The 53,573-nt window shown below is 38.7% G+C and overlaps 5 protein-coding genes across 10 annotated transcripts; 2 read left to right on the forward strand and 3 right to left on the reverse strand.

The window, feature by feature from the left end:
- Positions 1-1,686: 1,686 nt before the first annotated feature.
- On the forward strand, positions 1,687-16,312 carry keap1b (kelch-like ECH-associated protein 1b). 4 transcript variants are annotated; one of them, XM_044114018.1, is made up of 7 exons: positions 1,687-1,796; positions 5,350-6,350; positions 8,238-8,483; positions 9,549-10,225; positions 11,841-12,046; positions 12,572-12,748; positions 13,256-16,312. In XM_044114018.1, exons 2-7 carry the CDS (start codon positions 6,045-6,047, stop codon positions 13,483-13,485), a joined length of 1,842 nt encoding a protein of 613 aa, XP_043969953.1. In that variant the 5' UTR covers positions 1,687-1,796; positions 5,350-6,044; the 3' UTR covers positions 13,486-16,312. The 4 variants fall into 4 exon arrangements, with proteins under 4 accessions (XP_043969953.1, XP_043969956.1, XP_043969954.1 ...); XM_044114021.1 differs by lacking the exon at positions 1,687-1,796 and adding an exon at positions 2,212-2,259; XM_044114019.1 differs by lacking the exon at positions 1,687-1,796 and adding an exon at positions 2,258-2,340.
- A 2,583-nt stretch (positions 16,313-18,895) lies between these two features.
- Positions 18,896-23,356, forward strand: si:zfos-323e3.4 (volume-regulated anion channel subunit LRRC8C). The gene is made up of 3 exons (XM_044115227.1): positions 18,896-18,978; positions 19,715-19,866; positions 20,962-23,356. Exons 2-3 carry the CDS (start codon positions 19,726-19,728, stop codon positions 23,218-23,220), a joined length of 2,400 nt encoding a protein of 799 aa, XP_043971162.1. The 5' UTR covers positions 18,896-18,978; positions 19,715-19,725; the 3' UTR covers positions 23,221-23,356.
- A 2,785-nt stretch (positions 23,357-26,141) lies between these two features.
- Positions 26,142-29,437, reverse strand: cdkn2d (cyclin-dependent kinase inhibitor 2D (p19, inhibits CDK4)). 2 transcript variants are annotated; one of them, XM_044114011.1, is made up of 3 exons: positions 28,968-29,437; positions 28,452-28,609; positions 26,142-27,096 (listed from the first exon to the last, which is right to left on the reverse strand). In XM_044114011.1, the coding sequence occupies exons 2-3, from the start codon at positions 28,590-28,592 to the stop codon at positions 26,743-26,745; spliced, it is 495 nt and encodes a 164-aa protein (XP_043969946.1). In that variant the 5' UTR covers positions 28,593-28,609; positions 28,968-29,437; the 3' UTR covers positions 26,142-26,742. The 2 variants fall into 2 exon arrangements, with proteins under 2 accessions (XP_043969946.1, XP_043969944.1); XM_044114009.1 differs by having other exon boundaries at positions 28,452-28,612.
- A 110-nt stretch (positions 29,438-29,547) lies between these two features.
- On the reverse strand, positions 29,548-35,033 carry ap1m2 (adaptor related protein complex 1 subunit mu 2). 2 transcript variants are annotated; one of them, XM_044114007.1, is made up of 12 exons: positions 34,911-35,033; positions 33,279-33,435; positions 33,023-33,090; positions 32,716-32,846; positions 32,474-32,621; positions 31,679-31,805; positions 31,448-31,590; positions 31,279-31,350; positions 30,505-30,663; positions 30,286-30,411; positions 29,902-29,977; positions 29,548-29,772 (listed from the first exon to the last, which is right to left on the reverse strand). In XM_044114007.1, the coding sequence occupies exons 1-12, from the start codon at positions 35,016-35,018 to the stop codon at positions 29,747-29,749; spliced, it is 1,341 nt and encodes a 446-aa protein (XP_043969942.1). In that variant the 5' UTR covers positions 35,019-35,033; the 3' UTR covers positions 29,548-29,746. The 2 variants fall into 2 exon arrangements, with proteins under 2 accessions (XP_043969942.1, XP_043969943.1); XM_044114008.1 differs by having other exon boundaries at positions 34,674-34,912.
- Positions 35,034-40,499: 5,466 nt separating this feature from the next.
- Positions 40,500-52,576, reverse strand: ldlrb (low density lipoprotein receptor b). The gene is made up of 18 exons (XM_044115076.1): positions 52,345-52,576; positions 47,927-48,052; positions 47,689-47,811; positions 46,453-46,827; positions 46,248-46,370; positions 46,009-46,128; positions 45,760-45,882; positions 45,470-45,598; positions 45,212-45,383; positions 44,896-45,123; positions 44,691-44,809; positions 44,461-44,600; positions 44,185-44,326; positions 43,175-43,327; positions 42,937-43,080; positions 42,547-42,621; positions 42,281-42,441; positions 40,500-42,183 (listed from the first exon to the last, which is right to left on the reverse strand). The coding sequence occupies exons 1-18, from the start codon at positions 52,415-52,417 to the stop codon at positions 42,145-42,147; spliced, it is 2,565 nt and encodes an 854-aa protein (XP_043971011.1). The 5' UTR covers positions 52,418-52,576; the 3' UTR covers positions 40,500-42,144.
- Between the last annotated feature and the right edge of the window lie 997 nt (positions 52,577-53,573).

A 53,573-nucleotide genomic window follows, 5' to 3' on the forward strand; every position in this document is an offset into this window, starting at 1 on the left:
GAAAACACTATAGTAGAAATTTACCTCTGAATCCATTGAAAAAAAAATCTGGCTTTGGACCTATAAAGGTTACCACACGTTTCACACATTGGGAGAGTTATTTCCAATTTTTAGATTTCATCTAAGAAGGAAGTCGTTTTACTGTTCAGTGTTTCCACAGACCAGTCACTTAACTAAAACAAAATAACTTTAACTTAAACATTTGGTCTGTTGACATGAACAAAGTCCTGCAAGAAGGGATCTCTACCAGACAACTTAAGATCTTCACAGAACAGCACTTTTTATACAAAGGGGTGAGCTTTCTTTACAAATCCTTTTACAGATGATTTTTGAGGGCAGATGGTTGCAAGGATTTTATTTAGGGGTTAGAAATTGAAGATTTGTAGTAGATTTGCAAAATGTATGGGACATTTTCCTGTTGCAGTCTATATTGCTATAAATCTGAAGACGTTGTGTGATAAAGAGGATGCTCAGGGCTGTCTGTGATGATCTTCATTTTATGAAGACTCTATCTTTGCATACTAATCTCCAGATGGTCCACAACATCCACTTTGTTTGTCAAAAATTTCACATTTCCTTTTGTGATAAGAGAGATGGTTTGAACTTCCTCCTACTCTTTATCCTCTAATGAATCCAAATGAATTCAACCTTCCCCAGACTGTAAAACTACAAAAGTAGTTTTCCTCCCACATCAGAATTATGCCCTACTTTTTGTTTGTTTACAACACTGACGTTTGTGGATGTAACATGACATGGCATAGTGCAGAAGCCATCATTTCATGTTCAATGTGAACAAAATGAAAGAAATGATTATACAAACAGGTAGATGGCACTAAAGCTGCATTTCTTTTTTATGCCTACTGAGGAGAGTGGAATTTCTGCTGTCCTCAGTAGAGTTTGCAGCAACCGAGCCGGTGAATTGAAAATATGAACAAGCTCATAATGAAGGCTGGTTCTGTTCTGGGATCTGCACTGCAGCCTCCGGAGATAATTGTGCAAAAATGGCTGCCTTATGAAATTATGATCATAATGAACAATCCCTAAAACCTGTTTCACAATACAGCTACAGGGTGTTTTCAGGAAGAGACGACATGTTCATATCTCTGGAATACTCTTTCTGTTACAAGAGTTAACTTATCACAATCTGTAACAACCCTGAAGAAACTCATTTAGTGCATTAAATTTCCCTGTGCTTTTAAAGCAAACTGAGATCGATAGAATTAAGATACATTAAGGCATGCATAGATTTGCAAAACCCTGCAGTTTTTCCCATGCGTTGTGACCTAAAGACACTGTTGTCTAGAAACTTGGCTCTGTTACAATAAAGCACCATTTTTTTGCACCGATGCAAATGTCCTCCCAGATGTTGACTGTATCCACCAGAAAAGTACCTGCTGATAGAGGTCAAATAGTCAGGACTTCCTTCCTGCTGTTGAAGTCATACAATAAATTGCGTTGGACGCTAAAAGCTGTAGGTCATTTGTCAAGGTTGACAAGGGACACATGCTTAGTTCACTGAGACATCTTACGTGACACACCTCATGTTAGAGCAGCAAATCGTTGGACCTATAAACTCTAAATGTTAAGCTTTGGCGCCACCTATGGCTTGAGAAGGAAATGTTGCTCCACGACACCTTACTGACCTGAACTAGATTACATATATTGTGAAAGAGACACAAACTGATGCGTCAGCACCAGCCTGGAGCAGAGTGATTTCTTTCATGCTGCGACACTGTGTGTGAGCTGTTCTCAAACATATTTACTGTGAAGAAAAACATTTGAGAGGCAAGTTTGAGGTAAACAATTCTTACATAACAGAAGCAGTGTGGCTTATGAGATCAGTTATTTATTAAAAATATTGTTTAGTTGGGTTATTGATGCAATTAGTATCTTGTTAGCACTGCAGTGTTTGCTTTGCTATAAATTTCCTATACAAATTTGTTTTTCTATTATAGTTTTCTTGAATCAAAAAATAACTGTGTGTTTTCTGCGACTGGATGGGATTTCATCAACTCCCAAATCTCTGTACTGCAGAGTTTACTTTACATTGAACAGTAAAGTTGAATAGGCTGCATGTTTTGGCACTGAATATAGTTCTGGCTTGCTTTTCCGTCATTCTGAGAATTCGTTCACAATAAAAGCCCCCGGAGTCGCGACGCCCTCGCTCTCCTTTACACGTCAACGGAGGCGGTCCTCGCGCGCTGGAGGAAGCTTTTATTATGAAGGCCAACGGGAGGCTCGGCACAATGCTTAGTCACGGTGAGTTACAGCTTCCCCACCCCTCCTCCCTCCTATGTAGCCACAGATCGGTACCATGATGGAGGAATTGAGCCAGACTACGTGAGTTTCCTTTCTTTTTCAGAAATATATCGTCTCAGTGACAGTTAATACTTTTATGGACCGCTTTGATAAACGAGCAGGTGGTTCGTAGCAGAAATAGTTTGAGGCATGGTTTTGTTAGGATGTTTGTGCGGCTGTCGTCGCCTTACAGCCTTCTATTATTAGGGTCCTGCTGTCAGCTCTATTTCCCATTTTCTTTAATTTATTGTCCGCGATAACGCGTTTTATCGCGACACTGCCGTCCTTTACAAACTCCCAGACGACTGTGTCGCGCCTGTTTCGGGTTTTCCACGCCAGTTCCCTGTGATATTTGGATGAAAACAAGCCAGGAGATGGTGACCTTTTTTAGTGCCAGGAGCGAAGCGGGGGTGAGCGGCGATTTGTGTGAAGGAGGGCAGGTAGATAGCGCGGAAATCTAATTCCGTTCGGGCTTATGTAAGGACTAGCCCCACTTCTGGGTCGTGTTTTGGTACATCCAGTTCCACTGTTGGCTGGGGGAGAACTTCACGATGAGTCACTGAGCGGGGACGCTCTTCTGTGGGTTATACAATGCACAGTCGTGTGCGTTTGTTTCTCTTTCGACTAGTCACTATAAGCTAAAGAGAATCCTAGGTGATGGGTCGTTTCCTGCTGAAATGCACTCATTTGATTCACCTCTGCAGGGGTTGCAGGGTCAAAGTTGGAACTTGTGATCATCGCACATTTAGTTCTGGACATTGACTTGTCATTCCTACGGAACAAAATGCTTTAATCTACTCTCCCAGAGTGTAACAGGGTTGTTTTGTGTTTAGTTTCGTCCATCTTCCGATCAGCTCTGACCAACTTCCTGCTTCCTGCTTATGTAAATAAACCCCACAGCATGATGCTGCCAGCACCACCATGATTCAGCATTCGCAGCTCAAACGCTAAAGTGCTTTTATGGCTAGTTCATTGGACCCATTGTGTTGGAGCAGAACTTTATTTATGCAGCTTTATTAAGCCTGTCACAGTAATTAATTTTGCTAGACAATAAATTGTCCCAGAAGTTATCGGGTCAAGTTAATGATATTGCTGCTTTGAGTCTAATTTCAAGTAACATAATAAAACAAATACTCACTCTCAGAGATCATTTTTACACTGGAACTGGAAGACATTTTAAATATCTAAAGTAAATAAAGAAAAATTCTGAAATTAGATATGAAGTGGATTCTGAAGCCTCTGTAAACAAAACTGGCCTTTAAAATAGTTGAGACCAGTTCACCAGGTTGAAGCAGTTTGTTGTCCAGTCTCTCATAGGAAGAGACACGCCAGAAAAACAATTGCTTATTGCGATAGGCTTAATAGTGATCCAAATTTCTTATCTGTTAAAGTTGGAGATTAATTTGTTCATAAAGCCTGTCTGGAACTGCAAATAGAGACTTTGCATAATTAAACATCAAAGATTCTGCTTGCTTTGCTCTACGTGGGTTCTGATAAAACTAATTTTCTCTAATAAAACTGAGGCAAAATATTTGTAGTCATTACTCAAATTTTGTACTTTCCCCTTGTGAAACTATTAGTAAAGTATGAGAGATTGTCAGCAGATCCAGGGTCGTGCATGAGAAGCCCGTTTGCCATTCAGAAATTTTTGCGCCTTGCACAGAGGGAGACGGAGCGAGGCGGGAGGAGTTGAGCAATATGTTCTTCTCTGAAAATGCTTTACTCAGAACTTTGCAGGGGGAAAAGCACTGAGGTAAATCTGAATCACAACACGCTTCATATTATAGCAGTCTAAGTGGCTGACTAACTTATGACAGGCTCTGCGTTGACCTTGCGCACATCATTAATTGTCGACAGCAGAAGCTGCTCAGAGAAAACAAGCTGATCTGTGATAAGTGCATAGGCATGCAGCTTATGGGTGCTTGTATGCAACTTAGCCGTGTTGTATAACTGAACTCTCACTGCCTCCTTGTTGCTTTGCCGTGATCAGCGATCACCAGACTGTTACTGTTAGTTCACTGTTGCATGCAGGTCATGCTCTGAAAGGAAGAAGTTAGAATCACAGTGGTGTGAGGCGATGATTTTAATGAATCTCTTCACAGGATTCCCCCTGTTAACTTCCACGAGTTTCATTTTTCATTCACTTTTAAAAGCTGATTTCACCCAAGATTTTCCATCCAACCAATCAGCAGGGTTATGCAGTATAAAACCACGACCATAGGTCATGGTTGAATTGTTATAATGTGCGAATGAACTTTGTTGGGGTTGTTAAAGGTCCTTTCAGACATCGTTGTGGTTGTGTTTTTGTGTGAAGTGTTCCTTCTTTTCCAGCCCCATTTAGACGGGTCACAGGACAGAGTAAAAACCAAGTCATGCTGGCCGGCTGGACTCAAGCCCAGTTTATCCCAAGCAGGACTCCCCTCTTCCTCCTTATTCTCTGTTTGCAGTCATAGCCCTGATTATCACAGCTGGATGGTTTTGTTTCCAATTAATGTTTTTCATTTTTTTATTGTTGTGTTGGTGCTTGAGTCAGTGGTTGAATCCAGTTATTTATAAACTTTGTGATTGTTTTTGAACAGACTTGTTAATTATAAATTAAGGTCCGTGTTTACACAAAGTTTGTCACAGAAATATCTTCCTAAACCTTTGAATCTTTTCTGATTTTGCCACGTTTGGTTTACTGACATTTTATGTGATCGACTCAAAGAAGGTAAAAATATGTCAAGCACAGTCAGATTAAATGGTAAATTGCTATGAACATAATTTTTCAAGTCTTTTCACTCATTATAAAGTGAAAATGAGTGGAAAGAAACTGTATGGCTACAGTTTTATAACGTAGCCATACGACAAAGCCCCTCAGAGAACAGCTGGATTTAAACTATTATCAATTAGTTGACCTCTAAAGGCAACTGCTTCTCTTCATTTTATTTAGGAGTGTCAAAGTTAACAGGGCTGGATATGAAAACATGCCACGCTTGTCAAATGTTTCCATATGAATGAATTAGAAAGCCTCCACTCATCAGTTTAAATCTCGTCTTCTTCTCTTCCCAGTTGAATTCCAGAGTTGGGCAACTCCAAGGAAAGCGCCTCAGGCAAAGCAGCACTGTCAGCTGTCCCGACTCGGGTCCAAGGGACACCAAGTGACGCGTGTAACACATTTGGCATCTGACCCATTTGTTGCTGTTCAGGGTCAACAACCTTCTAACTGCCTAATCTCACTATCTGCCTCGTCTTCTCTCAGCCAAATGTTAATACCTTGTTTTTTTTAACTTTCTCTTTGAAAGTGGGCCGCCACCTCCTTTTTTTTCCCTTTAAGGAATGACTAAGAAGTTTATAATAAGCTCTGTGAAAAGTGGAAAGAAAAGCATCAGTGCAGCCAAAACTAACAGTTGAGCTGAACACGATCGCTCTGAGTCACAGTCCCAGGTTATCTGCAACATCACCAGAAGAATTCTTCATTTGAAAAACTTTTACCATGTTGGAGCTCTGTATGACTCCATATCTAGCACTGAGGAAAAACTTGGATCCAAATATCGTGATGCCTTAATGCATAATTGAAAGACTTTTCTCTGGAAAAAAGAAAATCAGGCAAATCTGGTCCCGTTTTCTGTCGTCACCATCTCGCCCCCTGCCTTTAAATCCCTTCTTTATTTTACCCGTGTCTGCATGAGGTGCAGGGATGCCGCATCACGTCGACCGCAGTTCATGAGAGAGGTTTGCGGTGGAGCAGAGTGGCAAGATAGGAAATGACAGAGTGCCTGACAGAATGCAAGGCGCTGGTGACTCCATCCACGCGCAACGGTCACCGCGTCTTCAGCTACACGTTGGAGAGCCACACCTCGGCCGCCTTCGCCATCATGAACGAGCTGCGCCTGGAGAAGCAGCTGTGCGACGTCACCCTGCGCGTGCGCTACAACGACCTGGAGGCAGTGGACTTCGTGGCTCACAAGGTGGTGCTGGCCTCGTCGTCGCCCGTCTTCCGCGCCATGTTCACCAACGGCCTGAAGGAGTGCGGCATGGAGCTGGTTTCCATTGAAGGGATTCATCCCAGAGTAAGCCAGAGTTTAATAGCACTGCTGTCTGTTTAAGTATTAATCGATCAGATTTACAGTAACGACATGGGGGTTTTATGATAAATGCTGTGGTAAAAGCACATCAACCATCCCACTTATTTGGTTTGACTCTTGAGGTTTCAACATGTGAATTGTCTCTCTTGGTTGATTTACAGATAACATCAGATGGTAACGCTGTGTGCCACATAGCTATTATTCTGTAGAAAGAATGTAGGTCTGATCAGTTGTGGTAAACATAGAACCTAAAAAGTCAGCTTTTGTTTCACCTAGAAACAAAAGCTAGGTGAAACAAAAGCTTTTGTTTCTAAAAGCTTTTGTTTTTAGAAACAAAAGTGTCTTAGTTGCTTAGTTGAATCAGACTTTTCTCTGGAAAAAAGAAAATCAGGCAAATCTGGTCCCATTTTCTGCCGTCACCGTCTCGCCTTATCAGTCTTATCTTATTCAGTCTCATCTGAATGAGTCAGAAAACCACTTTAACTTTTCCTTATTTTGTCACATAAGGTCCATAAACCTCAGTGTACTTTATGTGATAGACCAACACAAAGTAATAAATAGTTTTGAGCAAAATGATTTCATTATTTTTGACAATTAAAATCTTAAAAATTCAAAGTGCACTTAAATTCAGCCATCATATATCAATCCTTTGGAGAACCACCTTTCACTACAGCTACAGTAGCAGGTCTTTGGGGTGTGTCTGTGCCAGTTTTGCACCTCTGGAGATGGAAATATTTGCCTGTTCTTCTGTGGAAAACATCTGTTAACAGATCAGTTTGTGCTCTGTAATTTGGTCTTCACAAGGCTCTTTAAATCCAGAACAGCTGGATTTTTACTGAGACTAAATTACTCTATTTACCACCCAGAAGATGTCTTAAAGAAATAGGTTACTCTTGATTTTTTTTTTTTTTACGGGTATCTGATTACTGTGTGTTGCATTATGCACTTTTCAACACTTTTATTTGTAAAAATATAAAACTAGGGCTGAAACTTTAACTTATTAATTTGGAAAATTACATGCACAAGCTTTTTTTTTTATTTATTTTTTTTACATACAGAGGTTGCAGACAGAACCTTTGTATCCACGTTTCTAGTCGCCCTTAAATCTAACACACAAACAGTATCCACAAACACAAAACTTCTTTTCTGGGCCAAAAACAAATTCATTTTTGCTTCCAAAACAATCTAACAGGACACTGGAAAAGACTGCTGTTATGCTAAAATTAATTGACCTACCACAGAAGCTATTTATGCCTGAAATACAATCTCAATGCAAAACCCGTTGCAAGCACCGACGTCCCCATCGCGAATGTCAATTTACGCATTTCAAAAGAAATATATTTTCAAAGAAATTACTGGAAAGCTGCATGGTCATAACAGCATTTTTACCCATTAACCTAAACAACGGATTTAAAAGCAATAAATATCTTTGTTGTTGAACTTGTATATCTATTTATTCAATAAATACGTTTTTTTAAATTGAAAACATTGCTTATTTTGTTGAACACATAGGTTTCTATTAGAATGTTATTGCAATTAATTATTTATAGACCCTGCAATTAACTCTGAACTTTTAATCAGCTCCCACCACAAATAAAAACATGTATCAATTTTCTTCTGAATCACATTTCCACACTACTTGTCACAAAAAGAATCCAAATAAAATATGAGAAGTTTGTGTTTATAGAGTTCAGTGGGTGAGAATAGTTTGTCGAGGCACTGTACTACTATGCTATGTGGCTCACATTCAAACAATGGCACCGTGTGTGACTCATCAAAGCTAATCTCTGTTCCCTGTTGGCAGAAATGAAAGGATTTAAGCAGTTTTATTTTTCCTTTTTTGACCCTAACCCTGCCCTACTTCCCGCTTAGGTTATGGACCGATTGATTGAGTTTGCCTACACTGCCAGCATCTCTGTGGGGGAGAAGTGCGTCATCCATGTGATGAACGGCGCCGTCATGTATCAGATAGACAGCGTGGTCAAGGCCTGCTGCGACTTCCTCGTCCAGCAGCTCGACCCCAGCAACGCCATCGGCATCGCCAGCTTTGCTGAGCAGATCGATTGCACGGAGCTCCACCAGAAGGCCAGAGAATACATCTACATGAACTTCAGCCAGGTACGGCCAGAAGAGGAATATTTCAGAAACAAAACCAATGAGGTTCCCTTTCAGAACTGAAACATAGATGAAATGAAGAACTGTTGACGTTAAAGTTTAATACCCCTACTTAAGAGAAGCTTTGTACTGAAACGGTGGAAGTGCTGTGTGGTAAACAAGTTCGTACAGCTTTAGTTTGTCAATAGTTTCTCTTTGAGTGCCTACACACCTGTATGTTCTGAGAATGCAGTCATGATTTTTTGTAACAGGGTTTACTTGAGGTTGGAGCACTACTTACTGCAAAAGATGGGTTTATGCTTGAAAATAAAGGAAATAAGAGTGCAGTTCAGGGTGCATTTACACCAGACCTGTTGACTCTGCTTTAATCAAACTCTAGTTAATTTTTATAGAAAGTTCAATTTGTTTGGAGAGGTGTGAATGCACAATTGAACTGTGACACAGACCTAAAAAAGCAAACTCTGGTCCACCTACAAACTTAAGCCTAAGTTCAGTTTAAGTGAACTCTGGTGTTGTTCGAATGCTTATGTGGATTGAAGACCGCTGCAAAAGCAGAAAACAAATTGTAGCGCACAGCATTTTGGGCAAATAGAACGAAAACAAACGCGAGAGTCTTAAAACTAGAGGGTGAAATGGCTCATGGTGTTTTACCAAAGAGAAATTTTACATCTGCTAAAATCTGCTAATACTCCTTTTTCGTTTATATTTTGTGAAGAAGGAAGTTGTTTCAGTTTCTTGTTCGGAGGTTTTTGTGTCGTTTTCTTCAGTGGTTCTTGATGGAACGCCACTACAGGTGAGGGTGTTTTGTTTCGGGTTCGTTAAACATGGGTCCCACTCAAACCAAGTCTATCGGACTGTCAGGTGTGAAAACACTCTTGGTGTTTGTTCACAGAGTTGGAGCTCATGTTTCAGTGATTTCTGCATTGCTTTGTGTCTGATTTGCCAAAGGCAGTGGGGTGTCATAAAAAAATGCTTCATCAAGTCTTACTTAATACGTCAGTACTTGAATTACAAAGACATTCCTACAAGCACTGGTATGACAAAAATAATCTCCACTTCCTCTCCCAGGTTGCAACCCAGGAGGAGTTTTTCAACTTGTCCCAGTGCCAGCTAGTCAACCTCATCAGCCGCGATGAGCTCAACGTGCGCTGCGAGTCCGAGGTCTTCCAGGCCTGCGTGGCCTGGGTGCGCTACGACCAGGAGAACCGGCGACCTTACGTCCAGGCCTTACTCCAGGCTGTCCGCTGCCATTCCCTCACTCCCAACTTCCTGCAGGCGCAGCTCCAGTCTTTGGACTGGGACCCTGAGTGTAAAGACTACTTGGCTCAGATCTTCCAGGACCTCACACTCCACAAACCCACCAAAGCCGTTCCTTGCCGAACACCCAAGGTACCGCAGCTCATCTACACCGCAGGGGGATATTTTCGCCAGTCTCTCAGCTACCTGGAGGCCTACAACCCCTGTACAGGCGCCTGGCTGAGGCTGGCTGACCTGCAGGTTCCCCGCAGTGGGCTGACAGCCTGCGTCATCAGCGGACTCTTCTACGCCGTCGGCGGCAGAAACAACGCACCTGACGGGAACATGGACTCCAACGCGTTGGACTGCTACAACCCTATGAACAACTGCTGGCACCCGTGTGCACCAATGAGCGTTCCAAGAAACCGAATTGGGGTCGGCGTCATCGATGGCATGATTTATGCGGTTGGCGGTTCACATGGGTGCATCCATCACAACAGCGTGGAAAGGTGAGTAACTGAGCTTGACCGATTGAAGTTGATACCAACAGGTGCAATTTGCTTTACAAGTGTGTTTTGATGTGAAGCTTCTTGGCCCAATGGGATTTGATGTCATTATGTTTGAGTTTCTGTGGTTTGCCTCTGCCCAGAAGCTGATATTTATAGCACAGACTTAAGTTTTTGGCATGTAGTCTGCATGCTAACCTTAAGTAAAAGAAACTTCCTGGAATTTATCTGGTGCTGTTTCACTTCCCGTTTCACTTCACTTCCTTTTTTTTTTCTATTTTATTTTATTTTTATTAGCTCAGGGTTATTTATATGTCTTACTTCTGCAACACTGAATAGTGTTGGTATGGATTTTCTTTAATGCAGTATTTTGCAAGTTGACACAATATTTAAAAAGAAAAAAAAAACAATAATGTTTTTCTCAGTTTCTTCGCTTGAGGCAAAACACCTGCACTGAGATTATGGTAGCAGAGCCAGAAAGACCCAGCTACAATCCTGTCCTGCAAACATTACCTAACTGAACATTTTCACACAGTGTCACATTACAGATTACAGCTACAGTACAGACCAAAAGTTTAGACACAACTGTGTGTCCAAACTTTTGGTCTGTACCAAAATTATCGGATAGTACTAAAACTATCCGATAATCATGTTTATTTATGGGAATTTTATATGACAGAACAACATAAAGTATCTAATTATTAAATAGAAAAGAATGGTACATGGTTTTGAAATGATTTCATAAACAATTTGAGAAGTGTGGCATGAATTTGTATTCCTCTTTACTTTAAAGAGGAATACTCTTTAATTGCTATTAAAGAAAATCTTAATAGCAATTAGTTTAGCCTTAGTATTGATGTAGTTGGCATAGGGCTGCATCATATTAGGAAAACAAGTGACATTCAATAGGTTTGGTGAATGTAAAATCCCAGCAAACAAAAAAAAATAGCATGTGGTTGTAACTTGATGCAGTATTAAAAAAAAAAATCAGGTGCTTGACTAGATCTACAAGGCACCTTTGTTCCTAAATTTATTTCTACTTCTCTCATGAACAATAGTTCAGTTTGTGAGTGGTGCATTATGACCGAAACAGAAATCAAACATTTACCTCAGTTTTGTCTCACTGTAGTTGTCTGTTGTAGGTATATGTGGTGCAATCTTTAATTTCAAACAGAACTGCATTTACGGATGAAATAGATCCAAACTCTGGCACTAATCCAGACAAAATTCACAGAGCAAGGCAGTATCACTTTGAAAGAGGAACATGCCCAACCTGTTTTAATTCTTAGGTAGTGGCATTTGTGGAACAAACATGTGATTTATTGCAGCTAACTGCCAACCTTGGGGAGGGGGAAGAAATCTGTGCCAAAGAAGGTACACATTCTGATTTGTCTTCATTCTTTACATTAAATTGATAGAAGGAAAGAATAATTGTGTCTTAGAATTTTGAGCTGATTTCTGAGAATGAGCAGAAAACTGTATAAAAACAGCACTGGAATTTCAATAGTTTACTGAAATAAAGTATGTTCACTTTTTGTGACTTCTCACAAAAATCTCAGTGCACAAACAGTTTGCTCGAGTTACAACGGCAACATCAAACACAATCATGTGTTCACAGGTATGATCCGGAGCGGGACCAGTGGCAGCTGGTAGCCCCAATGTTAACGCGCCGTATTGGTGTGGGTGTTGCGGTGATCAACCGACTGCTTTACGCCGTCGGGGGTTTCGACGGCGCCAACCGGCTCAGCTCCTGTGAGTGCTACTACCCAGAGAAGGACGAGTGGAGGACCATGGCCCCCATGAACACTGTGCGGTCTGGAGCTGGTAAGGAAGGAGGAGGAGGGAAAAACGGCTTTGTAATGATAAACTCTGTGAACTGAGAGTCTGGAAAGTTATTCAACTGGTTGTGCAATTTTCCTCACTTTGTTTTTAAAGTCTAGAAACATCTGCCTGTTTCTAGACTTCATGGTTTATGCTAACATGAACAGTGGGGGTGTTTGATTCAGGCCAGAATGAGGCTGGTGATGCAGGACATTAAACTTTCCTGTTAGACTAAGTTCTTTCTAGAAATGTATTTTTAGTCTTGAAGTCGGTCCACTTCAGTGTCGCCTCTGCTTAGAGCAGTGGAAACTGACTGTGTCCATCCCTACAGGGTCTGGCATCACTTCTGCGTAACATGAAAAATTCATAAGTTATCTACTGAACTTATACACTTATCTTTAGAAAACCGATTTAACATGCAGTATGTTGAGATATTTACCTCTCATATAAAAGTGAAGCATAAACAATTCTATTTGACTCTTTCTATTTTTAGATAATGCAATTTAAACCGATCTTTTTTTCTTTTAGGTGTGTGTGCGCTGGGTAATCAAATTTTTGTGATGGGTGGATACGACGGCACCAACCAGCTGAACACAGTGGAGCGCTACGACGTGGAAACGGATACGTGGAGCTATGCCGCCTCCATGAGGCACAGGCGCAGTGCCCTGGGAGTCACCGCTTTACATGGACGTATTTATGTGTTAGGTGAGTTGAGGCTTGACCAAAGAGTAATATTAGCCTGGCGCATATCATAGAAATAACAGTGTAGATAAGAAGCAATAATTCTTATTATTTTAAAAACTTTGTTTACATGGACCGTGAGTCCTTAAAACGTGAGCAAAACTTTATCAGATTCATCCAAAAAGTTGTTGTGTACTACAATATTGCCTTGAGAATGTAGTGTGTAACTTTGAAGTAGAAGCAAAAAAATATATATATTCTTTTAATCTGAAGAGAGGTGGGTATATTTGTATATTAATTTTCCTGAACCAATCTTCCAAAATTAAGGATGCACCAGAGAGAGAAGGGAGAAGAATACGAATGTATGCCACTGCTAAAGTCACAATAAAATAGATTAAACTTGTGGTTGTTAGGTGAAAACATTGGAAAAAGTAAAAAAAAAAAAAGTGTTTTGGTCTATAGTATTAGACACTAGAGTCTTAAATCATTTTGTAATAAACTCAAACTAAAACACCAACATCATCTTTACAGGAGGCTACGATGGCAACACTTTCCTGGACAGTGTGGAGAGCTATGACCCAGAGACAGACAGCTGGTCGGAGGTCACCCACATGACATCAGGGCGGAGCGGCGTGGGTGTAGCCGTTACCATGGAGCCATGCCAAAAGGGTCTGTCTCGGAGTCAGAAGACTGAGAGCTTCGAAGGCTCAATCGTCCAGTCCATCAGCTCAGATTTTAGCCAGTGTGCACCGTTTAGCTAAGGCACATGAATGTTTTCACATGCCCTCATATGTTGTTGAGCCACCCTAATGTTTAGCTCTGCTCTGTATAAAGCAAGGGCAGACCTGTGCAGAACACCACATCCTGCCTCAATGACTTTAGGTGTTTAAAGATGAATCAACACGAGTCGTATCTTATTGCCCGTGCGCTGCTGATTCTCTTTTGTAAGGTGGAAATTAGCAGCACTGAGCACATGACCCCTCAGTACATCTGTTCTACAGCCAACAGACCAAGTTCAACCAGAAAAGGGCTGAAAGTTGAAATGTATTTTATTGGCTCAAACACTCATCAGGTCATTTTTAAATTCATTGAATCTGATAGTGAAATTACAATAGGACTCAAAGTAGCAGGCATTTAAAGTGCCATTACAGTGCCTGGGGGGCTTTATTGTTACTATTGTCAGTATAACGTTTCCTTGGAGAGGAGCATACCTCTAACATGAAGTCCATGCATGACAATGGGTCTCGTGCAAGAATGTTTTAAAGCTTTCAACAAAACATTTCTGACTTTTTTTACTCCCAATATTTGATTAAGAAGTTGCCGTTTCCAGACGGAAATGCAAAATCTGTATCGAGTGTAGCGGAAACATTTGGATCAGACGATGAAACATAGCAAACAGTAACTTCTCGTGGGTTTAGTCCGCTGTAAATGGTAGACCATTTTGTTTACTAGCTCCCCTGCTGGTAAAGATTTGTAAAAAGTCTTTAAATAAATTAATGTTTTGTTATAGCAGCACATTAAAGATGTTCTAAAAACACAAAATCTGCATAAAGTACAAAAAACACATTAAGAATGTAATTTACACTGCAGAAAATCCCTTCTAAATAAATGTTGTTAAATAATTTGTTTTAATCATTCTTTTTTTAGGTTGATCTTAGTTTCTATAAACTTGTAATTATTAATCAATACCTTCCTATTTCTCTGAGCTATAACAGTGTTTTAGTCAATACCAGTATAAGAATCCCCGTATGTTTTGCCACCATTCTCAGTTAGCAGAATGGTTAAAATAAAATAAAATAAAACAAAGCTCATTGTTGGAAAACTGCTGCAAAGAATTGCATATTTGGATCAGCATAAAATTCCAGAAGTGGTGACTACATGCCCAATGGTTGGTTTGCCAAGAAAAGGTTTTTTCTGCCCTACCATTGTAAACATAAATGTATAGTTTTTCTAACTACTGGAGCTGTGTGTTTGGATCAGAACCGTTCAGTAACAAACACTCCTGAAACAATGATGATAAAGTTCAATTTCTTCTAAAATCGTTCAGTTTTTAGATTATGCCATTGGAATAAAAGATGAATTTATTCAAAAGCTTTTCACACATTTCTAATATTGATACCCCCAAAGTTTCCCTGTCTTTGTCTGCACAGTGGGAGTGGGCTGTGAACACCAGCTCTTCCTTAATCATTAAACTCAGTTAAAAAAAACAAGAATCGCCGTCACCATAGTGACAGTTCATCATCACCAATATGATACTCAATTTTTCTTTGCTGTCAGTTCAAACAGGAATCTAACATCGCTTTAATAAAAGTGGAACAGTTGGATTAGACTGTTTTGTATTGTATCTGGGAATAACATCAACAGGCTACACTGTAAACACTGTAAGTTACACTTATCTTATTACAACAACAACTTCAGAGGAAACCAGAATCCTGGCACTCACATGACTTTTACTTTGACACCTGCCTCCTGCTTGCGCACCTTTTACAGCCTAAATCACACATCTGCAGCACTTTTGCTTTTCCTCTGAAGGCCCTGCAACAACTGCTTTGAAATGATCATGAACTAAACTGATGCAATCCATGGATGCTGTTCCAATCCTGGTTTTGAGACTCTCCACTGAGTGGGCAGTTTCTCTGTGTGATGGCTATAATGTGTAATGTAACCAGCTGGAGCTGCAATTGACACTATCCACAACCTAAAATGACTTTAATTCCATAATATTTTTCCATGGAGCTGGTGGATTGTATAGTTTGTTTTCCTTTTATGTAACTGTAAATTCTCAGTTAATATCAACCTGGTGAATCTCACTCAGGAGAAGTTCTTGCATGGAGCCCATTGTCTCAGTTTGATGCTGGTTCAGAAAAATCAGGGCTGTAACTGTACAGCAGCAAATGCGGCCTTTTCTCTGTCGAGCCACTGGCAGGGTGATAAAATGTGAAATTTCAGAAAGGACTCGGGAATGATTGTTGCTTAAACCGTGATTTGATTAAAAAGCAAGTCCTGACTTTGATTTGGGGAAAAAAAAACATAGCATTTTGAAAGCCTGGATTCAAACATTTTGCTGAATGTGTTTTTATATGTTGAAACCAGAAACACTAATCACTGAAAGGACTGAAAAACCTCTGCAGACATCAGAAACAGAAGCGTCTATGTTTGAGCACTGCTGTGGACCTGTTGTATACTAATGACAAGGACTTGCTCCAAGAAGCGTATTTGTAACAGCCATCTAAGCTACGGACATTTTTTTAGAAATGTTTTGTACATTGAAAATCTGAATCGCTGTGTACAGAATTCCAGAGTTGATGTTTTTATTTATTTGTTTGGATCTTATTCTTTGATTTTCTGCTTGCTTTTCAACTGACATCAGCTTTGTATTAAATCAGACTCTTGAAGTAGTATTTTGAATAACTAGCATGTATTGTAACTCAGTGGCGATGTCTGTTATTGCTAAGTTTGGGTGTGTAAAAATCTTCACATTGAAAGGGACTTCTTTCTGTTGTCCACTCAGTGGTTTGAAATAATATTCATCTGCTTTGTAAGTTTCTTTTTCTGCAAAAGCACCCATAAATATATTTCTTGTACTGATGTGCTCTTTATTTGTCTTTTGTCCTGGTGCTTGAGATCACTTATACCACATAATATAAAGCTAATTATTTAAGACGTTGACCAAAAATTACTCCAGAAACGTTTGTAATGTATATGCTCTTAATTTTTTTGTTCACGTTTTACAATTCAGAACCAAAGAACACAATGTTTTGATCCAGTTCTTGTCAGATGGAATCCATAAAACAGACTAGCATCTCCATTTGTCCATCCAGAAGATTGGACAATGCATAATAGCTACTGGGGAAATCAATATATTGAAATGAACTAACTCTAACCAGTCTGACCATAAGGGAAATCTAGAATCCAACCACAAAAGTGATATTAACTTGTTGATGGCTACAGAAATGTGGTGAAATAAATTTAACCAAATATTATGGGCCTTTGAAGCTTACAGAAAATCTGAACTGGATATTCTTTTATTTAACAAAAAATGTCAGTGTTAAAAGTAACTTTCAAACACCGAACTGTTATGTATTTCACTTCTTTACAATCAGCACTACAAAACTAGATTGTATTGGACCTCAAGACATCCTTAAAGCCATAGAAACCTCTGGGACTGAGGCTTTGTGATTGTGTGTTCTTGAATAACAGACACAGTGGGAAGACATTTACTAGTGTAGGAAGTTTCTGCTTAATGTGACAACGTTGACTGGATTATATGTGTGATGGAGTTTTCCAAGAAAAGTTAATGGTTTATTACAACAAACACTAAAGGGGAGGAAACTTTTTTTTTTACTTATTTATTTTGGACGGTTAAAATCCTTAAGTGAATTGATGTTTGCAATGCCAAATGTACATTTACGTCCAATGAAAACATCATCTGGAATGATGACTCCTAAACCCTTTCTGACCTCAAAGTAGGACATGAGTTTGAAGCAACAGGAGACACTAGAGGGGGCCAAAGCCTTTGAAACAGAGCCAACTCTTTTATTTTTAAGGGCCACCAGCTTAAACATAGTTACACATATAGACTACTAATGTTGGAAAATAGGTGTTTTTCTTCTATTTAATGTGACTTAGTCAATGTTCACTTGAACACAGTGTGCTGTAAAATCGACCACCCATGATCACTAGAAAAAAGGCTTCCTGCCCAAATCTGGCAGGTGGAAACTGTAGACCATTATTACATAATCCAAAAGGAAGCATCCCACACTTTGTGCATTCACAAGAGTCTTAAACTGTAATCTCACCAAATACAGGAGCCCGGAGCAATGCATCCCTGTAGAAGTATCTACTCAAAGGAAATGTTGGTATGAATTATTTGCAAGGTAAATATATACAAATGACAGGCAATGAAGAGGAAGAGCTTGAAACAGAAGGAAGAGCTGTTCATGCTGTGTTCAGTGTAACAAGGATCTGGTAATTGTACTACCAACCAACCTTGTTTCAAATTCAAACCGTAGTGGAATTTATTAAGTTTGAAGTGATTGTGTTACCTTGGCAATATGTGCATTTATTGATTTATTTATTTATTTATTTATTTTTACTCCCCAACACTTTGGTAGCATATTGTTTACTGCAGCTATCACTGTGTTTTATGAGAAAGGAAGCCCTTCACATAAAAGGGCTGCCTTTGACATCAGGACTGATAAAAACCTCAGACTTTCACTCTTGGAATCTGACTCATAATTCCAATATCAATGAAACAACAAACTGAAACAGTCCAAGCAAATATGTAGACATGATAGTACTGTGAACATTTTAAATTAACTGAGGCGTTACTGGTTATTAAAAGCTGAAGAAACTAGCATGCTTCACAGATCACAAAGTGTATTTCAAAGAGTATTCGTTGTAGACAGAAATGGTCGGGTGATGGGTACAGGAATGTCTGGAGAAAAAGATATTAAGACAAAGGTTGAAAGGTCAGGGAATGAACCTGAACTAAGTCAGTGGATGTGGCAGAAAAATAAAGGTTTATGTTGCCTTTTCTATAAAGCTCTAAAGTTTCAGCTGTGTTTTAAAGAATCTGTTCTGACTGTAGAGTAGCCCATGGGGTTGAACAGTTACAAGCTACTGATATTTTCAGTCACACTTACACCAAAGAAAACTAAAAAATCACATATGACCTGTTTTAAAATGTGTTTAGCAGTGTAGGAAGTGTGTAGTGATTCAAATTGAGATTATTCAACAGGTTTTAGATTTTAATTAGAGCTGGTTCTGATAATTAAACACAGTAAAGTAAAACCTTACTGTTGACTGATTTGATACCAATTCAATCTCCGCATTGAATTGGATTTTAACATTAACTTTATTATATTTCTCGTTTAAAAAAAGAAGACTATTTTTCCCATTATGCAAATTTATCTCTTTTTTAACACAACACTAAAGAGTGTGGGGAAGGAAAAGTGGACTTTCAGGAGACTGAAAACAGGGTATCACATAAGCTGTAACTAGTGAAAAATCACGAACATCAAGCAAAACTGGCCTGGAGGAAACAAAAAGTCTGTTTCCGGTCTAGATTTTATCTTCCAGGTGTGTTGATGTGGGAGTTTTACCGAACTGGAGTTTACTTTGAAAGTCTGACCGGAAATCTCCCGTGACTTGTCCCTCACTTCACACCGGTGCGCACCCAAAAGGTGATGAAAAAATAAAAAACCAAGTTCTTCAACTATCCCCGGACGAAAACGAATACTCTCCCGACGCAGGTAAGGCAGACTAACTTGGCCGAGTCACCGTTCGCTTTTACTTTACTTTGTGAACCCATAACGCGAAACTAATGTGAAAACTTTAGAAATGACGCAGCTAAGGTTAAGAGCGCCCATTAATCTTTGCCAAACTTAGCCCTTTAGGGCGAATTGCTGAATAACTCATCGAAGGGGTTATTCAGCAGATCTCAGTTTTTGTAGATCTACTGTTAATTGGATTGGATAAAATGAACTGTCATAGGTGCATAATCTTTATTTAATATCCCTGGAGACTTGTAAACACATTTAAACCAAATTCCTCATGATACTTTTAATTGTTTCCTGTGTGAGGGCTGTTTCTTCTTGTCTGACTAGCTTTTCGACTTTAAGTCAAAAACACATTCAGTCCTTAAAGTAAGGGGTGTGGTATGGAGGTAGGCAGGGCATTGTCACCCCTATATACGTTCAGAACTTGGCAATATTTACATCTACATATGTAAACAGTACTAGAAAAAAATCTGAAACTCTGTCGTGTTTTTTTGGTTTTGGTGTGCCAACCCTAAAGTTATCACTGGCCCCCTTTGCAAAACTTTCTAGCAGCACCCCTGGTCCCTACGTTTTTTTATTTAACGGCACAGACTAAGTATCTGCCTTTAGTTTTAACACAAATGTTTCTCTGTCATATCCCTTTGAAACTGGCTTGGCAGATGGTATCAATTTAAAGCCATGTTGACCTCCACTGTTCTTCCATCACCAGAGCACAGCAGCATGATCCCAGTGGGTGAATTCAAAAGCCTCGGGATTGAGCAGAACTCCCAGTTCCGGGTGCTGAAACCATGGTGGGACGTTCTGTCAGAGTACCTGTGCATTGCAATGCTCATGATTGGTGTCTTTGGCTGCACCCTGCAGGTGAGGTATCTGCCATCATGAAAGACATTTTACTGCATGTTACTTAATTTCTGCAACGTAACATTCCTGGGAAGGTTAATTATTAGCTTCTTTTGGCGTGTTGTGGCACCCTGGAATGACGTATCAGAATGTTAAATTCCCCACACAACCTTCTCTCTGTCTCAGTGCAAAGCATGAAAATATCTGCAGTTTCTCACCTCCAAGCCATTTGAAAACACACCAAGTATAATTTAGTAACTCTGCTCTAAGACAGATGGACAAATTGGCTTAAAGATCTGTTTAAAACCTAAGTCACCTTTTATTATCTCACAGTCACACTAAAAACTTTAGAAAAATCCAGCCTTTAATTGTAGTGCATTTATTTAGTGGGAGGGAATAAAACAAAATTACATGAAGACAAAATTACTTGTGGCACAATTAACACCCCAAATGATCCTTTCGAATAGCGTGGGGTTGCCAGGAAAAAACCCCCAAAAAACTATTTTACCATTACACTCTTCTGGGATCTTAATTGGAACCATGCGCTTTATTCAGATGATAGAAAGTATGGTGGCGGTTCTATGATGCCGTGGGCCTGTTACCCCTCTGAAGACCATGGGAAGATTACTAAAGAGATTATTTTTTTATACAGTGACTTAATTTATGTTACATGTTTATTTAACTGCTCTTACTTTGTAGAAATCAGTTTTAATGTGGACATTATAAAGTTTTATATACATTTTTAAAAAGCCAGGATTGATCTTGATTGATTTTTAAAAGCAATAAAATTGTTAAAACATCCAGGGGTGGGGCTGATTGTGTTTTCTATGTACTAAAGGTGTATATTGATCAAAAGATAACAGGTAAAACTCCTACAAAAACAGGGCCTCGAGAATATTTATACAGCATACAGAAGTTTGCAGGTTTATTGCATTTGAAAGAGAGGAAATGCAGAAAACCAGAATTCCAACAATTAAACTGTGAAAATGTGGTTTATTTTACATTATTAATAATTTGGGGATTTCATCAGAATGCATTACCACATATTATTTATTTTAGTCTTTATGCTTTTGCTTCTAGCTAATTTACAGAACCTTTTCTATTTAACTTCCACAGCTAACCCAGGACAAGATCGCATGTCTGCCTAGCCATATGAAGAATGAGGCAGTAGACTGCAACTACATCATTGACTACAGCAGTAACAACAGTGACAACCCCATCGTCACGGAGATGTTCGGTCGAAAGAATAACCTGGACATTCACCAATACTTGTTTGTTAACCAATATTGCTATGAGAGGTTTGTGCACTGGTATGCAAAGTACTTCCCATACCTTGTGGTGATCCACTCTATGATCTTCATGGTAGCAAGCAGCTTCTGGTTCAAATTCCCTGGGACGTCTTCTAAAATTGACCTTTTTGTCAACATTCTGAGGAAGTGCTTTGACTCACCCTGGACCACGAGGGCTCTGAGTGAAGTTTCAGAGGAAAGAGGAGAAGAGAAGCTGGTCAGTTTGAGGATGAGCACCATGTCAAAGAATTTCAAAAACCACAGAGAAGACGACGAGGAGGAGAATATAGGACTTCTTCGCTCCACCTCTGTCAAGTCTAATTCAGAAAAGAAAGTCCAGGACCCCCAGCCTACTCCTTCTGTGTTGGACAAAAAGGAGGGAGAGCAGGCCAAAGCTCTCTTTGAAAAGGTGAAGAAGTTTCGAACCCATGTAGAGGAGGCAGACATCCTGTACCTTATGTATGTGCTACAAACATCTCTCAAAGTCTTCAAGTTCCTTATTATCATGGTATACACCGCAGTGCTGGTTCAAAATATTGAAGTAATTGTGCACTGTGATGTCCCTCCTGACCTGACTGGTTTTCAAATATATTGCTGTAACCACACCAAAGCCAATCTTTTCTCCAAGCTTGCTTACTGCTACATCTGCTTCATAGGAGTGTATGGACTTATATGCATCTACACCTTATATTGGGTGTTCCACCGACCTTTAAAGGAGTACTCCTTTGAGCACATCAGACTGGAAACGGGTGTCAATGACATACCGGATGTAAAGAACGACTTTGCTTTCTTGCTTCATCTAGTGGATCAGTACGATGCTCTGTATCCTAAAAGGTTTGCAGTCTTTCTTTCTGAGGTAAGCGAGAGCCACCTTTATCAACTCAACCTGAACCACGAGTGGACCAATAAAAAGCTGCGCGCCCACCTTTCTAAGAACTCCAAAGATAAGTTGGAACTCTGTCTTACAGGACTAGCAGGCCTTCCAGACACTGTCTTTGAAATCACAGAAATTGAATCACTCAAACTGGAGCAAGTTAAAAATGTCACAATTCCAGCTGGTGTGGCAAAGCTGGATTCTTTGCAGGAGTTATCTCTGATCTACTGTGCAGCTAAGCTGCAACTGCTTGCCCTGAACCATCTTAAAGAACACTTAAAGGTTCTACGTCTTACTTTTGAAAGTTCAGAGGAGATCCCTATGTGGATGTATGCCCTCCATTGTCTGGAGGAGTTATTTCTGACTGGTCCTTTAAATAATGAGGTGTCGAAAAGTGGCAACTTGGAGTCTCTGCGAGATCTCAGTACTTTGAGACTCCTCAGTCTACGGTCCAACCTACGAAAGATACCACCCAGTGTTGGTGACCTAGCGTCACAGTTGCAGGCATTGCACATCCACAATGAAGGGGTCAAGCTCCAGGCATTTAGCACACTGAAGAAGTTAACAAACTTAGTTTCATTAGAGCTATCAGGCTGTGAGCTGGAGCGCATCCCAAGCGCTGTTTTCAGCCTGAACAATCTACAGGAGCTAGACCTGAAAGAAAATAAGCTTTGCACTGTGGAAGAGATCCTGAGTCTGCAGCATTGTCGGCGTTTGGTTACGCTCCGTCTGTGGCATAATAAAATCACTTACATTCCTGATCACATCACTAAGCTGCACACACTGGAGACGCTGGACATAAGCTGGAACAAGCTGAAAAAGCTTCCGTCTCGGCTGTTCTACTGCACCCGGCTAAGGCACCTCGACATCTCCCACAATCAGATCACATCCATTCCTTCAGAAGTGAACATACTATCGGGTCTTCAGTTCTTTTCTGCTGCCTTCAACTCTCTAGAGTCTCTGCCTGAGGAGCTCTTCTCCTGTAAACGAATAAAAACTCTGGTTCTGAGTAACAACTGTCTTTCATATCTTAGCCCCAAAGTGGGCAACCTGGCCCACCTTGTGCGACTGGATATTAAGGGAAATCGGTTGGATTCTCTGCCTTTGGAGATAGGAGAGTGTCCTCTTCTGAGATGCACCGGGCTGATAGTAGAGGACAGCCTGTTTGACTTGCTGCCATCATACTTACAAAAGAAGCTGAGTCAAGGCTGAGACTGAAAGCTGAGGATAGTGGCAAACTAAGAAAATCATGGTGGCCAGTTGTGTTCTGGCTTGCATTGAGGAAAGTGTTTTAATTGTGGACAAACATATGCAAGTGTCTTCTTTTATTAAAATATCTTTTTATAGAGCTTATTTCTTGTTTGGTTTTTTTATTTTTTTTTTGGATAATTGGGTTGCAAGGGGGGGCGGAGGCTGGTCCAGATCAAACAATAGGTCTGAAAAGATTTCTCCTTAATGCTAGCACAAAAAAAGGACTCAGACAGACCTATGTTGTTTCTGAGTGGGGAGGTTTGTGCTGTATCCTGTAAAACAGGTTTTTACTGCCCAGAGAGGAGTGTCCTTCACTGTGTTGAGTCATGTTGCCTCTATTTAGGGGATATAGAGAAAAAGGGAGACTTTTGAGACAAACACCAATACACTTAAGTTTTAATATAATTGTGTATTATTTCTTTGATTGTAGGTAAGTGTTGTTGCATTAGAAATACAACCGAAAGACTATTCTGACTGTTACTAATCTGAAGATCATAATACTAAAAGGTCAAATCAAAAGATTTTTTATTTCATTCTTTCTTTCACTTATCAATCCATGATTTTCCCTCTGAGTCTATTGACAGTCAAACTCAGCAACCCGAAAAACAATGAATTTTTCTGTTTCTGCTTTGTACCTTCAAGTCCATTCATGTTCTGGCTTGCAGAGCATGACTGAAAAAGAGTATCCTAGCAGTGAAATGAACAGAAATACCTCTTCTGTAAAATGTAACAGTGACCTGTCCTCATGGTATTATATTATAGATTGTAATTTGGGTGTAACTGAGGAGTTTGAACAGTAGCTGCACGGTATGTGCCAAATGCCACCATTGCCAGGTAAATCATTACCTGGTATGTAGTTAAGGGGGTGATGAAGAGTGTCACCAGTATTAGACAGAACGTTGTGTAAACGTTTTAAGCAGTTTTAGATTAAAAAACAATTTCCACATCTCACAGGGAACTGTTCATTCCACAATTCACAAAATAAATATTCCATAAGTGCAAACTTACAAACACATGAGCAGTCACTTAAACTGACAGGTCTAGAAAGGTGATTTAAAACTAGGAATACAGCACAATGTTTCCCCCCCTGATTTTATCATCTGGTCAGATAACAACACTTTAGTCTACATGTAAGACTGTCTGTCAGAAAACCAAAACTGGCTATCACCCAAAATATCACCCTAAATAAAAACATGATGGTGGCAGCATCATGCTGTGGGGATGCTGTTGTCCTGTGGGGTTGACCAAACTGGTCAGTTCTGAGGGGGAAAATGGATGGAGCTAAAATCAGTGGAATGCTGGGAGAAAATATGTTAGAGACTAAAGCAGAGATTTTAGATTCATTTTCCACAGTGGTCTCTTATAGGTGGTTTTGATAGTCATGTTTCTGACATGCCCAGTCTTGTATCCCTTGTGAGGATCTAGAAGCAGGATTTCTTTAATAATCTTAACTGACTTTACAAAAAATAAGAAAATGTATGTTTTACCAACTAACAATACTAACTGTGCTGTTAGTTGGTAAAACAGTTTTATCAGACTCTTTCTGAGCTTAAAATAAACTGGACAGATTTTATCACACTCACTTGACATAAACTCCATATAAATGTCCCTTTTGTCCCTGTTTGGTAACTATCTCATAAGTGTAGATGCTAACTTTTCATCGTTACCTGCAGAACATTGACTCTGGAAGTATTTGCACACACAGCACACCCACATTCAACCCAATTGAGCAACTGAGCTCTACCTAGTGTCTGATTGACTGTCTCAATCTGACTCTTTTGCTAACCAAGTTAAGTTTATTTGTATTGCATATTTTAGTAGCAAAGCAGTTCAAAGGGCTTAAACAGACAAATAAAATAGCAACCAATTAATAAACAAGCAATAAACATTACATTTTGTCAAATGCCACCCTCAAGGTCATTAAGAATAAACATCAAATATATTGATCACTGTTCCAGTTATGAATCAAATGCAATTCTAAACACCTGGAGTTTCAGATTTGATCTAAAGGAGCTCATTGTTTCAGCTGTTTTATGGCGCATAAAAATTAAATGCTGCTTCTCAATGATTGGGTGCCTTTCTACCATTGGCACTCAGAAATATTACAATTTTAGCTGGTTTAGTTATAAACTTCAAATTAAAATATAATTCATACTTTAAAATAATTGACAAGTATTAATCAAAAGTTGAAGAGTTAGAAATGCCTTTATACCACTTGAGTTTGATTTATTCTACCAAGTAAGCATTTTAATTTGGAATTTTTAAACAGTAGACCAATACGATATAGTACAAAACTGTGAGGTGATGCAAACCTGAATATTGAGGTGTACACTTGTATTCCGTTCTCTTGAGTCGAAGCATTGCAGTTACCTTTCACTGCAGTTACAGCTGCAGGTCTGAATATTTTTGGAAGGCGCTGTAAGTGACCTGTGAATACGCACTTCAACACAAAGAACCAGCAGCACAGTAACTGAACTGTATCTGCTCTCTCTTCTGGTGAAGTTGGCTGGAGGAGGCGCACAGGCAAACAAAATAGCCATTGTGCTGTGAGAGCCCTGAGCACAAACAGCAGCAAACTGTGCCTCGGTTACCTACAGTCTGTAACAAAAACAGGTCTCTCATTCATTTTTAGCTTCAGAGCAGTTAACTTAGTGAAACAATATTTAAAAAGAAAAGCAATATGGATCAAAACCTCCGTTAATCAGCATTTTAAAAATGAAAATCAGGTGAATACTACTCACATATACTAGAGATGCTTAAAAATGGTAATCTACTGGTAATCTGTTTTTCTTATTCTCTATCTAAAAATAAATACACAGAAAAGTATTTTTACCAAAAGGAGAGAGTTCAAAATAGATTTAATTTAAAAAAGACAACGAGACTTAAAGTTTGTAACTTTATTTTGTGCTTTCTTCAAATATTAAAGTGAATAATCTCACTTTTGTCTTAAAAGTATTTATATAAATAACATTTCAACAAATCACATCAAATGTTGCTATTTACAAAGTCACAGGAATATTAATTCCTCTTCCAACAATAAATAAGAGTAAATTCAAAGTCCATCTAATTACGAGAAACACAACTATGCAAAGCAATCAGGGTGCACCATTTCATTTTTGTAAATTAAAAAAAACAAAAACATACATGTGTAGAAACTGTTACAATTCATACACACAATGGAAATAATGTAAAAAAAAAATCACTTAACACTGGAGGACAACTATTTACAAATGTGCACTCCCAATTAACAGGGAAAGAATGTAAATATAAGGTGCCTAAACTGCACTGTGCAAAAGGTGTCTACAGTATATAGCCACCAATCCACTGAAAGAAGCTGCCAAGACATCACGTCCCGTCACATTTTAACGCTCAGCTACCAAAAACCTAATTCATGTATTCAAGTCACCAGGTACAAAGCAAAAAAAAAAAAAAAAAAAGAAGTGAGGTTTGAGTTACGCAGAGGATTAATTTTTACTATTCTTACTAACTGTGAATGTGAGCAAAAAGTGAGTTCATCATATCCAGCTCACCCAGAGATCGGGCAACGTCTATTGCTGTTTGACCACTGACGTTGGTATGTTTCAGGTCGGACCGCGGAGCCAAGAACTCCACGACATCCCGGTGGCCTTCTCGTATGGCGATGTGGATGGGGAGGGCGCCGTTCTGGTCCTGGATGTTCACTGAAGCCCCGTGCTCCACCAGGACCTGCAGGGTCTCGAGGAACCCCGTCCGTGCTGCATCATGGACAGGCGCTATGCCGTGTTTGTCCTGGATGTTGGGCTCAGCTCCTTTTTCCAGCAACAACCTTGCTACTTTGGAGTTCCCCATCATCATCACCTGAAGAACATAATCCTTTTAAACACCTTTGTGTAAATTGGTAAGTTATACAGTCAAAGACCTCTTATTTTCTCAGCTTTATGTCAGTAAGTACCCAACTCTATTCAGTGCATTTACTATAAGTATCAACATGTCTTTTTTTACAAAATGTTTAATTTGTAAGTACATTTTCTAAATGTTTGTTCTTAATGGTTGTATCTAAAAAAAATTGCAGCATTATAAGCTTATGTTAAACTAAGCCTTTATGTATAGTCGTTCCAATATTTAAAATCTCAAGATGTTCCTCAATAACAATAATAGTTAACTCTGAACTAAAACTTTTATATTTGGAAATCCAAATACCTTAGCTGAAATATTACTACTACTACAACTTCTACTAACAATAAAGAAAAAGATCCTGAAAGCTCCACATAATTTCACTTCTATGTAAATTTGTAGACCCAATTAATACCGACATGTTTCCATTTTGTCCCTTTTTAAACCAATCAATTTCAAAACTTCAAGCAACTCATTTAATAATAATGCACTTATGTCTTTGCTCATTAGTATGTTTTAGTTGCACTTCTGAATTGTAATGAGTTACAGAAATAAACTGATAAATATGCTCAAATACAGGTGTCACATTTTATTTTCTGAAAATAATTACATTGAAATCTACGTGGTCAAACTGAATTTCCGGGCATGGCAAAAACTATTTGCTTTTGGGAGTCAAAAACATATTTTGTAATAGACTATGACTATGCCTTATATGGATGTCAAAGTGAAATGTCATGCCTTGTAATTTTCATTTGTAGCTACAGACTTTTTCAAGGTAGGAATTAAAAATGCTTGCACAGGATGTTTCAGAGCATGAGGAGTCCAGCATGTATGGAAAATATGATTTTTTTCTGGGGTATTTTGGACATAAATACAGCTTCCAGCAGTATGTGTGTACAGGCGATGCTTCGAATTCTAAGTACGTCCCTGCTACAAAGAAAAATAAACTGATATGCCCTCATTTAACTACACAGTATATAACAGACGACGTCTTTTCGTAGCCGAAAAAGTCGGATCCCAAGAACCAAAACTATAAATATGCAAAATGTTCAGTGGCAGTAATTCTGTAAATTACTGGGGATTAAATGATAAATCCAAAAGAAAAAACATGACATTGGTAATAAGCAGCCCACCCAAAATAAATGAAAAAATATAAAATGTGAAGTAGGGATTATGAAATTTCCGTTACCATTACAGGGCGGACATCGGAAACAACTCAAAAACAGCGACCAAATGAAATTGTCATTGGCTCATATTAAGAAGCTAATAGTTCTGAAACTGATTAATGATGTGTGAACATAAATAATAACGGTGTTTACCTGCAGCGCGGTCCGGCCGAACTCGTTGGGAGTATCGGGATGCACTCTGCATTCCTCCAGGATCCTCTGCACCTCATCGGCATTCCCTTTGGCAGCTGCCGCCGTCAAAGCTTTCCCCGCGTCCATCTGACTCAGGACCATTATACTCTGGGTTTCTGCTGCTGGATAAGACACGGAGCAGAGTCACATCAAAACTCAAACTGAAATATTTCATTAAGATAGAGGAATTGACCGGTTATTTCGAAAAGCCGGGATGATAATGTCGGCTACCCCTAGCTAACCTTACTACAGCATCCGGCTAACGTAACTTGTAGTTCTCCGCTGACGCCATATTACTGGGTTGTTGCGTACAGCTTCAACGCTGGGGTGTTTTAACAAAATATACGGTTAAACCGCATGGTGAAGGGAAATATTTTCCATCTCAACAGAGATAATTCATATAGACTGATGTTAATAACAAGTAGCATCCGAGCTAAAGGCTAACGGTTTATCGACCATAAAGGTTTCTGTACCTACCTTATTCAGTCCGTTGATACCAAGCGTCGTCAAGTCTCCACAACTCGTTGCTTCTAGTGCCTAGTTATTTTTAAATACAATTCAAACGAGAAAAGTTTATCAACCTTTAAAAAATACATTTGCGCGCTGAGATCCAAACTGCGGTGTCCCCCTAGTCTAAAATTTACAAACATTGGAAAGAGAATACGCTGGCCAATCACAACTCTCCCAGTAGGCGTTGTTCGTCCATATATAGAAAAATAGGAGGAGCTATAACTCTGTTACTACGCTCTCTCTGTGGCAACATCAACATCTGACCAATCAGAGCTAGAAGCGAATAAAGCGGGCGATTTGTAAACGTTGGCGTCTTCAAAGGGCAGTTCATTCAGATTTCCATCCTTTGCTTGTACTTCTGCAGGTCGGAGTGACGGAAAAAAGGCGGGTGCGCGTTTGTAATTTTGGGCGGAATTTATCGACTGTGATTACACAATGCGTGCCTGCAGGTGTGATAGAAATATCACCAGTTAAACAGCGTTTGACACATGCAAAACGAAAAAGGAAAAGCACTAAAGGCCACTCATAACAAACTGCTTTAAAGAAATATGTTTTAAATAATTTTAATGTATGAGTGCACATTACATTCTGAATAAACACATTTCATAAAAACCTCTTAAAACAAGAAAATTAACATTAAAGTAGGTGATATTTTAAAACATGTTTTCCCCCCCAGTTCTGTTAAAAGTGATCTTTTCGCTCCTTGGAAAGTCATGAAGAGTATACAATGGAACATCCCTCAGCCTTTACACATTAGTCCTCAGCTGGTAATCTGAATACGAAGAGAACAAATGTAAGACATTACATTAAAAACATTAAAAAAAATAATGACAAAATGTATGACAATGTATTTATATAGGAAGGGAATTATTTCTGATATTAGAGAGTGTTGCAACTCTACCTCCACTCTGTGTGATGTAGCGCACCCAGGGTAAAGCCTGGTACCCACTTTTTTCAATAATCTTCATATACCGAACCTAGCACAAAAGAGAGAGTGTTATAACATGCTGTGACAAGACAGCAGTGCATCATAAGAGCAGACAAACTGAATTGAGTCACAACAGCTCCTACATGATCTAACTTGACTATTAAAAAGTCTACTGAACATGCCTAGAAGCAAAAGAAAGAGCTAATTGAGTAACAGAGCAGCAGAGTAATACAAAAATCAAACTGCAAAAAAAAAGAGCAAAAGAACAAACATTTTCCATCTCCCAATTAACTTGATGCCCATGTCCACATGCTAGATTACCTCATCACAAACACAATAACCAGTGTTCAAACATACCTGAATACCAGAGACTGTGAAATAGGGGATTTCAAATTTGACTGTAATAGGTGGTTTCCCTTCTGCTTCATCTTTCTCTACACTGGGCAAGCCAAAGTGAGCTCTCATAAGAAACTCCTTTCCTCCCTGTATCGGCAGATGAACACAGAGACAAATTAATCAAAGAGACAGATAACACTGGCAGTTTTAATGTGAAGCACTCTGCAGTGAGTTCCTTACAGGGAATGATTTGATGGTCCACACCACCAGGTTCTTCTCAGGTACATATTTAGCACTGCCTGTGCTGGTTTTGAACTTTGGTGAATCAGCATCACTGGGGACCGGGACCCTCACCTCGACATTATTGGCCACAGATTGCTTTTTAAACTGTCCCTTTGCCTAAAAACAGAACAATAAAGAAAGAATCATCATTTTGTCCAAAGTGAAACTGTCTCTAGGCAAGGACAGGTTTAGCTGCAGGGTGTGTGAAGGTGCTACATCACAAGAACCCTGCATAAATGATTAATTTAATAAATTATCATTTATTATACATTTCCAACTTACAGGAAGCACACATGATAAAGAGAGAACAGATGAAAATAGGCAGATATTGTTGCAATATTTGCCAATGTCATCACCAAAATATTTTCTAATATCATGCAGCTATCATTCCTAGATCTTTTGGGATACTGGGTGTTGTCTAACCAACTGCGGCTTCACAGTAATTACCTGGAACTGAAATTCCAAGAGTTCTCTATTAGCCTCAAGGCACATGATTTCACAGAACTGAATTTAGGGGTATTAACATGCAGGAGCCTGGATAAATGCACATCACACATTTTGATTTAAAACCCTAAAACAACACATCCATTTGCATTTAGGAAAATCTTTGTGTGGATGTGTAGAAATCACATCCACACAAAGGATGTGTGTGGATCCTATAAAGTTTGTGACTGAAATGTGACATAATGTAAAAAATAAAACTAAGTAGAAGCTCAAGACTTTCCAAAATACCTTAACCATGATCTCAACTCTGCTGTGAGAAAATTTCTCAATGACTGACTCAATCCATATCAGAGGTTTCACCTGTAGGACAAAAATAGCATTTAGTGAAACAAAGTTAGAATTTTGCTATACCATATGTTTGCGTATATAGCAAAGTGGATACTGAAGTGTGTCATACATGCGTATTGATGCGATACGACATGAGTTCAGATTCTCCATCTGGAGGAATGAAGGAGATTGTCCGATCGCTTTCAAAACGTGAGAGACGGACACACTGATGAAATTTCACGTCCTCCATCACCACCGTCTTCCCCTTGTCACCTGAAAAACAACAGTCAATGCACTTCCTCAGGATGTTCGGATTTAACAGGTATATGACACATGTAGATATTGCAGGGTGCGTTCATACGTCCAGTGAGCGCAAAAAGAACGCGATCATTGAGGCCGAGGCGTAGTTCAGGCATTCCAGACAGCATGGTCTTCAGTTTAATGCTCCCCACAATGTCACTGCTCATTACGTTCCCATTGGCATTTACCTGTTAAAACAATATGGTGTGAATAAAATATTTTATTTTCGTTTGATTTATTTTGGCAGTTGCACCAACTATTTAGTAAAGTAAACTAATTCATAATGCATTTAGGGTGTAAACTGGCATGCCCATGTTTTTGAATCCTTAGGTGAAATATTATTTGCATATCAATGGCAAAGGTAGATTAGCTGATTTAAAAAATGAAGTGACGCTACACTGGAAGCATCACTTCCAGTCACTAAACTGGAAGACTCACTTCCACTTTATTTCTGCCAATTTTATTTGAAGCCAATAAATTTATTTTAATCTTCTACACAAAAAAAAAGACCCCAAAAAGCCTTAAAATATGTGGGAGTCCTGTGTAATACTAGTGTGAAAGTTTGCCTGTCATTACTGGTAAAATACAGAATCCCTCTCTCACATCTACACTAAAAATCCCTTTCAAGACAGTTTTACAATATTTTTTTCTGTTTTATTAGTTTAAGAATAACTAACTTAAATCAAAAGTTTCCCCAGGTCACTCCTCACTGACCTATTTAGGAGACCAGAGGATACAAACCAATAAATATCTGAAAAGCTTTGTTTATCTAAGACCAAAGGAATTTGGATTCAGTTAGAAAGGTTTTTAATAATTTTTTCAGTAAAGGAAAACTGCATCTCATTCTTCATCTTACCAGTACATTGATGGACTCAATGACGTCAATGAAAACCTCGTTCTTTTTGTATTTGATGCCCTCTGACCGCCAGGAAACAGCGTTGGTGACAGTGGTGGGGACCTTGCTTTTTGCCACCTCCAGCTTTGCCCCTTCCTGGGTTATGTATCTGAAAAAACAAAATCAATAGACGTCATGATACAAAATCCTTTTCTTCTAATTAATTTATGTAGGAGACCTTTGAATATGCATGAGAGTCTCACTCTTGCAGGATCTTGCTTTCGGTAGTCTGAGGGAACCCAAAGTCCATCAGCTCATCGAGCAGCTCATAAACAACAACAAAATTATCCTGAATGCTCTCTTCTTCCAGCTCTTTGAAGTATTCTGTGAACACCTGTGGAAATCACACAACACATAAATGCAATGTCTGGAAGAATGTGAAGAACCACATTTGGACATCATGTCTGAAAACTGTTTGTTCGCCAACTTTACCAACTTTCCAAAAGAAAACTGTATTTTTTCAAACAACTTATGTGAGTTTTAATAAAACACTGCATACGTCTCACTTACCTCAACTATTTTGTAAAGAAATGAGTAAACGAGTGAGGCGTTTGAGTTCTTATTGGTGGTGGCCACAACTGCAAAAAGTGCAAGTCAAGGATTATGCTAAAATCGCACAGTTGCCTGTTGAAGTTGGGAATGTTCAAGACATATGCTTCCATATTTAAGTAGAATTTGTACTGGTCTCCCAAAGTTAAAATGTATAATGTACCACCTCAGCCAAGTATGCTTTAAATTATGTGTACTACAATCCGGGCAAGGATACGGTAAAGATTGCTGTGCTTGATCCACATGAAGTGAACATTGCCATGGGACAACACAGGACTGAGAAGTCCTTCCTCTTCATGCTGCATGAGTAAAGGCATGAAGTGGTCAATCTCTGCCATGTCCACATCACCTTTGTAGTTACGACAAATCATCACCTGAGCAGAAGAAACAGAGAAACAAAGTTTGGACACAAGTGGGCTACTATTTTTTAACAAAAATACTTAAGAGTTAACTCATCTGTTTTTTTTTTTTTTTTTTCAGATTTCAGATTTACAAAACTATTAAATTCCCAAGAAGTTTGATGTATCTTTCTGTTGAATTATTGAAACTGATTATATTACTGAATACATTGTAAGAAAGAATGCATTGATTTGTACTTCATGGAATAACAATGTGCTAAATTGTAAAATAGAATGAAAAAAAAATACCAATTTTACAAAGTCCTAAATTTGACGAGCTGCTTGATGTCAAACAGCTGGCTGACAACAAACCAGCTGTTTGACATCAACAAACATTTAGTAGATTTTTTAGTAGATTGAAAAAATCTACTAAATAAATAGTAGATTTTTTCAATCTACTAATGAAAAAAATAGTAGATTTTTTTATACTAATTAATTTCTCAGTATCTAAGTTTTACCTCTGTTTTGATGCACTGCATCTTGCTGCACTTTATGTTCAAGTTATTTACTAATCTAAGTCTCTTTCGTTTATTGAAGCATGAAAAGTAACTGAGTTGGTCAAGATTAAAAGACCTGAGTATATACCTAAAAACTGCAAAATGTAAATAAATAAATAAAAAAATGAAGAAAGAAAGAAAAGAAAGACCTACAATTCCACGAAATTAAACATGGATCTCAGAAAATGGCACTATTACTTTGAACAATGGGCCAGCACGCTGCAGGGTACAGTTTCAAATATGAGCAAAGCTAATACTCATCATAAAACTGTCTCAGCTAAATTTATCAGATCAAATGTTATATACATTATATTTTCAGCAAACAAGACAAAGAACATTAAGTCGTTCTGTTATTGAGAGGCGTGTGTCATGTTACATGTCCCGTGTGACAGAGGACAGACGTCAAAACAATTAAAAAACAAAACAAAAACAACAAAAAACCGTGCTCCTAATGCACCTCCAGTTGCTGAGGGGTAACAGGTGCTGCACGTTAGGTTTTTAACTCAATCCGGAAGTAGCGAGAAGCGGCCTCTAAATAGGTCTGTCGCAAGATTTTCATTAATTTTTAACGACGCCATTAATGTTTTACAGTAAAACCTACAACAAAACAGGAGTAATGTTAAGGTAAGCTTTTTAAATTCATACTGAAAACACGGATCTACAGTAGAAACGACCATTGAATGTGACCCATTTTATCAGTCCCAACAGTTATCTTACCTTCCCTTTCAAATCCAACACAAATATTGCGGAGGCAGACATTCTACTTGGTACACGAATTCAACAAAAGATATCAACAAACTTAGAGTAAAGTTCAGTTCGGCTCTTCAGACTTCAGTTTCACCATAAAAAAAACAGAGAAAAGCATCAGTCCAGTGGGATCACAGATTCCACCTTGGCTTTTTCCTTAAGCTAACGTGACGTGGTCTCGCGCAGGTGAAACATTAACCACCTCACCTGAGCGGAGGACAACTGGCAGAGGTGCTTGTACTGCTCGTCAAAACCACTAGAGGGCAGCACTGGCACACATGTTACACTGGAGGACAACGTTGCAGCTGACTTCATGATACCTGACCCAGGTAAATGTGTTTGTCTTAGAATATGGCGCTGCATTCACGAACTTAAAGATGCAACAATGAAAACCTTCAAAAACTTCTTAACCGGTTGTTTTTACGGTTTTGTTTTTATCTTATGCTGCTATGTTGTTTAAAGCAAGTTCATAAATATCCATTATATTACTTGGAAATAGCTGTAACGCACACTATGGCGTATTTACTGTTCAGTGTCGTCAGGAGCTCATAGTGTTTATATATATAGTGATTTGTGAAAGGTACTCATATATATATATATTACATTTTTTACATTTCAACCACAAACGTGAATGTATGTTATTGGACCTTTATGTGACAGACAAAGTACATGTGCAAAGCATTTGCTTGCTATGTCCCCTACTGGACATAATTAAATAAAATTCATTGCAGCTAAATCTCATCACCCAGTTTACAGAGACCATCCAAAATCCTAAAGCCCAAGAGAAACAGACAGATAAATACCTGATAAATACCTGTCTGTTCAAAGTTCAAAGAAGAATCAGGTTTTAAAACAATATAACAAGAATAAATATCATAGAGCACTGTTGAATCCTTTGAAAATGGAAAGAGTGTCACAAAACATCAAACTGAAAAATATGAAGTTAGACATCCCATTTACTGTTTGCCACAAATAACATTGGCGATGTAGTGAACATGTGAAAGAAGGCTTAGATTAAATGACGTTCACTGAATGTTTGGGTTTTCACGCAAAAGGTTGTGTGTGCTCAACGCAACACTGTACAACACTCTCAGCACACCATCCCCATAGTGAAACACAGAATATCATTCTGTGGAGATGCTTTTCTTTAGCAGGAACTGGGAATGTAGTGTTAGAGGATGCAAATGATTTGAGACATTGGATCATCATCAAGCAGAACAACAAGTCAATTCAAACTCCAGTCTTTACAATAATGCTCATGTTCACATACCTTTTAAAATAAATTTTTAATAAGTAGTATGTGTGTTTACGCCAGAATTACTGTAATGTAATATTATCTATTCAAGGTTGTTGTGCAAATTATGTCCCTACGGTAGCTTTTTCTGTGATATAAACAATAAACCTCAAAATAATAAGAAATGTGAAAAAAACATCTTTGTGCAACAGTTTTTCAAAAGTACATTACACTCAGCCACAATGAGATATACAACTGTACGAATAGCTGTAGCACAAAAACTGTCTTCAAAGTTTATTTTATTGCATTGGTAGATACAGACAAAGTTATCTATCTGGCCCAATTTAACATTTTATGAGAGTCTGACCTATGGGCTTTGCCTAAAACCTAAAGAAACATTTTCTACCCATATGATTGGGTTCTTCTTAGACCATAAACCTCTGTTATTCTTTCTGTGTTTATTATACCCAGATCCTGGCCGCTGCTTGTAATCACTGTTGTGTAGAAGAGCAATTACCATGAAATTACACATTCGGACAGGTTTACAATATGTGTGTCTCAAAAAAGACAGTATGGTCCAGATGGAGTGCAGAGTCTTCCTGTGTCCCACTCCTTTGGTCCATAACAGTGAGGCTCCTCTTATCTGACCACTCTTTATCTAATGAGTCATACTTTTATCTGGGCTGTAATTGACACACTATAATGTTGTTCTTGCACTGGATACAACCGATAGTATATTAGTCTAAAAACAAACTGTGTGGCTTGATTATTGGCTTCATCTCAAAAATGTAAATACTCACTAAATGATAGGGTGTTTTCCTTCACTGAAAAGTCAGTTTACAAATTTCATAGACAAGTTTAAACAAGCAAGATAATTTTCTTTGTTAGTTAGAAGTCCAATGACCTACACTCTGCAACTCACAGTATTTCTTGATCAAGTAAAAATCCTTGAAATGGGCATTTGTGAGTATCTGTCTCTGATTTGATTAGGCTTTGAATGGTTCCCTAATACAAATGTTTCTAACAGTTTCGTATTGGCACAAAGAGGTTCTTATCCATTAAGTAAGATTCGAACCAGTCAGGCGTTGTTCCAGAAAGTTCGTTTTTCAGTCGCTCCTGTAACATGCTATCATCAACAATGTTGAATGCTGAATGTGGAGATTCTTCTTAGCATCTCTGCAAAGACTTTAACAAAAGTTAAAGTCTTTTAACTTTTGTTAAAGTTAAAATTATAATGTTGTAGGCGCAAGTGTGAAAGGAAGAAATTATGTCCAAGGATTTCTATGTGAGTGAAAAAGATTTCAAAGAAATAAAACATGTCTCTCCCGAAGCAATAACATATTGTTTTGGGAGTATTTCCCATGAAGCTTCTCACGAGCTTTGTGTCCTTCACGGAAAAAATAGCCTCAACTTTTAGTTCACAGAGTATTAAATTGAGCAGTTTTTATTTTTCTTTTGACAAAACCTATCAGTTGCACATGCTGTTCTCTTGCAGCAGTCACCCACCTGCTGAGGCCTCAGGCTGTCCTGATAAGTCCAAACATGGGATCATTGTTACATCTCATCAGGGCCTTTTGTTATATATTTGGATGCTTAACAATGGAGTATCGGTCCTCCATCATTCATTCTGTCTCCTCCTGCTGTTAATTTTTGAGGACACTCCCCTTTGTCTACGAATCAGTGGTGTGAGATACGGCTCCTCCCTGCTTTCGCCACCTGACCAATGAGAAACCCAATAATACTGTATGTAAATAATCAGGAGAGGATGCAGATTACAGCCTCCAGGAAACGGGTGTCATTTGTCACCTCAGACTCCCTGGTAGCTTTCTTAATCCTCCTGGGTGCTGCCATTGATGGGCAAGTCAGCTTTACATCTCCGATTCTACTTTAATTTTTAATGAAATACCTATTAACAAAACACAAGGTGAGTAAAACTGTGAAATATATTCAAACATAATCAGATGCGATGGGCGTGGAGTTTTTCATGCAGAAATGTTGAACCAGTTCTGGACAGACAGCATTCCATAGTTTTCCAGATAGCTCAACATGTCCCCAAACAAAGCCTGTCCTTGACGACAAACCCAAGACGCAACCACATTTTTCATCAATCTCTTTTGTTTAAACACTGCTGTCAACTTTGTAGGTGAAAAGCTCTTGTCATTTGAATGTCACAACCAGTAATGACTCATGTATTAACGGCGTCTTCAAGAAACCACTACTTCCATCTCTATCCTCCGCATAGAAACCTACCGTAGAATCGTTATTTTTTGTGTTTTTATTATTTAAGTAAAGATTTCACAAATTCTAATAAAAAACAAATTTTCACCAAATTCAGTCCAGCCATATATATATTACATTGGTCTCATGGTCTTTGTTCAGGGTATTAATCCTATTATTTTAGGGACTGAACTAGAGATGATTATATGTCATTTAGATTAATTTCAAATAGGAAGTGAGTTGGGCAACCAATTGAAATCTTTGGATCAGATGCCAGCTGCAGCATCATTATTCAGTCAAGGTAAAGGTGTTATGTTCGTATTGGGCTGATACTGGGCATAACGCAGCAGGACACCCACCTACAAGAATATCCATCCATCCATCCGTCCATCATCTTACACGCTTATCCCTAGACCCACAACGATTTGACGCAAGTAAGTTTTGTAAAATAAGTTTTACAAAATTTGCTTCAACATACAGCTAGCATGACCCTTCTTTATCCCCAGAGTGCTGCCTGCTTTTCAGACCAGGCATTGAACTTTTCTTTTTGATATAGCTTACAATTAAAAACAGAGGGAGTATACAGCCCAATCCGGGAGAGGAGGAGGAATACAGTCCTTGACTCTGACTCTCTCAAGCCTCATTAGGTTATCTAGTTATGCTATTAGAGATAGCATAAATATTTCTGTAGATAGTTACAGACTACTGCTTGGAGGACAGGTTGTCAACTTTTTATCACACTCATGCTTTCTTCTTCTACTACTCTTCAATTTTCTGTTATTTCAGTTGTTAACTTCAAACGTTTATGTCTAACTTAATGCACAATTTGACAACTAAGATCAATTGGAATGTATGTGTGACTGGATTGAAATATAATTTTTTGTAAAGTGTCTTGAGATGACATATGTATATGTAAATTGCTTGTGCTACCCTACGAAAGAAATGCATCCTGGGTAGTGAGCCACATTGCCCACAAACTGCCACAGGGCAAAAAACAGCAGATGAACTAAAGTAACTTAATGCAGCATCAATGTCCCTCCTCTGCATTCTCCTTTGCATCTCTAATAAGGTGAACTTTGAATTAAAAAATTTAATCAAAGTATATTTTGTAACAGAATGACTTCTAGCACAAAAATACTTTACCTTCAAACCAGAAGGGAACAATAATTTAAATCCCTTTTTGTAATTATTCCTACTTAGTAGTTATCCAAAGTCCTCAAATATCTTTATTAATGTAAATAAACTGATTTTAAACTATTTTCTTCTTCAGCTACTGCTTTCAGGTCATTTAGAACATTGCTGTTACTGTTAACCACCATCAGACGTTAATTATGCAGGAGGTTTACTGAATTAGGGAGCAGGTTTCTCCTGAAGCCGACACATTTCTGACTTCTCTGACAAAACTGCTGCTTTATAGTTAAATCCTTTAAGGTGGTGTATCTAAAAAGACAACAGGCAACTTAAAAGTTGTCTAAAAACTTATAGCATTTAGGGATCAACAATTGACATGCCAGAACATTTTAAATATTAATCAGATGAACTTTACCGTGATCTATAAACGTTTGTCATTGTGATTCACAGAATAATTATGCAAAAGATAACCACATTAACTTAGAAATTACTCACTAGACACAAAATTAACTTTGTAAAGTGATTGTGCAAACATTCCTTTCTCTGTGTGCTCCAACCTTGTGAAATGTTAGAGTAACCTTGTGAAATGTTAGAGTAACCTTGTGTTACTGACAACAGATTATGTTTTTTTTTTTAAACAATAATTTTAATCATGGGATTTCCTTTTCCCCTAAATGGATGTACTTAGACAAAGTTTTATTACATTTTTCAGTGTAAGACTTTACACTACTGACAGCAGCTGAAACTATTATTTGACCTGATGGTATTTGTTTATTTTGGCCAGAGAGAATAAAAATCCCCTTCCTGTGATAGCAGTACTGCTGCTTGAAATACAGGTGGAAAAAATTCAGATTTGAAAGTGAAACCAACCTACCAGTTCATGTTAAGGGGATTTTGCAAATGGGAACATAATGGCAACGATTCCAGGCAACCCAAGTTTAAGCTTTTTGCAGACTTCTGATAAGCTTAATGTTAAAATAATTAGCTTTGCCTGGGAAGGATGCCCCATTCCTGTCTGTTAATCAGCTACTCCTATTGACTAAACTCATAGACTGATACTGTTAGGACAAACTTAACATACCTCACAATCTGAATGCCTGGAATGACAAAGCAGATAGGAGAGACTCTCCGATCTGTAATCGGAGAGTCTCCTATTACAGATAAATCTCAGTCATTTTACACAGTTCTAAATGAACTAAGAAAACAGACTGATAAACATTCAAACTTGTTTATTTCAGACAAAATTATCTCCTCAAACAAAAGTGAACAAGGTGAAGAGAACAAACAAGCTATCAGCTGTGCATCAGCCTCACAAACTTCAACATGTATATAATGCACAGAAAGAAAACATCATGTCTTTTGAAAAATATTGTATGCTGCATTTGAGGCTCCCTGGTTCCAGACTTAGGAAGTCGGAATTCTGCAACCAGCTCTGAATTTGAGATTTCACATGAGTGCTTGTGCATGTAAAATATACTAAAAGCTTCATAAATAACTTTTTCTTTAGTGTTCCAGAGCACAGAATGCAGTTATTTAAAACAAATTAAATCAGTACATGCATCTGCTTGCCGACTTCAACGGCAAGCAGATGGTGTACTCATTCCCAGATCAGAGTAGTGATAATTTCCAGGGGACTCAAATGCAGCATGAATCCCACGATACAATCAGGCCATCACAGTAACAGAACACAGGAAGCACAATAAATAATCTGAGTCATGAGAGAGACCACATGCAGGGAAAAGAGGAACAGAAGGTCTCTCCATTCTTGCTATGACACCATAAACAGTTGCTCTCTGGTGCAAAGTAAAGCAGTAACCCTGGTGCACTGTCTTTTATGCAAAACCAAACCATTCAAAGCCTTCCCTGAAATCAGTTAAATTATAGCTGCACAGTGTTCAGGTCAGACTTCACCATTTAGAGATATTCATTACAGCCACCTGGGAACAATTTAAAACGAACCATAAATAAATAAAACAACTAATCACGTACTTCTTTGTTCTATTTACAAATATGAGCAAGTTGACATCTTACAAAAATATTTACAACTACTTACAATGTTGCAAAAGGTAGTCAGCTACAATTACTTATTAACAACAAAAAAGAAAGTTTTCTTCACTTTGGTTGATGTCAAAATGACTCAGCAGCTTCTGCATTTCAAAATGTAAACCACCTATGGCTCCAAACAGCCGCAGCGTATTTGGTGTTTGGACAAAACAAAGACAGCAGCAATGTTAAAATGTTGCAGATGAATATTACAGATTACAACAAAAGGTTGTTTGACATGGGAGCCAAATAAAATGCACAACCCTGGTTTCCAAGTGAGAAAAGGCCACGGTGTGGAAGGCAGAGGGATCAGTAAGGCTTCAGATACATTTCTTCCAACTACTGGAGTGTCATTACAAGGCACACATGAACTGGTAAGACTTTACAGTTAAGGACTTTAGAGTCGGACATGCATTGCAGTGAAAACATTTGTTATGTAATAAATACAATAAATGCAAAATGTAAGTTTCAGTAGGCTTGATTGACGTGACGTAATTTTTTTTACATTTTTGACGTGATTTTTGTTACCAAGTGCGTTCAAGCAGCATCAAAAGAGTCAAAGGTCCCAGATTAGCATCATCTTCTGTTATTGCGCTGCTCTTTTACTTAGAAAAAAAAAAAAGAGTGCCTGCTTGTACCCATGCTTCCGTTTGCCATGCTAGAGATAAGAGAAGCTCTTTTGCAGGCTTGTAAGGCACAGTGCTCAGGTCGAAAACAAACAACAAAAGGAGGTCACCGGAAAAAGGGGAGGGCTTGTGAAGAAGCAGGTCTTGTTTCCTCAGAGGAAAAAAAGATCTTCAGCTAAAATTCTTCAGATCATGCAATCTCCATGTCGTCCATGCTCACAATTTGCCTCTGCAAGAAACAAAAATGTAAAGGATTATTTAGATTTGCTTGTAAAGTTTCAAAGCCATGTGAAGGAAGCCGTTAAGGGAGAACAACTCCGGGCTACCTCAGGATAGACGAAGCCGTCGGAACCATTCCTGCAGATGTGCACCTCGTCCTCTGTGGTTTTCTGGTACACGGGATTGGCAAAGTGGATGGTGTTGGTGTTCTTCCTGTGCCAGTTTCTCCAAAACAACACTGCTCCACACACCAGTGCTGCTATGATTCCTGAAGGAGAAAGGAGGAAAGTACATCCATGTCACATCACAAAAAAAAGACTGCCAGGATCAAATGTTTAAGTTTAATGTGGAATGGATAAAAGGTGGAATGTACCGAGTGGTAGAAAAATGTAGAGAGCAACAGGATGAGATGCAGGAGCTTCCTCAGGCATCACAGCTTTTTGAAAGCCTAAAGAAGAAAGTAAGAATACAGTTCTTTTCTTAACATATAGCTTTTATAGCTGTTTTTCCTCTTTTATTACAAATTTAAAACAGTATGTAATATGTCAAAAATAATTTAAAGAATGAGTAGTTTATTATTTCCTTTACTGTCAAAAAGAAAATTATTTCTTTCCACCTGATAGAACACAAGTTTGGGAAAAAAAGGAAAAAATCTAAGAATTTAACAAATGTGTGTTGACCAAGATAAACTAATTAAAAATCGTTTTTGCAAGTTTTGGTAACAAATCATGCATTTCTTGTTTATCCTCACACTTTCCTTTACCTTGAGGAGTGCCAGCAGGTTTAGGCTGGACAGATGAGCTAGTTGTGGGTATCTTAGCAGCTTTAGTGGTGCCACGTGTGGCTGGTTTACTGGTGGTTGTCTTGGACAACGTTTTTGGTGGGTCAGTCCTGGCAGGAGGTGCAGCTGAGTACACATGAGACATTAAAGAATAAAAGTTACTCTCAGCACAGGAAGATAGATTGAAAGGCTTTTGAATATTTGTGCAGAGGAAACATACCTCCCACACATTTCTTCATATCAGGGGCCAGGACCATGTTGTCTGGACAGGCACAGGTGTATTTCGGAGAGCTCTCGTCAAGCAGAGGAGCAGGAAGGCACAGGTGCTCACAACCTCCATTTATGCTGTTACCCACTCTGCACCAGTTTATGCCTAAAGGAAAGCATTGTAAAGACATCAATTTGGGGTATATTTCAGAGATGAACTTATCAGAGATTTGGGGCCGACGTCTCACTTCCTGTGTTTGAGATGATTTGAAACTACAAATCCAGATCTTTCATGAAGAATTATATTTAAAGGAGCAGCAAGGACATCACATTGTGTGTGTGAGCACTTGCACTAAGGCAAGATTCTACTATTTATTTTAAAATAAATGATGACATAGTTCACATGGATAGCTGTTATTAATATTGTTTAACAATTAGCTCAATTAGGATTGCTGATATGCATTTCCTAGAAAATGTTAATTCTAACCTTAATGCTTGGATTTAAATCCAGAATGTTTAATGGCAGACGGAGGTTGGAAGCTCAAAAGGATAAAGGATGACTTTTGGTGTAGAGTTCAACTTTCCTGTCGCTTATTAAAATTAGCTCAGAATCCAATTACCTATTTAACAGTTCAACAAAACATCCCTGAGGGCTATGAATACATATGGGGCGAATGCTTCCTTTTCCTGATAAATTGGGCAAGAAACAACCAAATCAAAATTAAGAAAGAGCAAAGGGAGTAAATGATCTCCATCTGCCAAAGTCTCGGCTTTTGTATTAACAGCCTTAGTGAACTTCGCTCTGTTGAAAATAACTTAAGTTTAATGGTTGTTGCAGCGCTTCCTGTTGTGCTATTTTTGAACACCTTACTTAAAATAGCTACATTTTAGTTTCCCTTCCATAGTAATAAGAGGGTTAATGGTAACAATTAGGTTTGGTATGGTTGGAAGAAAAAAAAAATTGAATTTCTCTTTGTCGCTAATGTTTTATGTTTGCATGTAAATGTTGACATGAATGCTTACTGATTGGCTGCTTCAGGTTGTGGTAAAGAACAAGGGCCTCTGGATTTTGCAGGTCAGTCGCCAACTCGTTGATGTCATTTCCTGTCAGACGGTTAGCACTGGAAACTGTGCCACGGAAGGACTCTGTCCAAAAAACTTTCTCCTGTTTTAGAAGAAATAAAACATTTAGTCATTTGTTATAAATGACAAACAATCCTTATTATTGTGAAACTGACTACATTCATCAATGTTCAGTAAGCTGTGGTGTAATTGAGGAAAACAGGTGTCTTCACTAACCTCGAAGACAGTCAGTGAGAAGGGATGATGGACGTTTTCTTCACCAGATATGATCGTGTGTCTGGTCCCTCCGTTAACATCAACACTGAAGATAGCATGCAGCTTGGCATCCACCCAGTATAGACGCTGGTTTACCATATCTGTTTACAGAGAAAGGGACAAATGTGGCTCATTAGACAGGGAAATGACATGCTTTGTTTCAACTCCGATTTCCACAGAGCTCTGTTTACCAAGGGTGATGCCATTGGGCCATTCAATGTTATCTGTCACCAAGGCAACACGACCGACTCCGTTGAGTCCACACTTCTCAATCTTAGCCTCCTCTCCCCAGTCAGTCCAGTACATAAAGCTGAAGAGAACACAGAAAAAATGGAATTAGCAAAATGAGCTTGAATATTTAAAAGAACCAAATCATTGAAAGAATGTTTTTCTCACTTATTTTCTGGGTCAATTGTGATGGCTCTAGGCCTCCCAAGTTTCTCATTGATGAGGGTCTTCCTTTTGTTGCCTTCTGTAGTTGCCACAGAGATGCTCTTCAAGGTGCTGTCAGTCCAGTAGATGTTGCCATGGATCCAATCCACCACAAGGCCTTCTGGGGCTTCAATCCCATTTTCAATCACAACATTGTGGTTAGCAGAGTTGCTGGCCATGTCTATGTTTGAGCTGTGGGGAAGGAGACAACGGCATGGAGAGATAATCAATTTAAAATGTGTGAGACAAATGCAAAAAAATTAACATCTGTCAGGCTTACCTAAAGATTTTCTTCTGAGAGAGGTCCGACCAGAAGATCTTCTTGTTTGGAATGTCCAGATCCAGAGCCACGGCATTTTTCAGCTCTGGGATCAGCCTGGTATACTCACTGCGGTCCACTGTGAGCTCCCTGACCTCGTGCTTGGTGGTGAAGAACAGAGTGGCAATTGTCCCTGCAGAAAACACAAGAGAGTCGGATTTAGCTTTCAGGCAGGGTTATTGAGAGAGAAGGTATTGTTGAGGAGCACAATCTGGCTACCTGATTCAGCCTTGCATGTTTTGCTCACTGGATCAATTTGATAGCCGTCGTTGCAGTCACACTTATAGCTTCCAGGCAGGTTGATGCAGATCTGACTGCAGGTGTCTGGCACCTCACATTCGTCAATGTCTGCAGATGGATGAACACAGGTTCAAGAGATTAGCATACTGAGGACAACTCATACACTAAAGAGGATCTCTGTCGTTTCTCAGTTTAATCTATGACTCCGTCACAGTTTGGAGATTGGTGGCTTTTTACACACTGGACTTTAAAAAACACACTTTTTGTACCTTCACAGGTTTGATTGTCACTCTTCAGTCTGTATCCTGCAGGGCAGGAGCAGTTGTAGCCAATCTTCAGGTCATTGCATTGATGAGAACAACTGTTATTTCCTGTTGAACACTCGTTTTTGCCTGCGGACACAAATAAATATAAAACATGTCAGGTATTTCCTCATGCCAGCTGGGTGGTAACACTGCTGTATTGCCAGTTTGCCTATATTAAAACTGTAGAGGATGTTTAGCCAGAAGGTAGCTTACCACACTTAAGAGATTCGTCTGACTGATCGTTGCAGTCTCTGTTTGAGTCACATACTTTGTCCATGCTGATGCACTCCCCACTGCCACACTTGAAGTTGGTTGGACCTTCACACACATTATCTGTGGAAACAAAACATGAACTTGAGAGACTGCAGAGAAAACACCTTAGGACAGGAGAACCTTTACTTCTGTATGCAACCATGATGCCTCATAAAAGTACTCTTGAAGGAGAGGCCCACCTGTTTGACAGCCCACTTCATCACTGTTGTCCCCACAGTCGTTCGCGGAGTTACACTTCAGGGTTTCACTGATACAGACACCGTTGCCACACTGGAATTGACCATCATGACAACTAGGCTGACCTGAAAAATTGTGCAAACTCCTTAAAAAATTGGACAACAATGGTAAGAGGGATAAAGTCAAACTCCACGAGGGTCGACTTACTGCAGTTGAATTCATCTGACTGGTCTGAGCAGTCGGGAGTTCCATCACACCTCCATGCCCCATGAATACATTCCCCGTTTGAGCACTCAAAATCATGGGCGCCACATTGCGATGGCTTCTTCGTCTGCTTCCCCTCGCAGTTCTCCGGCCACTCGTCAGACCCGTCCAGACAGTCCCTGTCTCCGTCACATTTCCACAGCAATGACACGCAAATTGAATTGTTGCACTGGAAGGACCGAGGGTGGCAGGTGGGCTTGGGACAGTCCACCTCGTCTGAGCCATCAGAGCAGTCCTTGTCTTTGTCACAAACATAAGCCTTGGATATACACTGACCATTGGTGCACCTAAACTCATCGGTCTTGCATTCTTTTATAGCTGTGTTGAAGGAAGGGGAAGGAGAATAAGTTAATGTGATGACATGCTCAGAATTTCAAACAGTTGATAGTTTGTGTTATAGGTAGACATTAGAATTACAGTGAATGTATGTACACATTTCTTTATGGTAAACCTACACTTAGAAAACACCCTTCACCTACAGCCAGAGCAACAATTTAAGCACATTAGTTAATCTTTAAAAATTACATTTTATTTCAAGTGAAAATAGGAATAATCATATGCAGCTTTAAGCATTGCTTAAGTGTTACAATAGATACTCTCATAAACAGAAAGTAAGGTACAAGTTGCAAAAAACTTCAGCTATAAGTTTGAATTTTTTTTCCTAACATTTACTTCATAATGCTGATAAAACACACTCAAATTAAAGGTTGTATTTTTCTTATATGTATTGTAGGGTTATATTTCTATGGTAAGTTGAATATATTTTATGGCTTTTTGCAAATCTTATAACTTAGGGTAGCCAGAGATTGTAGATTGGACTGTATATGTTTCTAACAGCAATTCAGTTTATAGATATTAGGGTTTTTTTTAAGGGTTTTGTGCAACTAGAGGTTTTTATTTATCAGTAGCTGGACAGGAAGAAAGGCAGAAACAGAAGAGGAAGACATGCAGCTACAATGAGGACAGCAGCCTCTGATATGTAATAAATATGTCTTAATGGATAATGTACTTCCCTCAATTTGAATTACACTTTTGTTATTATTATAATTATTACAAAAATAAAAATATAATTATTTGTAATTATTACATTATTGCCCTGTTATTGATTGGGCTGCTTTTTGTTGGATGAATTTCCAGTAACCGACCAGATAAAAGAGTCTTTACTGGTTGGATACTTACTGCAGTTTCTCTCATCAGCCCCGTTGTCACAGTCAGCTTTGCCATCACAATGCCAGCTCTTTGGTATGCAGTGGTTCAAAGGCGCTCCACAGTTGAACTGGGACTCCATGCATGATTTTTCCGCTGAGGAGGGAATCAAGAATAAAGGTTGAAATTTCTGTATGTAGACACACATAATGCATCTTTTCTATTCATTTAGATCAAATAAAAATACTCATGACAAGAAAAACTAGCATACAGCAGACAGCTGTTAGTTCGTCACTCCCATCGCCACAGTCGTCGGAGCCATCACAGAGCCACCGGCGGGTGACGCATCTCCCGTTTCCACACTTAAACTGAGTGGAGCTGCATGTGAAGGCTGCATCTGCAGATGACAAGCGATGGTAATATCACACCAGGACAACGTAACACACCACTTTTACAGACTATGTGGATGTTATCAGCAATTCTAGCTCAGCTTGCATCTCCTGGATAAAAGGTTCTTGCAGCACTGTAAGCTGCGTGTGTCAACACAACTCATATCCTCTTAGAGTTAATGTTTGACCAAAATTGTGCACAATGAGACCAGTTCCAATCGAAGGTCTCTGGAGTTCAGATAAGAAACAGTGTGAAAACCACACCTTTTATTAATTGCTTAACCCAGAGGAGTTTACAAAATGACGTTAACATCTGACTCATGGTTAGGCAAGATATGGAGTAACATTAACTCTTTGAAGACATCAACATCCAAATATAAAATATTTTAAATAATTCCTCTGTTAACTATTATCTAAAAGGACAACCCATAATTATAAGGTTCTTTATACTCAGAAGTCTAAATTTTCCAATTTAAAGTTTGAAAAAATTAAGAGAACGGTCTCAAAGTCCCAATTCTGAGAGAGGAAGTCAAAGGTTTCTCACCAACCCCAACTTCAACATCCAAAATGGCTGCCCGTCTTGTGAAACTTTGAAATAGCTGCTGAAAAACCCAACTAATGATTGGTGTTATTAAGTCTTTCACTCATAAATATATAACTTCCTTCTGAGAAAATTATTTGTTAGCTTATATTGGTAGTACTAAGTAGTTCTCAAAGCTCATCAATTAGCAGATCCCACTGGTCTCTCATTTTTGGACCATAACTTAGTAAATTTGCATTTGATGTCAGTCCTAGATGCAGGTTCTGCAAATTTCTAAGAATTAAATATAAGATATTTTGAGATATTTTTAATTTGTGATTAGCAGACCAAGTCATTTCATAAAGTCTTTGTTGTTTCCTTCAATTTTTACACTCAGATTATCTTATGGATTGATTTTCTCCACTCTCACAACTGGGCAGATATCAGGACACTTTTCATTAAAGGGACCACCAGGTTGGAGATCTTCTCTTGCCAGAGATTCCTTGTGGATTTCTAATGAAACAAGCATCATTTTGTTCCTTAAACTATTTATCTTATTGCCTTTATGGCATTCAGAAAATATTACTTTAATTTTTTTTATATTTAAATTGCAAGTGATTAATGAAAATATTTATTCTAGTCCACTATATACTTGTACCAAGTAAACCCCTAACTTTATCACCAGTATGGAAGCAGAGTTAATTTTTAACAAGTATATGGTAGCAGTAGACTGACTAAGTGGGTTAAACTTTAAAAGCTAATGCCACCACACTGAAAGTGTTTTATTTCCAGCTCAAAGGCTTTATCAGTAGCTGGTTACAGCAGCAGCCAAAGCATCAGAAGAGCACAGGTGAAACAGACAGGGGCCTCTCTCATCATCCTCTATCACTGTTTGCACTGCCTTTTTTCGTCCTCAGTCCCCTGGAGGCTGGGCCTATTGTCAGACTGTCCCTTTTAAGACAATATAGTAGGAGGAGTTGAACCATCACACCACCAGTTGCTGATTGGCCCCAGGATGGCATTCCTCACAACAACATGCGACTCTACAGAAAGCAGGTAGTCTGTCCAACTGCCAGCATCAGAGAGTGATGAAAGAAAAACCATGAGACTGGTTAGACAGCTTCCTACAAGAAATGATTTCACAATGTCTTAATGCTTCAAATGGGAGGAATCTGATGTAATAACATTTACGAGAATGTTGCATTCCTCTGATTACTTATTTCAGGAGCCAGTAAAACACACACACTAATGTGCACACATGGCAGGGAAGCCAGGAAGATTGCATAATGAGAAAGATTCTAACATAAACTCCTTCTGTTCAAAAAAGTAAAATGGTTTCCACTCTCTTTACCTTTTTAGGAATCAACTTTATAGTATACCAGAAAAAACTGAACTACAAGTGAGTCACATTTGACAACACATCCCAGCTTCAGAATCCTGACCTCATTTCTGAGGTTAGGAGGAAATAGAAACCACTCCAGACTGTGCTTCAGTTTTCCACTGTTAATCATCCCATCAACCATGGTTAACTCTTTCTAATTCAAAAGTTCCCAAAGAGAAGTTTAGTCATTAAATTGTAGTCAATTGCCATTTCTGACAGTGACATAATGCATGTTGTTTTCACACTTCCACATTTAAAGCATGGTACAGTAGTAGTCAAACTGCCTGAAACAGTCCACAAACAACAAATGCCTACAAGCTGGCTGGCCCATTTGCACAATGAAAAAACTCCAATCAAAAGCTGGACTTGGAATCACAAACCACAGGTAGGATGCTGCAAAGAAAGTACTTAATTTGCTTCTGTGCTTACTTTTACAACTACCACACCTCACTACATGCCATGTACGGAGGCATTTCCGCAAAAAGCCACTACAATCAACCTTGAGCTCAAAAAGCACTTAAGGTGAGACCTGTTTGACAACAGAAACCGACAGAGTGGTTTGACAAGTTGTTGGGACGTTATGGCTCAACAATGCTCCCTTGTGAGAGCATAAAGCAGTCCTGTTATTTAGTGGTAAATGCTTGGAATATGTGCACAGTGAGAACCTACACAAAGAGGTGCTTTTATGTGGTCAAAAATGCACTCAGCAGTTAATAAACAACCAACAGGTGCATGCATCACGTTGGGTAAGTAATTAAGATGAGCTTTTATTGATGAGAGTTTACACAAGTCACTGGGAGACGAGTTACTGATCCTGTTAGATGGGATGAAGCCAAGCTGCTGACTAGTTCTGGATCAAATATGGATCCACCCAGGTCTGAGTTAACTTAATGGATCAGGGCTGGGTTATGGGTTTCACGCACCTTAATTCTGGGTTTTTGAAAAAGAAGTTACAAGATTACAAGGTTGATACATGTTTGGTCTGATGCATTTATTGAATAAAAAAATATAAGCAGATTTTCTCTATGTATTCTTCCAGTCACCAGTCAGAGCCCATTAAGGAAAAATTAGTAACTTTGGCTCCCTGGATGGTTAGCTGTAGGCAACTAACATTATGGTCAACAGAATAACAATTAACCTGGATTAACAATTCATCTGGTTCATATGTGGATGAAAGTAAAGTTACTTTGGTCTCAGCCTGGAAAAGAGTGACTTATTTTAGAAGCACCATAAACAGAAAGTGACGCTACATTAAATAAACCAAAGCCAGGTTTATTTCTACAAAAACCCTCACACAGAGAGAGAGAGAGAGAGACAGAGACAGAGAGAGAGAGCAAGCATGCATCTGGAAAATCTGATGACTGGAAATAAGGGCAGCAAAACAGAAAAAAATAGATTTGGGAAAATTCTTTGAAGAGAGCAGATATTTGTGGGTGGATATCTACATAAGCTGGTTAAATGAATCAACTGCACACAGTTAAGGACCGTTCTCTCCTTTCACATAGTTTACCATTGATTTTATAAACCTTTAGCTAATCATAGGCAACATGCCCTTTAAGCATTATATAACAGATTCAGGATCCTGGAAGGTTGTTTTACTTTTTCCTTTGTATTTTTAATGATTGGCAAATCTTAGTTTTTTTTTTTTTAAAGTGGAAAATGTTAGTAATGTAAAAGTTAAATCACCTAATCATCAACTGCATCTTATTTCTGTACATATAGTAACAATTTCTAGTATCAAATACAGATATTTTTTGACTATCTGTAAACAATAATCTGTATTCTGTATTTAAAACTATCTGTACTATTTCACATACATACTGTTATTTTTGCAGTGTTATTCTAACAAGACATCCCCTCCTGAATTAAAGGAAAATCACGCATTAGAAGCTGCATGTTGTGAAAGCCGATGTCACATGAAATTGACGAAAAGGTTTGTGCAGCTAAAGCGGGGTGCACACTTCTCTAGCGACTTCCTTCCTTGACAATCGTCGAAAAGTGTGCCCCGCCCCCCAGGAGAGAAAACATCCAAAACCGTGAACCTGATTGGATGCAACGTGAATTGGACGGCAGAAGCAGCCAATCACAGCGCTGTGCGTACGTTTCATTCAAACGCAAACCTCATCGAGGTTATTTTCGCATAACTTTATCATCCAGGTTTTCTACAGGAAATCCATCACAGTAAGAACTAAAAGTTGAAGTAAATTTCAGTTAGCAATTTCAAGACGAGAAAAAAAGTGTTAATTTAATTACATCGTTTTCATTTGAAACAACCGGAATTAAACCGCATTTTATTGGCATTATAAAGGGGTTATTTAAACAGCATCGTCATGACTCACTACAACAACTCGCACTCATTTAGACCGTCATCTTCTTTTATTTTGGATAAAATGTCTTACCTGTCTGAGCCAGACAATGAATCAGCATCAACAGACACCAACATGTAGACAGTCCCTTCCACACCCCGGTCATTTCCTGTCTTTATTTGTCCCTCAACAGAATGGAAAGTCAGTTTAGACAGCGCAGGTTGGAGATGGAGACGAGATCCGAGGTGGGTTCTTCCGGTCCAAAAGTCTGGGTCAAAGAGTGGACAGCTGTGGTTCTGTACCGGTAAAATGCTTTGTGGTCAGTGTCGCATCTCAGCAGGTTTTAAGTAGCTGACAGGCGGGCGGAGCTTATAACAGTGGTGTGATGTTAAAATTTAGGCGTGATGGGACAATGGGAGGAGCCACAATGTTGCTGTATCACCATCTCTTGTCATCATGCTTGTTTTCCCCTCTAAAATCTGTTTAGTGTCTTCAGGATGTGTGTGTGTCTTTATACTTAAATTAGTGCCGTATTAGTGCAGTTGTGCAATATATATATTATGAGACATATTGGTTCAGTCAAAACGTTGAAAAAAATATAGAAAAAATAAGATTAACAATAATTATAATGTACAGTACAAGCTTTTAAAATAAGAAATGCTGTGCAGTTGTTAGAATGAAAATATTCTCACATGCAAAAGAGGCACAACTGAATAGGATGACGTTTTAAATGTACACATTGTGGACGTGACGTGAGCATTAAAAAGACAACAAATTATTTACAATACAGGATATCAGTGCACTACGAAAAATTGATGCATAATAACAGCATAAATTATGTTTATAGATGTGTAAAAACAGTGTGAAGGACTGGTATTAGTGATGGTTTTGGAGATTCAGGAGATTTCTCTAGGAATGAGATTTATAGATCCATTTAATTTCCAATCCTCCTTACAGCAGGAAGATGGTAAAATAAATATGGCTCCTCTTCCAGCCTAGTTTGTCACAGATCTGACTGTAGATATGAACACATTTAGCTGAATAGATATTTTTTTATTGCTTTTTCCTGACTTATGAAGATAAACTCACAAAGACCTGGGTTTCATGTTGTTTTCTTGTTCTTTTCTATTTTGAAACATGCCTAAGAAAATATAGTCAATGTTACATTTATGACTCAAAAAACAGGAAGTCATGGATCAGTGTCAATAAAAGCCAGAATATCTAAGCTAATGAACACAATTATCTTTAAAAAAAAAATTTAACTGAAAATGAATTATTTTATTTTTTAATCAACACCAGGCCTAAATGTTTAAAGTGCTGTA

This window comes from Gambusia affinis, linkage group LG04, assembly GCF_019740435.1.
Source record: "Gambusia affinis linkage group LG04, SWU_Gaff_1.0, whole genome shotgun sequence".
NCBI classification, from domain to species: Eukaryota; Metazoa; Chordata; class Actinopteri; order Cyprinodontiformes; family Poeciliidae; genus Gambusia; species Gambusia affinis.

What these genes read in the sequence shown, in the direction of transcription:
- keap1b (XM_044114018.1), top strand. Translation starts at nt 6,045, where the DNA reads ATGACAGAGTGCCTGACAGAATGCAAGGCGCTGGTGACTCCATCCACG. An exon ending in TCTACATGAACTTCAGCCAG is followed by an intron (nt 8,484 to 9,548) that starts GTACGGCCAGAA and finishes TTCCTCTCCCAG; the next exon opens with GTTGCAACCCAGGAGGAGTT. An exon ending in TGGACGTATTTATGTGTTAG is followed by an intron (nt 12,749 to 13,255) that starts GTGAGTTGAGGC and finishes TCATCTTTACAG; the next exon opens with GAGGCTACGATGGCAACACT.
- si:zfos-323e3.4 (XM_044115227.1), top strand. Translation starts at nt 19,726, where the DNA reads ATGATCCCAGTGGGTGAATTCAAAAGCCTCGGGATTGAGCAGAACTCC. An exon ending in TCTTTGGCTGCACCCTGCAG is followed by an intron (nt 19,867 to 20,961) that starts GTGAGGTATCTG and finishes TAACTTCCACAG; the next exon opens with CTAACCCAGGACAAGATCGC.
- cdkn2d (XM_044114011.1), bottom strand. Translation starts at nt 28,592, where the DNA reads ATGGTCCTGAGTCAGATGGACGCGGGGAAAGCTTTGACGGCGGCAGCT. An exon ending in TCGGCCGGACCGCGCTGCAG is followed by an intron (nt 27,097 to 28,451) that starts GTAAACACCGTT and finishes TATGTTCTTCAG; the next exon opens with GTGATGATGATGGGGAACTC.
- ap1m2 (XM_044114007.1), bottom strand. Translation starts at nt 35,018, where the DNA reads ATGAAGTCAGCTGCAACGTTGTCCTCCAGTGTAACATGTGTGCCAGTG. An exon ending in TCTTTTTGCGCTCACTGGAC is followed by an intron (nt 31,591 to 31,678) that starts GTATGAACGCAC and finishes GTTGTTTTTCAG; the next exon opens with GTGACAAGGGGAAGACGGTG. An exon ending in CGTATCGCATCAATACGCAT is followed by an intron (nt 31,351 to 31,447) that starts GTATGACACACT and finishes TTTGTCCTACAG; the next exon opens with GTGAAACCTCTGATATGGAT.
- ldlrb (XM_044115076.1), bottom strand. Translation starts at nt 52,417, where the DNA reads ATGACCGGGGTGTGGAAGGGACTGTCTACATGTTGGTGTCTGTTGATG. An exon ending in TGACAATCAAACCTGTGAAG is followed by an intron (nt 45,599 to 45,759) that starts GTACAAAAAGTG and finishes ATCCATCTGCAG; the next exon opens with ACATTGACGAATGTGAGGTG. An exon ending in GCCCAATGGCATCACCCTTG is followed by an intron (nt 44,601 to 44,690) that starts GTAAACAGAGCT and finishes CTCTGTAAACAG; the next exon opens with ATATGGTAAACCAGCGTCTA.